Raw genomic sequence first — 72,089 nt, 5'->3', positions numbered from 1 at the left:
TTATTAATATTATTAATAAACATAATTAGCATTACTATAACTATTGTACGTATTGCTATAATTGTTATAACATTATTAGTCATCAGTACTATTTTGTTGACATTTTTCACTGATCACTTTCTATCACGGGTTCATAGAGATCAAAGAATGTCAAAGTAGCGGTCATACAGAGGTGGTGTTCAATTAAAAGGTGGTGTTGTAATTTTCAACCCTTCTCCTATAGTGACGTTCTATTAGCTCAAATAAATGGGGCAGCCAAATAGAGGTTTTACAGTAGTCTTTAAAGTTTTGGATTATTTCTTCTTAAAAGAAAGTTTTAATTAAAAAGTTAAATTTAAAGGAAAGTTCGATTTTGATAATATTACTGCAAGAATAATAATAGACCACTTTTCATTCTCTGCAACATTGAATATGGAATGAAAGTTGATGGCTCATTGACAGTTTTTTAAAAATTTGAATATTTCAAGTTAGCCGCTCACCCTTACTGGTATAGCCTTTACTAGTATTTTCATTTTTCTCTCCACGGAGAAGTGAATACCGAAGTAACATGGCCTGTAGCAATATTTATATTTTAGGGAGTCCAGCTATTGACAGACTTAATTCACAGCAAAGAGGTGGTGCGGTATTCACTCACTGGGGCAAAAGCACTTGTTCCAATTCGTCTTCGCCACTCTATTCAGGTAAGCTGGTTTGTATGCGTTAAAAGATGGCATTTAGTTGCAATATCTGGCAAATTTTATAAAAAAAAACAAGGAAGGTGACATCTACTATACTTTTTTGAATATATAAAATTTTTAAAATATTCTCAATATTTAGGTAAATCAGTTAGTCAAAATGTGTAGTTTTATTAAATGAATATTTAACGATGTATTGATGTTGTTTGCGGGTTACTATAGTTACATAACATTTGTACATCTGCTTCTGCCAAACATGCCTGAGAAGATAACTCACAACGAATGTCTGCTAGAAAAGATATGAAGGGCCTGAGCCCATTTCTCAGAAATTTATGTGATGTGAAAAGTCACCGAGCCAACATTGATGATCCAGTAATAAATATTTTAATATTAAAATCAAATATTAAAATATTTGATACTAAAACTTTTAAAACTAAAAAGAATAAAAAATAATTTGTTATAAATTGAGGTGATTAAAAACGATTTAATTTACAACACCAAAAAGACCAGTTCCATTTGTATACTGCAGGGCTGGTTGCTGGAGCTAAATTTGATACCACGGGAGGTGGTGTTAACTTTCAATGCCTGCCTCCTAATCCTGAACTGAACGACTACAACCCCCGAGCTACAGCTGTCTCTTGGATCAAATCAGTAGAGTATGAATCACAGGCTTATGGATTGTTCGCTGACAACATTGACAACACACACGCCGTCTGCTCACGCTGCTACACAGGGACCCGACCGGCGATCCTCATGATTCCAGGGAAGATTTCCTGCCCAGAGGATTGGGTGAAGGAATATTCTGGATTTATGATGGCAGCCAAGGAAGATGAAGGACATCCAACAACGTATGAATGCTTTGATTCAACGCCGCAATTTCAGGGACTTGTGCAGGCTGATTTAGGAGGAAGACTTTGGTTTGTAAATATTGATTGTGACGCTGGCGGTTCAGTTGGCCAGTGCAACAGCTATCGACATGGCCGGCAGCTAACTTGTGTCGTGTGCACAAAGTAAAAGGCAATACTACGATATCCATTTGGCATGAATCACAATGGATTTTGTGTTTTGCAAAATTGTTGCTATTTTGCCAAAACAGAAGTTTTTTGGCAACTCTAATTTTCCTGCTCAAATTGAATTCCATGTTGTGATGTTCATTCCAGACATGCATTGAATATTCCACTTGAACTTGATTGACTGTTTTACTAAAATGATAAATACATTTGCAACCTTGAAAATATTACTTGTTTACTCTTGCGACAGCACTTGAACAGTTACAACGGACTTATATTACTTTTATTACCGCCATTCTATAGAAAAAGAATAAGACAACTGCTAAAGTTGGGAGGTTAGTTATACATTTGTCACATTTCATCCCAAATAAATCAACCCTGTTGACACAGTCCATGATGCATAACAGGAAGTGGAAACAAGTGATTTTTTTTATTATTTATCCTCAGCTCGAGCCATAATTTATTAACAACAGTTGAGCATACCTAAAGGAAGTTATAATGAACACAGAGCTAGCGATACCACAACGGAAACATAAGAGGTAGACACAGGCAATCGCACTGGATATAAGTTGACCAGCTACCAATATCAACGCTGTAGGATAATATAGGACTCAACCTTTTATCTCCTATCTGTAACGTTCTAAATAAAAGAAGATGCACCCTACCTATACACCGATAGAAATATGGTACTTTACGACTAAGCGTCGCTAGAGAAAATATTTTTTCTGCAGCGTGTGTTTTACAAAAACAAACCGTTTGTTGTAAAATCTTAAGTGAAACCTAAGCTGCCACTGGACAAAAGTGTAGATGTATTGGACAATGTAAAAATCAATGAAGGAAGCACACAACTCCTATAAAATACATGCAATCCTATAAAATTTGAATGCTAAAATGCATCGTTAACATTTGACAAATGAGATCAATGATTGAACAGAAAGAGACTGATTGTAAAGTGAAATAAGTTAAAAAAAAGAACAGCACTAAGTGTAACGATCCAGCTGAACCAAGTCTCACAATTAGCACTTTCTGAACTGCAGCTACTGTTTCATCTCAGTACGGTCCGCAACTGTTCTGAGACTTGTAGATTACTTTTTCAACCTCCTACCTCCAAAGGAAACTGACCTTAATGTCGCACTATTTCCATTGTCAGTCTTAGCTGATAAATCATCTTTCATTTCCTGCAGCCATGACGGTTGCTTGTCCCTTGTCTTAGACGCGAGAGCGGAGGTGTTTTCCTCTGCTTTAGCTGCAAGCAGACTATTTTCTAAGGTTTCATACTTGGCAAGGAATGTAGCAGCAGAAGGGTTTGTTGAAGTCATCGGAATTTGTTTGTTTGATTTTGATTGGCTGATGTCTAATGGTTTTGATTGGCTGATGTCTAATGGTTTCATCTTAACATTTTTCGGATTTTTGGATATTTTAGAAATCATTTTTTTCACCTCGTTTTGTGCCTCCCGCTCAGCCTGGTACAACTCATTCTCAGTATCTTCAAGTTTCATTTTCTCGAATTTTAATTCTTTTAAAATTTTTCGAAGACTTTTTTGATAGGTCGAATGCGAAACTTTAAGACAATCATCAGAGAAATTATGGCCGCCGATTGCATCACAGACATGCTGCAGCTGAGGAGCATTATCCTTCAGCTCCTGCAGCACAAGTTTCAGGTTGTCATCAGTCGGTGTTGTTGACAATAAGTTAAAATTGGCTAAAACTTTTCCTAAAGGTGCGACTAGAGTTTCTTGTATGCTTTCATGATAAGTCTGAAGTTCGGTGATAAGAGATTCTGATGACGACCTCACGTGTGCGCTAGACTTCCGATCCGACTCCTTCAAATGTCTTAGCTCCAGTTCGAAGGCCTGCGACTTATTATCTAAAAGACGATATCGGTGCTCTGACAATTTCAAAACTGCCGAAACCAGATCTTTAACCTCTTGCTGCCGGTTAGCCGTGAGCTTTGGCAATGCTTTCATAAAATCATCAACAGTGACCTCAGGCAAACATTTTCGATTTGCCCAGGGAACACTTGGAACAAGAAAAGACAACTCCTGGAGATCTTCACAAGACTTTTGCAAAGACTCGCATAGTTTAGCGCTACTGCGTGTTTGCTCATGTTTAAGGGCGTAAGCGCAGAGCTCTCCGTAAAGTTTACACAGACGTTGCTCAAGGTTAGTAACATGCACTAAGCTTAGGTGCTTGAGAGGGTTAGTAGAAATGCTAGCAAGCCCTGCGTCAGGTTGAGAATCTTTCTTTAGGAAGGTGGTGTGAGGGGTGTACGCTTGCGCTATCCATGAAGGATCATCCGTGCGAATCGATGACGCGGTGAGACGTTGCAAAGCATCTTCGAGAACTCTTATCTGACTAGATATGTCCGATCGGTTGAGAGTTATGTTTCCTTTTTTAGTGCAGGTCTCTAAGTTAGCCTGAAGGCTATTAAGAATGTGATGAATAGCTCCATCTGCCGCATGTAGCTTCTGCTTGTAACGTGAGAGAGTTTGTGTCATCAGCACGGCCTGGATAAATATTAATAGTCTACTGCTACAATGAATACAACGCAATGTGCTGGGTTGAAAAGGGTACAAAAATGCACAAATCAAAAACAAAAGCAGACCCAATTAATCCTATCATTAAAGATGAACTTTAGTCAATTTTATCAGAAAGTATCGCTACTTTCCTAGCATTTCTGATTGTTTTTGACATTTGAGGTGATTTGAATGCCGAGATGTTTCAAGATTAAAATCGACAAAACTTGAACGTGGTTAAAACTCTCAGATTAAGCCAAAGCGTGATTATGATGTCTATAGTTGCAAAGAGACTGACAGAATAACGATGCATAATGCTGTAACTTGCATGCAATAGCCGATACCAGCTATAGCAGCAATAGCAACTAGTGATGTCATAATTTCACTTTCACTTGATGTGACCAATAAGCATTAAGCATTACACGTCTCCAATCTGTCAGTCTCTTTGCAACTATAGACGTCAAAATCGAACTTTCGCTTAATCGGAGCGTTTTAACCACAATAGAGTTTTACTGATTTTAATCTTGAAACATACTGGCAATCAAATCATCTCAAACATTAACAACTATCACAAATGAAAGAAAAATATTTATACTTTCTGATAAAATCTATGAAAATCTTTTTGTTTAAGTTCATATTTAACATGAAACCAAAAGACTCACACAATATGTATGTAAATTGAGTGAATGGAACAGGTGTGAGGAGAAGACAACACTTCGTATTTGAAAGGTTGCTAAAACGAAACAAAAACTATCAACAACTGTAACAATTATTAACAACTGTAACAATTATTAACAACTGTAACAATTATTAACAACTGTAAAAATTATTAACAACTGTAACAATTATTAACAACTGTAACAATTATTAACAACTGTAACAATTATTAACAACTGTGACAATTATTAACAACTGTAACAATTATTAACAACTGTAACAATTATTAACAACTGTAACAATTATTAACAACTGTAACAATTATTAACAACTGTAACAATTATTAACAACTGTGACAATTATTAACAACTGTAACAATTATTAACAGCTGTAACAATTATTAACAACTGTAACAATTATTAACAACTGTAACAATTATTAACAACTGTAACAATTATTAACAACTGTAACAATTATTCTATGTTCAATTTTATTCAGATTTTTAGCCGAAAACTACGCAAACGGACTAATATTTTAAACTTTAAAGGAAGTTGTTCCTCAAATGTTGCTTATTGAAAAAAATGGTTAAGCTATGGCATGAAATTGACAATATTTAAAGAATTCAACTGCTGCCAGCGACTTCTGGTTTCAATTCAAAACCAATGGTGGCAATCGCTATCAAGGCCATTCACACAAGTTTAGTGTGAAAGAATTATTCAAAAGGTTAAATTTAAAGCTAAAAGAACAAGCATATGATGATATACAGATATGAAAGAGGATCTGTGTGGTTATAAACGCACACAAGACTAATAAGGAAGTGTAACAGATGCACTGTTACTATTCAACAGATGAGGTTAATATCTTGTTAATATCGTTAACATCGATCAACTGATCAGCATTGAAGGACATTAATATTCAGAATCAATGTTAAACCTAATATTAACATTGATTGAACATTGACGTTAATATTTTATTGATAAGCGACTGAGAAAATTTCACAAAATAAAAAAAATGGTTTACATTCGATTTTCAAATATAGAAAATATAAATAAAACATTTAAATAAATAATATCTTTAATAACAAGATATGATATTCATCAACTGTATAGATATCCTGATTGGATAGGATGTATCCGATCGTGATATCCGATGGATATACACATATATGATATATATAAATCTCAAAGTCGGTCGTTCGGTCTTTCCAATTATAGCAATTAGTATCTGGCAATGAAGAACCCGTATCGCAGAAGATTTGATCTCAGAACCTCCCATTCACCAGGTGATAAACTAGCCGATTGAGCTACCAAAAACCACTACACCTTATACTGGATACCAACACCTAGCCAATTCACATTATAGAGCAGCGTTATGTCAATGAGATTTTCTTTCAATACACGTAATTTACTTTACTTCTGCTGTCTTTGATGGCAGAATCTAATTTGTTTTAAATGGCATTGACCGGTGTAAAAAAGTTAATACCTATCTATTTATTTAGCCCTTGTAAGTTTACACGATAGATATCGAAGGCTAATAGACAGTTTAGTATAATGCAAATCATGTTGTGTGAGCCCAAGAACCTAACCAATTCTTAAAATAACTGCACGAATGACCATCTAGAGTACCTGTCACTCAATGCATGAATCAGCATCTAGAGTACCTGTCTCTCAATGCATGAATGACCACCTAGAGTACCTGTCTCTCAATGCATGAATGACCACCTAGAGTACCTGTCTCCCAATGCATGAATGAGCATCTAGAGTACCTGTCTCCCAATGCATGAATGACCATCTAGAGTACCTTTCTCTCAATGCATGAATGAGCATCTAGAGTACCTGTCTCTCAATGCATGAATGACCACCTAGAGTACCTGTCTCTCAATGCATGAATGACCATCTAGAGTACTTGTCTCTCAATGCATGAATGACCATCTAGAGTACCTTTCTCTCAATGCATGAATGACCATCTAGAGCAGTGGTTCCAACTAGTGGTCCATGGACCCCCTAGGGGTCCACAGGAGGTTTTGAGGGGGTCCACAGGCTGGTACCAGTATTGGTTTTTTTAGCTAGATATTTACAGCTATTTCTGTCATAATGGTTGGATCAATGATATAAAATCCTAAAAGGATAGACGACGGCTATCATATGGGCGGGGTTTAATGATCGGTCTGTTGGGATTGTGCTAGCCTGGATTTCCGGGCTAATGCAATTCCCGCGAGGTGGTCGCGTTGTCTCGTTAGGTTTTTGGGTCTAGACTTTTATCACCTATCTGCATCAATCGCTGGATAGTACCTGATTTCTGGTTAGTAGTACAAAACAACAAAACCTGTAACCAGCAAACACAAGTCTCTCTTTCCCTCTTCAATTTGGGCGATATACTAAGATCCATGGAAAATAAAACATTTCAACTTACTTATTTTTACCAATTTTCAGATTGGTAGAGGTCTTAGTATACGCTTAAATTTAAATATAATTTACCCGAAATCACCCAAACAACGGCCTTTTTCCCAAGTTTTTGATTAATATTTTTCCACCTATAATATAAAATGGCAAATTCTTTTGTCATTGTCACATTGTTTGACCAGGCCATTAAGATGGGACAGCAGCAAAGCTGTGCAGTTTGGTTTTCATACTCAAAATCTAGATGTAAAACCAAATTTGGGTCATTTCACAATGGCGACTATTAATATCATGAATGCTTGTTAATGGCAGCTGACTGATCATAATTGTGACAATATTTGGCAACTATATTTATTTGACAACAAAATGAAACCAGCAGATCGGTAAAATAACCAAAGATGTTTATGAAGATAAAACTATTAAAGAATTTTGGCCTTCCATGATTCATCCACAGATGGCCAAACACACCCTTCGAACTCTGCTCCCATTTGTGTCTACATACCTATGCGAGTCTGCTTTCTCCTCCATAGTTGTTCTCAAATCGAAACAACGAAACCGACTAGGACTTGAAGACGACATGCGATGCGCTTTGTCAACCATTTCTCCAAAGATTGAGAATTTGGTGAAAAACAAAAAGTATAATCTATCCCACTAACAAACTGAAAATTAACAGTCAAAGCAATTTAGTATAGCATTGCTTTATGTAAGTAAATAAATAGAAACATGTCAAATCTATTGATTCTTATATTATTCTAATTTATAATGTACGCCAATTTAAAATGCATTGTTATTAACACCATATATTATGATGTTTATAAAGGGGTTCATGACTTTTAGATAAAGAGCTCAGGGGGTCCATGGCTCCAAGGTAGTTGGGAACCACTGATCTAGAGTACCTGTCTCTCAATGCATGAATGACCATCTAGAGTACCTGTCTCTCAATGCTTGAATGACCATCTAGAGTACCTGTCTCTCAATGCATGAATGACCATCTAGAGTACCTGTCTCTCAATGCATGAATGAGCATCTAGAGTACCTGTCTCCCAATGCATGAATGAGCATCTAGAGTACCTGTCTCTCAAGCTGTACTACTTGTGCTTTCAGTTGGTTTACTCTCCGTCCATCAAAGGACTCCAAAGCTGATTCATGGTCAATTTGCACATCAGCCATCCCACAGTTAAGGTTCGTTTACAGTGAGAAAGAATCTGTATATAAAAAATAAAGTAGTAGGATCAAAAGCTAAAATATGATAGGTAGGATCTGATAACTCTCGAATATGACAATTATCTTGTGCTTTGATGCGAGCCACAGGATATCCAGTCGAGTCCAAGAGTGACTACTGAAAATACTGAAATACATCATGTCGTGTAGTCCATGTTGGTTACTATTTAAAACCATTTTAAATGGTTTTCGACTACCGTTCAGGTGAAATGTATAAATGCAAACAGACTGCGCAGTAGAAAATCTACTTCAGAAAGACTCTACATATAAAATTTTCAAGTTACGAAACGTCTTTTTGTAAAAATACTGCCCCGACTTACGATAGATGTTTCTAGATATGAAAGGCATTTTGTATTTAATTTTATCAGTTGGTTTTTTTCCATTTCTTTTCATGCAGGCAGGTACAATACACCCCATTTCTTTCTACGTGGGCAGGTACAATACATCCCATTTCTTTCCATGCGGGCAGGTACAATACATCCCATTTCTTTCCATGTGGGCAGGTACAATACATCCCATTTCTTCCCACGCGGACAGGTACAATACATCACATTTCTTTCCACGCGGGCAGGTACAATACATCCCATTTTTTCCATGCAGGCAGGTACAATACATCCCATTTCTTCCCACGCAGACAGGTACAATACATCCCATTTCTTTCCACGCGGGCAGGTACAATACATCCCATTTTTTTCCATGCGGGCAGGTACAATACATCCCATTTCGTTCCACGCGGGCAGGTATAATACATCCCATTTCTTTCCACGCGGGCAGGTACAATACATCCCATTTCTTTCCATGTGGGCAGGTACAATACATCCCATTTCTTCCCACGCGGACAGGTACAATACATCACATTTCTTTCCACGCGGGCAGGTACAATACATCCCATTTTTTTCCATGCAGGCAGGTACAATACATCCCATTTCTTCCCACGCGGACAGGTACAATACATCCCATTTCTTTCCACGCGGGCAGGTACGATACATCCCATTTAATTTCATTTCCTAGTGAAAGTCCGTAAATTATGAGTTTTTGCTTTCGTTCACTCAGTGTTTACTTCTAACTTTCAATAACTTTTATTCACTGCGATCTGTCTTCCCATTCTCCTCAGTCTTGCTTAGCTTTGTCACGCCGACCAATACCGAAGGTAAGCAAAAGAAACTGTTATTTATTATTTCTCTTTTCTTTTATCATGACATGCATACTTTTTTATTTATTATATTATTCTAGCATGTAGTTGTTACATGTTTTAACCATTATTTATAATTTATACAAATATTATGTTCAAGTTTTGTTAGAGCTTGGAACGGGTTAGGGAATTTATATAGTAAAATGCGCTCTTACTAATAAACTTTTCTACTTACAAAATGATTTCCAGAACGAACTAATTCCACAAGTAAAGGGTCTATTGTATATTGAGATATCTGCAATATATGCTATGACAATAAGCTGTGTATGGCATAATCCCTCCTGCAGACATAAAATAACTGCATGTATTTAGGTAACAGGGGGAGAACTGTCGTCTTTGCTACGAACTGTTGCGTTCAAAACATCTTCTCAATGCATATTAGCACTACTTTTAAACAATTCTGTATTACTTCATCTGATTGGTCAAATCTGTTAGCGATAAATGAGACTACTGTGTTAAAAATTCTAAAGTTGGCATTATTTACTCCAGTGTCAAATATTATAGAACTGAATCATTGTTGTTTTGCTATATCCATGTCTATTTTGATATATCATATAATCTATATCCATGGTTTAGAGTATATTTGAATTATCTTCTTATTTCCACACAACCGATTATTTCAGAGTCATGCTTTGTTCTATTCTCCCAACCCCAAAAAGTTGATAACAGACTCAGTTAAGAACAAGTGTTAGGCATTATAGTACTGGCTAAAGAACTGGAAATTTGAAACTAAAGAAAAAGACTGACACAAAATATTATATTCATAGGCATCACCCTCCCATGCAAATCCTCACACTGGTCTAGGACTTTCTTGCACAGACGTTCTGGCGTCAAACTTTTTAGCAGTGCTTTTTTTAACCCGATGAAGTTATTTATGCTTACATAAATAATATGATGATAATAACAAAATGCAAAAACATTATTTTATTCATACACTTCACACATAAAGTGTATGAATAAAATATGTATTCTTCTATATGCACCATACATAAGAGAAATGAACTGAAATTTTATTTTAGTTCAGAATATTTTACTCATTCAGTCCAGTATTTCACTCGGCAGTATTTCACTAATGCACATTATCAGCTTCAATTGCTGCTACCATCTGTAGCCATGATGGTTTATTTCGTTAATCACTTTTTCCACTATTTTGTTACTTACATGAATGTTTACATTCACAACACCAAATTTTATTGAAGAATCTCGTAAGCTATATCTGTCAACTGCGTAAATGTAGCCATTAGGTACACTTTTTTTTGCTTTGCTTAAAATCTGTCGAACCATAGTAACTCACAATGAAAAATGTATAAATTCTGAGCTTGTAACATGTAACCAAATGTCTGCGACAAAACATCCTGCGCCAGAAATCGTCACGCCAAAGAGTCCTGCACTAGAATTTCTGCGCCAAAAAGTTGCATGCTATTCCTCAGACTGACCAGCCATCCTGAATTACACTGTATTCCCATGAATCCAGAGCACAGGAAATCTACTACAGTGCACCCTCAAGATACGATTTTGATCCGTTCCAGGGTTGGCATCGTATGGTGAAAAAATCGTATGTAGGGGTATGGAAACCATAGTAATTACATGTATATAATGCCAACATCCCCTGGTAAAAATCGTCAAAATTTTATATAAGTGTTGTACATATCAAAAATTAGAAACAAAATAGTATGTTAACCTCAGTAACTATAATTACCTGTACAGTAACTTTATTGTATTTAGTGTTTATGATCTGCAATAAAATGTAACGTTGTAATGTACCGTAGGGAGTTCTTACCTTCAAGACAGACGTACGCACAACATAAACTTTGAAGTCACCTCAAATAGTTTTAACTTACAAAACTCACACATTTAAAGTTAAATTTTAGTATGTATTTTCAACTATTTTACTGAATTTCAACCTTTTTATCACTAAAATTTTATCACTTATCGGTTTCTGTCTTCGCTTTCACTATCCCTTTTAGTAAACCATTCAAAAAATTCTTAACTTGAGTCAACAAGAAAACCCAAACAATGCTGTTTTGGCAATGAAGGGGATTCATGTCTAACCACTACACTTTCGGTATGAAGGAATTATAACTCCAACTTTGCTACTGGTTTTAAAGATGTAGATGCGTCAAAAATGAAATTAGGACCCATAAAAGGCTAAAACATCAGCTACAATTTGATGCCATTTTTGTCTTTGTAGACCAACCCTGTCCAGAGATATATGCGTTTGAATGAGGCCCTCTTTTAAAAAGCTCACGTTCCAGCGGGTGCCTATTTCGTGACGTCACAAGCTTGGTATCTGAAACGAAACCACGAGCAATAAATATGAGGTCGATTCGTTAGCCAATCATGCGTGCGGAATTTTTATATAGGCCGTAATAAATGTTATCACTCGTAAAACGCGTTGTCTGTGATCTCGAAGATTCTCATCGTTAGAGAATTCATTCTCATCGTTACTGATTCAACGCGTTTCAACAATTACTAAGTTATACATAGTTTTAAAATGGCTTCAAGTTCGAGCGACCGCTACTCAGAGTTATCTGAGCAACTTTTAGTAAAAGATTAGAGTAGACAGCCTATGGCCAAAGCTGACAGGCGTCAGCAGCGTTTTGCTGCAGAAGAAGACAGAATGGAGGTAAATTAACTTAGAATCTTCTATACTTTAGTAAATGTAATATTTTTTATAGTCATAAATACATATACTAATTAATAAAATGATAATTCTTTGCTATCTCCAATCATCGTTTCATAGCTTATCTGCCGTTTTACCTAGCTATAATATTTTTTTCGAATTTTCTTTGGTAAATTAGAGTCATGATTACAAATTATTTTCACTCGTAGGAAGTGGGTAAAATCGATTGATCATTGCAAATCTTTAATTTCCAGAACCAAAGCTTCGAATCGTTGGCTTGGCGTACTTGTGCCTTTATTAAATGTTTATTCGTTTTTAAAATTACACTCGCAATCTATTTAACTCCCAATTTGGAAGCTGTCAATAGATACGCTTTAGAATGACATATCTATGAATGACATATTTATTGCATCTACTTTGTTTACATTTACTTGTTTTACTGATTACAGAATGTATATGTCGTCCCACCAGCCGAAGAAGCTTTGTCAGTGTGGAAACTGCCATAAAGGAGAAAGCGAGACTTGAATGCGTGCTGGATGATGTTTTGTTTGAGTTTGTTGCAGTAGATGAATTTGTCTTATTGTATCAGCTAATACTATGTGAGTGGCCACGACTTGATGAATATTTTTAATAAAAGCTTTATGCCGAGATGAAAATATTTTTGCTTGTAAAAATTATATAATAAAATAATATTGTTGAAGATAATGCAAAACATGATTTGCAGAATATTGTAGTGAATCGGATATGGTATATGGGTGTCCGCAAAACTGGAGAATGTGAGTTCAAATCCAGTTTGCAGCAGACTTCTCATCCTTAAAACTCTATCCCTGTCTATACTCTTTTCAAAGAGGTGGCTTGCTTATTTCAATTATTTAGTATTCGGTAAGAATACTAGTAAGAAACTAGTACGTAGGCAATAGGTAATAGGCGACATAATGTGGGCGGGGCTTATGGGAGGCTGTATATCGTTTATATGGGTAGCTGCAGAACTGTGCTGATACAAAGACCGCGTTCTACATAAAGTGACTTGACAGAATTACCGTACACCGGTAGAATTGGTAGTCGGTACCCAAATGTTTACACAACATTTGGAGAAAGTGAGTAGAACAAATTTTCAATTTTCGTTATTTGAGGCCTTTTAAACATTCATAATAATGCATCTGTAGCAGGATTTAAAATTTTATTCTAGCCAACATGAGCAAATACAAAATAAGATATATGCCAATAGAGCCGCGTAAGACTAGACTTTTATCGCAAATACCCGATGTGAATACGAGAGATAGAGACAGGTTGCCAAACACGTGACATCATTTTGGGCAAGTCTGGGCACGTTCTGGTGGCCTGAGCGTTTTTACGGCAATCAGATTTTTTCGGTTTTAATCTTCAAATATCTTGGCAATGCGATCGCGTAACACAACAAACAACATATCAACTGATAGGGAAAAAAAAATGCTTTCTTTTAAGATCAACTTAAATTTGACGCAACTACATCTTTAAAGGGAAAATATTACCATTTTACACACGAGAACTGTTGAAATCAGAAAAATCAGTCATCATGTCTTTTTCTGGCGTTGTGAAAATATTTTCGGTAAACAGCATTTTGACATCTTAGTTTTTTTTTACTTACGTAATAAACACATCAACCGCCAAATTTAAACTCGGGGCGAAAATTTTGTTGAAATTTTATGGTGAAAAACAATTCGTACAGTGAGGTGAAAAATGATTTGTGTGGTGAGGTGAGAAAAGATTTGTATGGTGAGGTGAGAAAAGATTTGTATGGTGAGGTGAGAAAAGATTTGTATGGTGAGGTGAGAAAATATCTGTATGGTGAAGCAAAAAATCATTATGTTCCTCTTCGTAAGTTAAAAGAATCGTATATATATATCAGGGCAATCGTATTCTGATGGTGCACTGTATTCTATAATCTACATCATCTCAGATTACAGAAGGTAATAAACAACATGATACCACAATCTTAGCATAGAACAGAATGGGTGGAACAGAATGATGCTGTATAAAACAATGCAAAGAAAACATTAACAACATTTACTCTTGCATGTATTTAAATAAACTCGAAAGTTTAGTGAGAAAAATTTATGTGAAAAAAAGATTTAGTCTTGGAATTAGCAGATATTTTAATTCATCTTATATTTTTATAACTTATATTTTATTATATGATTGTATTAAATAGAGTTGCATGTTATAAACTTGTATTTTAATTAGTTGTATTTTATAAAACTGTTTTTATAAAATTGTATTTTCTAGTTGTATTTTATTGTATTATAACTAGCTGCATTTTACATAGATGTATTTTATAGTTGTATTTTATATAGATGTATTTTATAGTTGTATTTTATATGAATGTATTTTATAGTTGTATTTTATATGAATGTATTTTATATGAATGTATTTTATAGTTGTATTTTATATGAATGTATTTTATAGTTGTATTTTATATAAATGTATTTTATAGTTGTATTTTATATAGTTTTATTTTATAAAGTTGTATTTTATATAGATGTATATAAATAGCTAATCATTGGGGCAAGTTGGCGTTATCATTTACGTTTGTAACAAAATTTCATGGCTTCGAACCAAGTATTTGTAACCTCAAAGTGAAAAAGAGGGAGGCTATTTATTCTCATTTGGCTCTTTTTTCTTGCAACTATATGTATGCCTGTGCAAAAAAGCCAATTGAGCCAGTCTGTGACCTTTCATGTGACCTTTTGCGCCATGTACATTTTCACAAGTACATGTTGGTTAATAAAATGTACTTGAAGTAATAGTATAATTTTTGGCGATGCGTAATGTAGGTTTTCCAGCTTTGATCACAATTCTTGCGAAGTGGCCTGTGGGAAAAGTTGACCATTGTTGATTTGGGGCAAGTTGAGCATGCTAACTTGCCCCGGTGTGTTTATGTACATATATGGAATGCTTTACCATGTGTTACAATAGATGGATTCTCTACAGTAAATGCATCCTATATGGGCTAAAGTAAGTGGTCAATCTTTTCGATTTTATGAAAACTTGAGTTTGACTGGAAAAATAATGCTGCTCATTGAAGTCCTGTAGTAAACACACCGATGATGTAAAAGTCCATTTGATTGTACAATGAACAAATAAGTGATAGCCATTTACGATTGGCCTGCTCATCCTGACCCAATCTCCCTTACCTCAACATTTCTTAATAAATAAAGGCTCCACTTGTAAAAAAGATAACCGAGATAAACAAAGAAGTGTAGCACAGTCGGTTAAATGAGTTCATGTCGCCAAAACCCAAATTACATACTGTTAGACAAACGAGACACTCCTTCACACTTCAGTGCTCAGTGTTCAAAAACTTTAAAGGTATTCAAAGCCCACCGTCTTCTGTCTAGGGATTTTGATTTTAATCTTGTTGGAATTTCTTAACCAAAAACAAAAAATATTGAATGATACAATAAAATTTACCAAAAAGTTTTTAAGCTAAAGTTTAAAGCGATGCAACTTATAAGAGAATTGGTATTGTGCAAAATCTGATAGCATGAAATATAATAAAATAAAGCCAATATTTCACAAAACATCAAACTTAGTTTCAATCCTTCTTTATTACTAGAAAGTAACGCAAATCACACGGTAACAATAGAAAACATTATGAGTAGATTGCGAACGCAAAAACTGGCACAAATATCTTTACCGCCAAGAGAGATGGATTACGTCGAATGTTTTCTACAAAGTAAATAAAGTTGATATAAAATGAAGCAAACATTTAAAAAATGTACGCTAGAATTGGCCTCGGAGACCAAATATATACCTTATTTTATCATATTGTACAAAAGAGTAATCAATAATGAAGATCACACGCTAGATGTGCCGACACAACGCGCATTCTACCAACTGTCAAACCTCCATTTTTGTATTTGAAGGAGTATTGTGCGCATCATCTAAATATTTTACATATTAATAAAGAGCTCGAACACTTGAAGCTAACCAAAGCTAACTGGTAAAATGCGATTTCCAATTTAACGTAAATGTTTCCAATGCACATTTTAGATATTTGTTTTTTAATACATGAAAACTATGTCACTGTGTTTGTCGTTAGGAACCTGCTATCAGAGGCAGCTGCGCAGCTACAGCCTACATCGACTAAGTCATGTTTTATTTTATGTTATTTGGCATATCTACATACCTTTCATTACTTGTAAGATACTTTGTGTACAACATCACGTTGACTCGTGACACCGTTGAGAGTTCCGGTTCGCGCGTTTGGGAGATAGTCGTGTTTTTCAGAGCTCTTCGAAAATTTCTAGATTTCTTTTTACAATTTCTTTCACATACCTTTTATTACCCCTTTTTATTATCCTTTATTTATATTTTATTAACAGTAACACCAACAGACAAAATACTTTACTGTGGACAGGCAGTTCGGCCGCTTTGGGCACTGCCTTTAAATTTTAAATTTTTTTTGATTTTTGTTTTGACATATGATGATGCCTACGGGCAGGACTAGTAGTAGGGGCTCAGTTTCCCAGAATGGTCGAGATTCTCCATGCAACTCTCCTCGTTCTAGTAATGGCAGTGTTGCTAAATCAGTGTGTTTGGCTGGCTGCAAGACTTCTGTGCTCCCCAGTCAAAAAGCATTGCTGTGTGATTTTTGTGACCTTTGGTGCCACCTTGAATGTGATGATCGAGTGTCAGCTAAGCTGTATGCAGAAATGCATCGCAGCCAATCGGATGCAGTATTGTATGTATGCAAGACATGTAGGAATACTAATTTTAAATCGAGTGCAGCTGCAACAAAGTTAGCTCACAATGAGGACACTTTATTAGAGATTAAGACCATGGTAGCAAACATTGAAAAAAAAGTGAATCATCAGGAACAAACTATTGCTTCCTTTGATGAAAAGATTCTTGGAGTCCAAACAAATAGTTTCGCTGAAGTGGTGAAATCCACTCAGCAAATCAATGAAATAGCGAAGAGGGTAGAAAACACTGTTAACAAACAAGAAGTTCAGAATAGAAAGGTTAATGCGATTGTATTCAATGTAAAGGAAGATCACAGTGATTCGGTGGAAACACTGATGAACGGACTTTTAGATGAACTGTCACTAGACAAAACATTTCAATCGGCCATGAGACTTGGTGGCAAGCCACAAAACAGTAGCAAGTATAATCGACCAATAAAAGTCTCCTTCCCAAGTGAGGAAGACAAATGGACATTTTTAAGGAGGCTAAACTCCATAAAGCCAGGAGGGGTATTTGGGAAACTTGACTTAACTCAGGAAGAACGAAAAACTGAGAGAGCTTTGGTAGATAAGTTGAAGGCAATTAGGCAACAATCACAGGAAAAGACATTCAAAATAAAAAACTGGGAAGTTGTGGAGGTGTTGGACCAGGGGAAACTAAAAACTGTTTTCAAATTTTCTACACCAATATTAGATCAATAAGGGGCAAAGCCGCCGATATATCGGACCTTTCGATGGAGTATGATGTTTTATGTTTTACTGAAACTCATCTGGACAGCGTGGTCTATTCTAGTGAACTTTTTGATAGTCAATATTTTACTGTTCACCGAAGAGATCGAAACCTTCATGGAGGTGGTGTGTTGATTGCTGTCAGAAATGGAATCTCTCATAGAGCAGTTTCTTTAAATTGTGATACAGAAGCAGTAGCGATTGAATTCACAGAGCAAAGGCTTTTAATGTTTTGTATCTACAAGCCTCCAACTTGCATCGATCCCGATTTTTTAAATTTTTTGGAGGATTGTAGCGGTATTGAAAAAAGTTTGCTAGTTGGCGACTTTAACTTTCCTGGAATTTGCTGGCAAACAAACCCTGCTTCAGTGAAGCCAGAGACCGCAAATAAGGTTCTTCACAACAAATTTGTCAGTGACACACTCTCATTAGGATATACTCAACTAGTTACTGATCCAACCCATGTTAAGGGAAACACTCTTGACTTGCTGATGACCACCCACCCAGGCATGGTGGAAAATCTAGAGATATACCCTAATAGCTTAAGTGATCACAACATCATTACTTTCTCAATCAAATGTGCAAGATCAATTAAAAGTGCTGCTAAGACTACCATCCTATTATATGATAAATGTGACTTGGTTCAATTCGAGCAGTCTCTTGGTCATCTTTTGCGTGATTTGAAACATGCAGTTACCACTAGTGTTTCAATTGATGAACTATGGGACATGTTCGAAAAGAGCTTTATCCAAGCTATTAACTTATCGGTTCCAACTAAAGAGATAAGGAATGAAAAACATTTGTGGTTGAATTATAGTATAAGGAGAAAATCTCGTAATCAGAAACGACTTTGGAAGAGGTTTAAACAATCGGGTGATAATTTTTTGTTGCAGAAATACAGAAATGAACAAAGGAAGTATAGAAAGAGTATACAAGTAGCCAAAAATGACTATCTAAAAACTAAAGTTTTTGCACCATTGGAACAGGGTAATTCTAAACCCTTTTTTAGACATATTAAATCTTTGAAAACCAATACATCTAGCATTGAGTCTCTTGCCCAACCAAATGGCGAGTTGACAGAGAACTTGCCACAGATTACAAACCTGCTTAATGATTTTTTTCAGCAACAATTTTGTCAGTCTGAACAACTGTTGCATGTCGAACAGTGTGAAAACTGGGCCGCCGATATTACAGCCTTGGGCGTTTTAAAATTGATTAACGATCTTAAAATCAAAAAAGCCCCCGGTCCAGATGGTATTAATGGTAATATGTTGAAATTACAGCCCGAAAAAACTGCAGACTGCCTAACTATTGTTTTTAACGAGTCATTAAGGCTTGGTAGAGTTCCCACAAGATGGAAAGAGGCTAATGTGGTACCCCTTCATAAAAAGGGTGACAGAACAGTTCCAGGGAATTACAGGCCCATATCACTGACAAGCATTCCATGCAAGATTATGGAACACATCATTTTACATAAACTGAATAGCGAACTAGATCAAATAATTAGCACCTCTCAACATGGTTTCCGCGCTGGGCTCTCCTGTGAGACTCAACTGACATCTACCATTCACTCAATTGCAAAAGCTTTGGATAGAAAAGTACCAACTCATGCTTTAATTTTGGATTTTAAAAAAGCCTTTGACAAGGTCCCTCACATGTTTTTAATTAATAAACTGAAACGCTACAATCTTAGTCCTTTTTTAGTTGACTGGATTAAACATTTTTTAACCGGGCGAACTCAAAGAGTTACGATAAAAGGGGTAAATAGTGAGAGTCGTTGTGTTACAAGTGGGGTACCCCAGGGTTCTGTCTTGGGGCCTAGATTGTTTTTGTTGTATATTAATGATTTGTCTGAATGTGTTGATTGTAATATTAGTTTGTTTGCGGACGACACTATAGTTTATGCCTCAATTGATAATTCCTTTACTGTTGTCGACTTTCAGAATAGCATAAACGCTGTCTTCGATTGGTCTCAGAGGTGGAAGCTAGAATTTAATATTGAAAAGTGTAAGGTGATGTGTTTTTCAGGTTCTGCATGTTCTGACGACCAGTTGCCATATTTTTTAAATGGAAGTTTGTTACAGTTTGAAACCCATTCACTATACTTGGGAGTGTGGCTATCTAGTGACCTTTCGTGGCAGTATCACATCGATTGCAAAGTTAAAAAGGCCAGTCAAATGCTAGGATTTTTAAGGAGATCTATATCTAGTGCACCTAAAGCTCTCAAACTACTTGCATATAAATCCTTTATTAGACCTATTTTGGAGTATGGATGCCAGGTGTGGGACCCGTACAAGAGATACGAGGTTGACCAGGTTGAGGCGGTTCAGAGAAAGGCTGTAAGATTTATTTGCAATGTTAAAGGTCGCGATATTGGTGTAACTGGCTTAATTAAAGACATGAACCTGGAGACGTTAGAGGAACGTAGAACCAACTTGCGTAAATGTTTGTTATATAAAATGATCAGAGACGCCTGTTCCGAGTCTCCAGGAGCAATATCACACAAGTTTCCTGAGCTTTTTAGTAAAAATAAAAATGAAGATCATTGTACCACTAGAAGTCAGCGTGCCTCGCAGCCCATGAATTTAACCGCAAATAACAACAAGTACCATAATAGCTTCCTTCCGAGAACTATACGAGATATGAAACTCGGAGATATATATGTCATACAATAAGCTTTATTATTTTTTGTTTTTGAGGTTGTAATTTTAGTCTATACTTTTGATTGTACAAACTTGAGGCCTGCACAATATATTCATATGAATATCTGCAGGATCTATTTATACCGATACCGATACCGACTCGGTCGTGAATCGCAACATAATTATATATCGCGATATATAATTTGACTGGCCTAACATTTTCTAATGTCTACAAGGATGAAATCCATTTAATTGTAGTTGCTCGTGAGAATAAAAAATGACACATTTTTATGCAAATGATTCTGACATATATTCAAGACAATCAAATAACTAAGTGGTAGAAAGGGAAACAGTCCCAACATCGACAAGTCCGAACCTAGACAAGTCCCAATCTCGACAGAGGTTGGTCCGAATCTCGACAAAGGTTGGTCCGAACATCGACAAAGGCTGATGCAGTTTTACGATAATTTAATCTTCAACAAATAATAAATGTCTTTTTGCAGTTCTATCCTCACTTCAAAAAATCAAAGCTACTCACTGAAGTTTAGATTTTAAATAAAACATTTTGCTAGCACAACAGTCAACCATATTTATGATTGTTACTTGTTTTAGCATTCGTTCTATATTTAGGTTGGGCAAAATATTGTTAGGCCTACATAAGCTGGGAGTGCTGCATTAAATGGATCACAAGATATTTTTTGCGCAAATAAATCTTTTACATATAAATCGCTCATTTACTATGAAAATAGTAGATGGTAAAATAGTAAAACTGCTGTCGAGATTGGGCCAACCGTTGTCGATATACAAACTCGTCGAGTTTCAAACCAGTCGAGGTTCGGACTATAAACCGGTAGAAATGATTAAAATCTGGTGCACTAATACTACCATCGAAAAGTGGCTGTTAGTACGTCATCTCACGCAGTAAATTTCAATTGTTTCACTAATCTCTTTGTTAAGACTGATTTGGTTTTTAATGTAGTTAAATTACCCCTGTTTGAGCAAGACATGTGATGAGACTATTCAGAATATTAACCGAAAATGCACCATTATATCAAAAATTGCAGAAAATAATATCTGTCTAACACTAGTCTAAGTAGATCGCACTTATTATTTTTTATTCTTTTTCACAATCATACACTATTACGTTATTATTTAAGTTCAGCAAATCAATTTTCTCTCCTGTCTTCTGTAATGGCCTCTCAAATAGTAAGATATAGATGGTTAGTATAAAATTTCTAGTCAAGGAGAGGGGCACATAGGTAAAGCAGAGAAGGGCGGAATTGCCAGTTATTAAAATGGATTGAGAAACTTCGCTTACCTCATTTTTCTATTACTGTCAAACTACCTCTAACTAAAGTACATCAAAGGTGAATGCGATCTCATGCAAAAAAATTAAACTACTGTGATTGGCTAGCCAGTAATATTATTGGTGACATGAGTTGCTGCTCGTTTAGCCTCAATTAAAAGTATCCTAAACACCGAGTCCTGTTGAAAAATTGATAATTTGAATGAATGAAAGGCGATCTATTTATTTGATTTTTTTTTAACTTGACTAATTTAGAATGTGTCATATTGAACATTGAATCATAATGCTTTGGCACCAAATTTTGCTAACTGTTTTACAGCGAGTTGTAATTTGTAATCTTTGTCATGATCATTATTTTCAATCTGTTTAACAGACAGTAATTAGATGCTATCTTATTAGCTTGGGAGCAACTACATTTTGTTGTTTTAAATTAGAGCTCGTGTAACTATATTTTTGTTTACAGATTTGATTGATTATGTTTGTGTGAAAGCTCAAGCAAACTTTAACTGTTACAAAATTTTGCAACTATTGATGTGGCACAGTTCAATCTTGAATGACTATAACACGCAACATCAACTATTTGGCCTCCTTTGGTCCAAGATAAGCTCATCTATTGCAGTTTAGTGTTGTAACAAGTAAATCTCTAGAAAAAGTAAGTTTGGAGTCACTTGAAAATAATTTTCTTAAGCCTATTCTTATGCTTGTAAAGCAAACTTTCAAATATAGCTTAGGTGAATAACTAAGAACAAGCAGCTTTTGTATGTGCGTTTTTCCACTTCAATTCAGTATCTTGGCGATCGCTTTTCACATTACACATCTTGTCTTTTTTGAACATTGGCTGTGAGCAATATAAAAAAATTAAAGGTTGCACAACTCTTCATAGTCATGACATCTAGGTTGTGTATCAGAATTTGCTGTCATTTTTCTTCTAGCATTCATACTAACATGGTGACGCTTTTTATTCATTTAGTCAGGTTTTAGTAACAATTATTTATTGACTTTTTTGATACTTTTCACTTACTCGTGAGAAAATGAGTGAATATGGTTTTACTTAGGTAGAGGTCCAGGTAGTGATGTCATGTTCGACATGTTACTATATTTGTTGCGACCTGAAGGTTAACTGACAGCACAAATTTTTATTGCATTAACAGTAGCGGATAACATTATTGATTTGTTTGAACTTCGATTAAGTACCAGGTTTTATCAACATTTTTATGCCGCAAAAGTTAATAGAAAGATTGTTTATCTGCAAAATATCGACAGGAGACAGGTGTGACGCTATATGATTATATCAGTTTTGCTAAGTTTTGAACTAGATCTTAAAAGAATTATCCATCAAAAATTCTAATTTACAGAAGAAGCAAGCATGCGCTCAGAGTTTTTTAAGATGTTTGGTGAGAGTAGGTACTTTTTACAAACAGTTTTTTAAATTTCAAGTTGGTGTAAAGGTGTTTATTGCTAGTACAATCAACGAATGATACACACAAGTCAATTGGTGTAATTTTATAACCGCTGCTAAAAAAACAATACAGACATATAGGTGCTCTAGTGCAGTAATAAAATTTCACTTCAGTTTCTGACTTGGCTGAAACTTTATTCGAAATTTGCTTTGGACGATGAAGCACACTGGAAAAATACCTATCAAATTTGCGGGCATGGAAGCTGTTAGTGATCCAGCAAGGAATGACAATGGAGCAGTTGATATTTATGCCTACTGATGATTTATCTATTTATCTGTGATGATTCGTTCATTGAATTCTTATGAAAATAATACAAAGTTTTATCCAAACAATTTTATCCAAACAAAATTGAGTTGCAGGGAAGTTATATGAAATGGTTCAGAACATGACTGGAAGATAATTCTATACAAAATCAATATATACATATATTACAAGCTTAAATGTAACAGCAAACATCTATGAATATTAAGTACACAAGATTTGAAGGTGTTTCATCATGTTCTTCTGTGTTGTCTACGCAAGGCTCACTCGAGTTCTAGCATTGCTTCCCATTTTGCCACCCTAAAAAATTTTCTAAAATTTTAAATGATTTCGTCAATTTGCTTTTACATCATTGAAAAATGGTAAAATTTTATATGTTCATGGAATTGATCACTACAAATCTTTCATTTCTCGGTGGGCTCTTTGAAATTTGTTGCTATATCAACCATGACTAGCGCTTCTACTTGTAATGGTTGTGATGTTTAAAACGGTTTAGCGCTTGGCTTAGCCATTTTCTGTTTGCTTCAATCACAACCTCGTGCTCTATTGCTATCAATATCCCATCTCATTGTTGTTACATTTCTATAGAATAACCTAACAGGGTTTTTGTTTTATGGACATGCTTTAAAATGGACTTATCAAAAGTTTTTCGGTCACATTTTTCAGAGTTTTAGATCTCTTTATATTGAATTCTTTTGATTGAAGTCTGTCAGTGCTATTGATTATTGATTATTGTTATATTGCGGATGGCAAGGTCTATCGTTGTACCTATTCTTGAGATAAAATGTATGCAGCTAATAAATAACAATATAAAACTTTTATAAGCTTATAAAAATATAAGCTTCCCAACAAATAATACTGCAAGATATTAGAGACTTGATATTAATAACAAATGCTATCCCTTATCTTCACTCATTATTAACTCTTTACTACAGAACTTTTTGCTCGTTCTGGTGGAATTATTTCATGTTGAAATTTTTTACTAACATACACTTGGTATCTTTGCTGTAAATGCTAGATTTTCTGTCATAGAGTTTTAATCTAATTAAAGTTTTTTGGAATCAGCAAAAAATTCTGCACAAGAATGCATTTGACAAACGGAAGCCATGTTTGATATCTTTTTTAGTTTGGTGAATCCAGTTGCCAAAGAAAAATAATTGTTTTTGCAGTTTGACAAAAACGCAGACCCCCATTCCCTAATATAAAAATATAATTGTCCGAAATATCGGAGGCTTAGTGTTGAAGGTTTTTGCCAGCAGATATTCGTTTAGGTCACTATTTACATTTAATTTTCTTTCACTCTACACCAGTAATAAAAAAAGATTACACTGTTAGTTTTGAGTAAAAAATCTAGTTGGTTCATTTTTTCAGGAAATGATGACCCACTATCCTATATTTATTGTGGCAAAATTTTGGGTGGATCTGTTAACCTTGTGATCCGTGGTCAATGTTTTTGTATAGGTTCTAAGGCGAGCCGTTATGAAGGCTTTCTGTGGCAAAAGAGTTAATTACCTACACTCAGTTTTCCTGACAGTAAAATGGTATAAAGTTCGTTGACTGTCATACTAAATTTAAGGCCGAAGCATATTTCTGTTGATCTGTTTACTATTTTTATATTATTATGCTTTTTAGTTTGACTATCAACCTTGACTCTGTGTGGCTACAAGATGAATAGACGAGATGATCGTTTTTCCAATAGAAATTCGTTTGGCCGACCCCAATTTGGTCACCATGGTCACTCAAACCATGCAAATAAGCCTACAGGGCAACAGGCCAGCAAGTCAAATACAGCATCTCCAAAAACAAACTCCAACCAAACTCCTAACAACAAACCCGATGAAAGTAGGAATGCACAGCCCACTAATGTCACAGAAAATAATGTAAAGGCGGAACCAGGGAATTCAGGAGACGCGAGCAAAGAAAAAGCAACATCTCCTGCTGTCAATAAAGGCTCATCTGCTAACAAGGCAACCCATGACCAGGATGGAAAGAAGAGATTCACCGGTAAGTGGTTATTGACTTGAAACTAACTTGAGCTAAACTTAAAAGACTTGAGTAGGAATCATGACAATTTTAACCTGTTCACTGAACATTCCAACTACTTTACTTTTTAAATGTTGGTCAAGACAAACAGTTGGCAAACAATGATAAAAAATGGTTAAGAGTGAAACAGAAGACAATTCCGGATTTTTTGCTTGCTGGATTGTCATGGACAGTTGTTTGTGATATATGAAATCCATATAAAATGAATCAAACCCTATAAATTTGCTATAAATAACATTGAATGAAAGTCTTCCCATTGACTGTTAACTTCACTACTTTACTATATCCGGCGTTCCTTATCTTTGATTGAAGCAAGTTTTATTTCACCTCCGCTAACTCTTGGAATTAGTATTGCTTTGAAATAATCATTGGATTCTTCAGCTCAACTTTCTGCCCCTATTTATTTTCACCTTGCTAAACATTGAGTTACATATGTGTCACTTATGTCGCAAACCAAGGGGTTTCTCTGGCAAAAACTTCAGTTGAATAAACTTATTTGCAATGGATGCAGTTGTAACATAGTTATGACTCATAACATAGAAATGGATATGTATGCTTACAATCCTTTTTACTTCCATCCATAAAACTACATACTTCTAGCTTACACATTTGATTTACAGTTCATCTTTAAACAAAATGATAGCAAGTAGAACCAGTCAAACACTTAAATTTATTGTTTCTTAAAAAGGAGCCATTTGATATAATATATAATACATGAGTTTCATATGTTCCGTAATCTCTTGTATTGTTGTACTAATAATTCTCATAATGGAATATGGAAAGCGTGAGAGATTGCAACATGAATCAAAGCAAGATGAAATGGCACGAGAGGATAACTACTCTATGAACTGTCTTATATTTCAACTCAGCTACTCCGTGTACCTGTACTATTATTATTACTCCCTTTATCGGCACAAGCCAGCAGTTCAGCAACTTTGAAAATGGTAATACTCCAGGTCAGCTAATTAGACCACTAGTCAATGTGTGACTATCTTGTATTTCACAACATTTGAGAGACACGGAGACTGCGCACAAAGGTCCTGTGTCATTGCGGGTTCTGATAAATAATGCGATCTTGAAGCATATCTATATAAACTCTCATGAGAATTGATTTGTGCCACCAACAAAGTGTTCTAGAATTCATTTGAAAAGATTGCCTACCTTTTGGTAACATTTATACATACACACACCACAGAATGAGTTTTTAAATTGTTTTTCTGATCAAGACAAAACAGCTGCAAGGTGTCGTGTACTCTTTCACTAAACTGCCAAGTATGGCTGTACCAGGTTTATATAATTATTAACATGTGTACCAGGCTTTACATGTATAAATATGCGCGACCTTGACATTGACAGCAGTTTGTCAGTCTATTCATTCCATTTTCAACCTTTATAAAAGCTGACAGATCTGATTAAGGATGGCAGCATTTGTCAGATATTTAAAACTGAGTGGTTTTTGTATAGTAACTTTAGCCATCCACTACTTTTGATTATTTGCATTTTACTATTTCTTTAGTCAGTCTATGGTAGAACTGAGGAACAATGTAAAAACATCTCTATGTGTGGTTGTACAGATTCATTAATAAGACAGTGTTAGTATTTTAATTTTGGTATACGAGCATGTGTGTGTGTTATACGTTGTTTGGTGCTAAGAAATCAGTAGGAAATTACTTTGAATCAGATCTTTACACATATATACTAGCTTGTGGTTGCAAGAGGTAGTATAGTGATCCCTCGCTATATCGCGCTTCGCCTATCGCTGCTTCGCGGAGTTTTAATCCTTGCGCAATCTTCAGTGGAAAAAAGACGTTGAAGCGGAGTCAGGACGAAGAGGCGCAGCCAGAGAGACTGTAAAATGCGCGAGTGACAATGTTTCGTACCTTGTATTAATTACTATATAAAAATATTGTTTTACAACACCGTTCTTTAAGCTATTATAGTTATTTGTCATAAAATGTTAATATTTCTATTTCTTTAACACATGTTGGGCCTGAAAAGAAGTTTTATTTTTTGTTTCATTCTGCAGTTCAGTATTGCATCATAAAATCACAGTAAAAAATAAAGCTGACTACTTCGCGGATTTCACCTATTGCGGGTTATTTTTGGAACGTATCCCCCTTCGATAAACGAGGGTTCACTGTAATTAAGTTTTGAATTGTAAAAACTTTTTATCAACTGTTTTAAAAAGAGTGTGTCAAGGGTGTGTCATGTAGCGTTGGCGCTAAAAAAATCAATTCTGATGTGCAATGAAACCCAGACAATTAACAAAAGTGAGCTAAAAACAAATTAATCGAAAAAATCAAAAATAGAAAAAATCAATTAATTTAAATCGAAAAAGTCATGATTTTTTCCAACAGACATGAAACATTTACTGTTACAGTAATCACGTGGTCATATTAATTTTTGTTAAAGCCAACTTCACATTGTTTCCTTCCGTATGCCCTTTATGTGATGGTACAATCAAATGCTGGTGACTAGGTGTTTTTACTGCAGCCGCCTATGCAAACCTTTATACTGCAGCCGCCTATGCAAGCCTTTATACTGCAGCCGCTTATGCAAGCCTTTATACTGCAGCCGCCTATTCAAGCCTTTATATTGTCGTATAAATTAAAAAACTCATTATAATCATGTTTATAAAGTAACTAGAGCAGAATAATTGTTATTTGCGGTTTTTGTAATATTTACAAAGTTTAACGCAACAGAGTTTAGTAACCTAGTAGTAAACTTTGGGGACTTTTTAGCTATTGTGTCATGTGTTGTTACAGCTGTGTGCAAGAAGTATGTTTTTCAGCAATGCTCTTCCTGAAAAATTATTTGTGATAACTATTCCTTTATAATTCATGACTATTTTTGTAGCGAGATTCATTTTTCTGTGACTAAAATATTGTTTTCCAACATCTTTGGACAACAAATATCAATGCTATAGTAATACAGCATCCATAGTATTAAGTTCCTCTGGTTAGTTTAGTAGCTGGTCCTCTTAATACCCACAAGGGCATATTCTGCTTTTCATCAAGCTGCACTACTGTGCATGCACAATCAGGCCTGTTACAGGAGGAAATTACTCCTTGTTAAAATATGCTTGTATGATCCATGAAATATAAACTTACTCCCATTTTATTCCGTTTGCACAAGTAGCTATAACGCTACAGAAGTACAATAGAGGAACTTGTTATTGGCGAGGGTTGATATTACTGACAGTAATATTTATCTGTTTTAAAATTGATAAAATGATACATTACGCACGCGTAATGTATTATTTAGCATTATTACATTGTTCTACACACGTGTAGAACAATGTAATAACGCTTTAAGATTTTTGTTGTTGATGAGGCAGTCATTCATTTGTTCAAGTTGACAACTATACTCAGATATTAACTTCACACATCTTCACTCCTTCAAAGTATTTGTATAATCATTCAAGTAGTTTGTAAAAACCTTATTCATAGGGAACAACATATAAATATTAACAGGGAATAACATCCAGAAAATGCAGCACTCAAAGGCCCTGTCTGGATTACTGGTTTTGTCAGCCATTTTGCGCAGGGTGTCTCTAATGGCTCGGATGTGTCCCCTTCAAAGTTGCTGTGCGGCTCGGATGCAATGATTGCACTCGGATTGCACTCTGATGCACTGATTGAAATGCATTTCTTTTAGTTTGTAATCAACATCTTTATTTTAAGGTCGCTGCCGTCTTTTCATCGGCAACATACCTATCTCGCTGACAGAAGAGGAGTTTGTTGAGCTGATTCGGCCATATGGCGAGTACGACGACCTTTTCCTCAACTCCAAAAAAGGATTCGGATTTGTAAAAATGGTAAGGATTGCTGTGTAGTTCCACAACATTGGCTTTACTATTGGCTTTACTATTGGCTTTACTATTAGCTTTACTATTGGCTTTACTATTGTAAAACTTGTGTGTTAGTATATATATACTCGCGGCAATGTATATATATCTAGTCATCACAAGTTCCACAACATTGGCTTTACTATTGTAAAACTTGTGTGTTAGTATATATATACTCGCGGCAATGTATATATATCTAGTCATCACAAGTTCACAACATTGGCTTTACTATTGTAAAACTTGTGTGTTAGTATATATCTACTCGCGGCAATGTATATATATCTAGTCATCACAAGTTCCACAACATTGGCTTTACTATTGTAAAACTTGTGTGTTAGTATATATATACTCGCGGCAATGTATATATATCTAGTCATCACAAGTTCCACAAAATTGGCTTTACTATTGTAAAACTTGTGTGTTAGTATATATCTACTCGCGGCAATGTATATATATCTAGTCATCACAAGTTCCACAACATTAGCTTTACTATTGTAAAACTTGTGTGTTAGTATATATATACTCGCGGCAATGTATATATATCTAGTCATCACAAGTTCACAACAGTGTATAATATACATGTGTGTATATATATATATATATATATATACATATATATATATATGTACATATATATACATATATATATATATATAGTTATAGTTATAAAGGCATATATATATATATATATATATATATATATATATACAGACCAACATCAAAATGATGAAATGCTCTATATTCCTTTTGTTTAATTCTGCATCTATATGCTAGCTGATCATCTTCTAGTAGTTTTGGCCAATTTTTGTGGTTGCCACTTGCTTAGCAAAAGAGTCCATCAACCGGACTGGGCCGGTTGCTTTTAGACAAGCAAATATGTTGGTCATTTTTATTGTTTATTAAAGCAGGTTTTATTGCTCTGCCTAAAAAAAAAAGAAACTGCACGGCGATTTGCTCTGATCAATTTGCTCTGATCGGTTGTCGCATCTAAGCAATCGTTTGCACATTAAACGACTCCAAACTGCAATTTGTGACTGTGTTACCACCAATTATGTGTAAGCTCCCACCAATATTGCTTGCTACATCTGTTATCTGTTGAACTGACACCTTGACAATGTATGCTAGTGCTCTGTGTAAATGTATCGAGCTAATACATAATGGCTGCAATGCTGAGAGCTTGTTTGACAGGCTTCTCTGATATATATATATATCCGCTCCATTCCCCTCAATACTACTGTCATTCTTGTTTAAATCATTACCCTGTAAACTAGAATCAGTTTTAAAGTTTTATTAGCTACACTGCTGTTGCAGCATTTAACTTCGACATAACAATTTGGGGCAGTATCTATCTCAACATGTGAAGTAATCTCCAAAATATGATGTTCACCATTCTTAAAATAGTAGCAGTTTGTAAATATAAGTAAGAAATATGGTAAACTTTTAAAAATATTTGTAAAGTAAACAAAGTATTTTAACTATGTCTCCTCTAAGCTACAGCAATTTATGCTGCATATTTTTATCACTTCATCACTGAGCACATTGCTGAGCCTACTCTTGCTAAGGTAAAGTAACAATGAAACCTCTCTACCGGTTGTCATGTTATTTATTTATTTTTTACATATAATTCAAGTTTTTACATACAGGTTTTTACGTTGTTATCTATAATGCAATTGTTTTAATATTAATAAGAAATATTTATTGTTGTTGCCTGAGTTTGGGAATAAATTAAGTGAAAACCAATGTATGCTTATAAGAATATGAACGCCGACATTAGTGATTTGGACATACAGTGGAACCGCGGTTCTCGAACATAATTCGTTCCAGAAGGTTCTTTGAAAACCGAGTTCAAGATCCGAAACAAATTTTCTCATTAGAATAAATGAATGTAAATTTTAATCCGCTCCAAGACGAGAAAGAAACTTCGGTAAAGTATTTTTTAACATTTTACACCATAAACTGTACTGTATACTGGATACTATAAATAAAACGGGTAGATATAGATCATGTTTAATTTTAATAAAAGGTTTTCTATTTATGATGTTGGAAAAAGAAAACAAAAGCAAACAACTCCGTATGTTTTGCTCTTAAAACATCAAAAACCTTTAAAGTTAAGATACAATACCAAAAATTGCAGAAATTGATAATGAAACAGCAAAAAAATGCAACAGATCAGATACATTACAAATGTAAAAAAAGAGGAAAATATAAACTGCAATGGCACGTTTACTTCACATCTTTGAAGGAAAATCTTCCTCTAAAACAATTTAGGGTAACTTGACTGGAGGGGTTATCTCCCTAGCAAATCTCCACGGTAGAGGAGACGTTATCCCAGATGGTTCGTTCCTTTTTGTAAAGAATTTATGAAGTGTAAATTGCTTCTCCGTTTGTTAACTAATGCTTCCATGCAGTAACCGGAGCTGTTCCAATTCCAATGCGTTTGCTCTGGTTTGGTCGTAAACCGAATTTAGGTTCGAGATCCGAGACGAACAAATCTCAAAATATTTGGTCGAAAACCGAGTTGGTCAAGAACCGAAGCGTTCCACTGTATAAAGGAAATGTCAAAATGGTCAACTTTGTAAGCTAACATTAGACTGCTGAATCAATGTTTGTTTGAGAGATGTATTATTAATGATTCCGCAATTAGAATAGAGGCAGTGAGAATATATAATTGTCTACCAATGCTGTGTAGCATCACTAGCATTCTGATTGGGGGTTCACAGCTGCCTGGTACTATGACTAACACTTGAAGCGCAAAACCTTTATTCCACGAAAACAAAGTACTCAGGTGTGGGGTTATTAGCAAACTTTGAGTCCCTTTCATTATGTTTTTTTATTCATTACTGGTGCCTTTCGAGGCATTGTTCATAAAGATAAGCAGTTGGGATACGCAAGGGGCTTTCAGATTCTAACTGCACGCTCCTCACAATTGTAAGAAAATTATAGTAATTTGTGTCAAAACTAGTGTACACAAGGGTATGGGACAACTGAGTAAGACAGGGTTTCCCACGATGCATCATTAAAACAACGGTCTGAAATCTTTATAAATAGTTAAATATTGGTAGACTGAAATAGTGGGACTTGCAGCAAATGCATTCAATGGGTGCTAAAGTTGTTTTATTGGGTTTATTCAGCGAGGCATCGAAAGTAATTACCATCATATCTGCCAAATTTTAGTAATAGTAGTGTATAGAGGATAACTCCAAATTTAGGGGTGTGTAAATGACTATTTAAGAGCTTATCATGTACCTCATATCGTGATAGATATTCTAATTATTATTTGACTGTGAATAACTTTTAAGACGTAACCTGAAATCTTTATAAAATATAAATAGTTTGATATTTGTAGGTTATAATAACTGGATGCATTACTTATGACAAACGTGTTTGATGTATGCTGAAATGTTTCATTTGAATTGTTTTTGGGTCATTGAATAGCGTCGGTTGCATATCGTTAAAAGTTGTATGCACATGCAGAAGATTACTCCAAGATTATGAGTGCACGTACTAAACAAATGCTTATTGGCACCTAGCTATTTTGTTTTGTGTATGCTTCTAGGGAATCTAAAAGTGTCTCCGATTTTCAAAAGCATCTGCAGACACCGCTTTGGTATGAGTAGCTAAAACTATTTTCGCTTTGTCCTTTGGTAGGCTTTCCAAGTATTCCATTAACTCTTTTTATTAAATATCTCATTGCACATTAGTCTCTTTTATAACATTTCATTAGTCATTAAAGTTTCTTCACATTCCTTAGTTTTTATTTCATTAAAGGTTCACTTGCAACAAAATTCACAATACAGTTATTTGATATCAAAAGATTCACCATGTTTTACTCTCCTGTGTTGTAGGTGCAAAATATGTGGAAATGTGATTACAAGCTCTTAAAAGCTAAAAAACAAACAGTTAATCGCAGCCACACGAGACCGCCGTAGATTAGAATCTCTTTCCAAAACGGCTCAAACGGGACATAGTTGTACACGATGGTTTCTGTTTACACTTTCACGCAACCTCATTCGTCGAAATATTTTCACAAATATACTTCACGTATTCAATAAAACTATGTCTATTGTTTTTACGCGTCTGTTTTATCGTCATTGTAATGCTGTCACTTTTAGCAGTGATATCTTATAACTTACCATAAAAATTCATTTAATTTTTTAACTTTACCTCGAAGGAGGTAAGGTTAAAAATTTTTATCATTGTCTGATAATCATGACGAGCCTGTTGGTCATCTGTGATAATCGAAAAGTGCTGCAAAAATTATTTTCGAAGTATTAGGTCACATGATCAGATTACGACTTGACGATTAGTTCAAGCCGAAACAAAACTGTAAAGTAGCGAGCATCTATATTTGATACGTGGTCTTTGGTAAAACCTGAAGTGTTTGTCGTAAACTAGTGCTACGAGAAGTTTTATATTGAGCTTTTTATTGGCCTTTCAATTCACGTGAGAACATCACGTGACAAGACAATGACCAAACTGTCATGGCTACGTCAGAGAAATAAACGGATTTCAATCTATGGCGGCTTTTCGTTTTTGAGCTTTTAAGAGCTTGTAATCACATTTCCACATATTTGGGACCTACGACACAACAGAGTAAGACATGGTGAATCTTTTGATACCAAATAACTGTAATGTGAATTTTGTTGCAAGTCAACCTTTAAGTTACTGGCTGTGAGGTCGCATACCATCTCTCAGCCTACCATCTCTTAGCATACCATCTCTCAGCATACCATCTCTCAGCATACCGTCTCTCAGTATACCGTCTCTCAGTATACCGTCTCTCAGCCTACCGTCTCTCAGCCTACCATCTCTCAGCGTACCGTCTCTCAGCGTACCGTCTCTCAGCGTACGGTCTCTCAGCGTACCATCTCTCGGCATACCATCTCTCAGCGCATCGTCTCTCAGCGTTCCGTCTCTCAGCGTACCGTCTCTCGGCGTACCATCTCTCAGTGTACCGTCTCTCAGTGTACCATCTTTCAGCGTACCGTCTCTCAGCGTACCATCTCTCAGCGCACCATCTCTCAGTGTACCGTCTCTCAGTATACCATGTCTCAGCATACCATCTCTCAGCGTACCATCTCGCAGCATACCATCTCTCAGCGTACCGTCTCGCAGCGTACCGTCTCTCAGCGTACCGTCTCAGCGTACCGTCTCAGCGTACCGTCTCTCAGCGTACCGTCTCTCAGTATACCATGTCTCAGCATACCGTCTCTCAGCGTACCAGCTCGCAGCGTACCATCTCTCAGCGTACCGTCTCTCAGCGTACCATCTCTCAGTATACCATCTCTCAGGAACAGCGGTCCGCTATTGGTCAATCATAGTGTCTCAACCTAGCACACATGGATTGCAATCGATTATAGCTGTCACTGTCAGCACGACTAGTGATTTCCCCTTTAAATTTGGTTTGCAATCAGTTTCCTGTAGTTTTGACGACGGAACCCGCTGTATTAAAGGATAGCTAGCATGCAGGCTCTTTTATCATACATGAAAAACTCACTTCGAACTGACTTGGCGTATGCTGAATACATATGGCTGTATTGTTATAGGTAGTCATACCTCTAGTTGGACTTCAATCTATCTCAATATCTGCTTAATATGTTAAAGTAGTCACATGTTAAAGTAGTGACTGCCATATGAAATACATTGTATTTTGTTTCATTCATTTCACAGCCCAAAAACCGAAACAACCTAAACTACATGCATTGTATAAAAAACTGTTAGTACCTAAATGTAAAAAATGAATTTTAGTTGAAAATCTAAATCGTAAAGTACTAATCAACAAAGTGAGGTTTGTAATGGTATCTTATCGATGGGAGGTATGAATGAAAGTATAGGCTTGGCAATGTACAGATTTGGGGTAGAGGTAGAATTTCCTTATAGGCCCAAGTTTAATCACTGTTTGAACCACTATTCAAGTTCACACAAAGTTTTGTTTCTCAAAATTGCTGCTGGTGATCTGTACAGGAAACAAGGGCTGCTGCCGAAGCGTGTAAGAATGGGATAGATGGAACTGAGCTCCAGAATCGCTGCCTCCGAGTGCGCTATGCCACACACTCGGCAGCTCTGAAGGTCAAGCAGCTTTCACCTCATTGTACGAATGAGGCCCTTGAGCAAGCCTTCTCTATCTTTGGAGAGGTAATAATGTTGCATTTCGCCTCTATTATTATTATTATCATTCTATTATAATCAGTGAGCTTCTGTGGAGCTCTTCCGATATTAGGAAACTTTGAAAACAAAAAATCTTCTATGTTCTCCACGGTTTGAATACCATAGAAAAATGGATGATCTACCTGACCATCTGTTACATTCCTACTTCTTTAAAAATCCACGACACCTCATACCAAACACCAACACCTTGCAAATTTACATTATGTAAATTGTGAATAGCTTTTTCTTTCAATACACATAATTTACTTTACTGTATTTTGTTTTTTTTTTCTCGTAATCCAATTAGTTCTAAACATTGGCTGGAGTAAATTAAGTTTATATCAGTCTTTCCATCAGATAGAGCCAATAGGCTCTAAGTTGTTCAACTCAATGCTGCACATTATAGTGTGGATTCAGCGAATTTAGGTACTCCGATTAACAGCCAGTCCCAAAGAACTAAGGCTATGTATTTATAGATTTCAGGCTTTACTGGAGATTGAATGTGTTATTATGTGGAATCAAGGACAAAGTTTTGTCTGTCATTTGCTAGACTGGTTGATCCTTTCTTTTATAGTTTGGAATGTTATGTAATAGTTAGTGTTGCTCAAAAAAATAGGCATTCAATATCTTAGAAGTAGATAGTGGTTTTTTGTGTTATCATAGAACATCTTTGTGTCACGATGCCTTACGATAGCCTACTAAAGGTATTAATGTATGTGTCTTATGTGGAATTTCATGACCTAATGTGTTAAGTAGTGCAGATAACTCCATCTGAAATTTCTTAATTTTAAAGCCTGGTTTCCATATGATAGCGCAATGATCATGCGCGGCCAGTGATCGTGCGCAATGCATTTCTTGGGCTGCCATGCAGTGTTTCCATAGCACGCGTAGGCGCCATGCATGCATTGGACATGGTGGGTAATTTCCTTACTTTTTCGTACGGGAGACTAATTTTCTCCGAAAATCAGCCTTCCATTGCGACCTTGCGCTGTCATATGAAAACCAGGCTTACTCTTTCGTACGGGTAACCGATTTCTTCGGAAAACAGCTCTCCGTTTGAATTGTGGGATAGGTTGAAAGTTGAAAAGTTCGAGCGGTGTATTGTGGGATACATCATCGCGCGCACCCGACGCAAGGATCCATTCTTTTGGATCCTTGCGATCAGCGTACGTACGTCTTGTGTTGACGTTTCCACATCACAGCTGGCCTACACACGACGTCGTGCGCCTTGTTGCGCGCCTCGCGCTGTGATATGGAAACCAGGCTTTAGACACCTATGCTAGTGTAAGATGACATTGAATGTTAAAATTCTGAGTTGCAATGCTTAAAGAATGCTGGTCCACGAAACTTAGTCAATTAGTACTTAATTCTGCTACATGACATATTCAATGACATGGATTTTATGAAATGATTATTTTATTCGATATCAACTTAAGCCCGAAATCTGTAAAAAGATATTTCTCTAGCTTTTGACAATTGTTTGTTTATTGTGAGTGTTGGCATCTGAATGATTCAACCATAAGCCCATAAAGAATTCTACTCATTAAGAATTCCCCTTTTTTAATTGGTATTTGCAGTTTATAATATTTGTTGATGTTAGACAGTTTTTCATTGAAAAGCCCGAGTACTACTAGTGTGTAGGTGAGGGAATTACAAAGTACTCCATAAGTAGCTTACTTCGGATCAACCATAGATATATAAACCTATGGGTTTATATATCTATGGGATCAACACTGTTGTGTATCAAGTGTTGGTTCATACAAGTGTATAGATTTTGTCACATTGAAGCTTTTTAAGGGTATTCATATGGCTGTATCTTCCATGCAGTTCTGGTAATGCTGATTGATCAACTGTAGTTTCGATCTTCCTTAATTTGTCAAAGGTTGGCTGATATAGCGTTACCAAGGTGATGGTTGGTGTTATCAGGTTGAGAGGGCAGTCATTGTGGTTGATGACAGGGGTAAATCTCAAGGAACAGGAATCGTTGAGTTTGCTCGTAGGTCAGCGTTCTCCAAGGCGCTGGACATGATCACCCATGGAGTCTTTCTCGTCTCAAAGTAAGTTACGTTACTCGGCTTGTTTGTTCAATTCACACTACAGCTGTAGTGGGTCATAGCATCCACAGCTATAGGAGTTGTGGGCACCTTGATGTAATACATGCTTGCACCTGTATTGCTGTCGATGTAATTGCTGCTCCACTAAGCAGTCACAGAGCGAGACTCATGGTACTTGTGTGTTTTATTTATATAGTGTTATTGCCATGCTGCTCTGAAGACTTGACCATGCTGTAGAATAAATATACAATTATTTTAAGTTATTGAATTTGCTGGTGCTACAAGTATCATTATACACTTCGGTCTCTAAAGCTGATTTTAGTTCGTACTATTGTTGAATATCAGGCATAAAGAGGTTGAACCTCGGTTCCATGAAATTGCTAAATTAAGCAATTCATCAAATACATCGGAGCCTCTACCAACAAAAATATGAAACAAACAAACTAAAAAAAAGGTTTTTCATAAGTCGGAGCATTAGATGTTTCATAACTCTGAACTTTCCTATGTAGTCTTTCGTGAGTAGAGGTTCTACTGTATTTGTATAATATGAATAAGTCAATACAGGGTTATTCCATGTTTTATTTTTACTATTTTGGATAGCCTGGCTTGACAAACTTATTTTTGCGGAGTTGTTCCCCCGTTGAGCGGGGCGAGCAATACAACAACTTGTTACAAGACGCACTGCACTTGATGCATCAACTGTCAACTGCACTGAAAGGGAGTTGTTCTCTTCCGTCTATGCGGCTTGGCTGCGATGTTATGTCGATCGCTCCATTGGTAATCATAACGGATTTCGCGCAGAAATTTATGTAAGAAAAAAATAAGATACAAACGTTTAACCAGAGACCAGTCTCTGCAGTAAACTTTAGTAGAACTAAGCCAGACGGGACTAACAGTGTGAAGTTGTAGTTAGTCTGTTAGGCACGGCACAGTATTTCAACTGTAACTTATTTTTTGGCCCGATAATCGATGGATAAGTAATTTTTATCATTGGCAGCCATGTTGTAGGCCATGAGAATGATAATGCATAATTTGTTTATTTGATTACTTCAGGTCGATGCGACCAGTTTGTGTGGAACCTCTCGACCAGAAGGACGAGGAAGATGGACTCCCTGAGAAATATGTGCTGAAGACAGGTGACTGGCAAGAGTAAGTACTCTAGTGTTCACCATCTGTAAGATGGATTTACGTGCGGCGAGTTGGATACACAGCTTTTATAGTCTACTAGTATTCTGGTAGTCTGGTGTGCTGTGAGAGACCGTCAGGTGTGCCATGAGAGATGGTCAGGTGTGCCATGAGATATGGTCAGGTGTGCTGTGAGAGATGGTCAGGTGTGCCGTGAGAGATGGTCAGGTGTGCCATGAGAGATGGTCAGGTGTGTCGTGAGAGATGGTCAGGTGTGCCGTGAGAGATGGTCAGGTGTGTCGTGAGAGTTGGTCAGGTGCGCCGTGAGAGATGGTCAGGTGTGCCATGAGATATGGTCAGGTGTGCCGTGAGAGATGGTCAGGTGTGTCGTGAGAGATGGTCAGGTGCACCATGAGAGATTGTCAGGTGTGCCATGAGATATGGTCAGGTGTGCCATGAGAGATGGTCAGGTGTGCCATGAGAGATGGTCAGGTGTGCCATGAGAGATGGTCAGGTGTGCCATGAGAGATCGTCAGGTGTGCCATGAGAGATCGTCAGGTGTGCCATGAGAGATGGTCAGGTGTGTCGTGAGAGATGGTCAGGTGTGTCGTGAGAAATGGTCAGGTGTGCCATGAGAGATGGTCAGGTGTGTCGTGAGAGATGATCAGGTGTGTCGTGAGAGATGGTCAGGTGCGCCATGAGAGATGGTCAGGTGTGTCGTGAGAGATGATCAGGTGTGTCGCGAGAGATCGTCAGGTGTGCCCTGAGAGATCGTCAGGTGTGCCGTGAGAGATGGTCAGGTGGGCCGTGATAGATGGTCAGGTGTGCCATGAGAGATGGTCAGGCGTAATAAATAACGACTAATATTATTCCAAGTAGTGTCAAGGCAGTTAGTTGGTGCAAGTGGTAGAGTGTTGCAAGTGGTATGAATGGTCTACCAAACTGAAAGTTGTGAGTTTGAATCCTGTTGGAAGCAATCATTTTCCTAACTTTTTAAGCATGACTTCGGACAGACGAACAGAATCCGCTCTTAATATATTGAAAACTACTGAATGCCCGGGTAATAAAAGCAGTTTTTGCACAGAAAACTTATTTTTGTTAAACATATACAGCATTTACCGTTCTAACTTTCAAATGAAGGTGCTTGTTTATTTCTGTATAATCATATTTTATATATTCTCTTATTATACTGAAGATTAAAATTAATATATCTATCATATAGTTTTTTTATAGACTAATGTCTTTAATTTTTATGAAGACATAACCATCAAGATCATCTCTTTTCAAAGATACCTTTATGTTGTCTCCAGTCATTCAAATTGCGATTCGCATTAAATTTTATTCTGATAAGATTCCGCAATTAGCTATTAGGTTGTAGGTTTATTCATTAGTTTTGTTTCCAGTTCATTTGCTATTCTGTATTTTATCAAACAAACCATAGGCTGCGCTTATTTTTATATCGTTCCTTTCTCCGATCTCCCTTCTCCTTTGTCAATTCAGTTTGCTTATGTAAATCCAGAAATATTTACACTCTTTTCGTCAGTGTCTGTCAGAAAACAAAGTGAATAGGCCAACGTGGCATCTATGAATGGTCCAACAAGTAGTGTTCACATATTTGTTGATTATTAACTGTTGACAGGGAGATGTCAGTAGGACCACGTGTGGCAGAGGTGGGTAGTTATGAATACAAGGTGGGCATGAAATGGAAGGAGCTTGACAACATTGAAGCTGAGAAAAAACAAGCTCTCCAGGTTGGAATTTTTTTGGATGTCTTTCTTTGTATAAGACCACCTTTTTAGTATGTCCTTCTTTGTATGAGACCACATTTTAATATGTCCCTGGTATATGACCACCTTTTTTTATTATCATGTTGATCTTCTTGATAAAACATGTCCTGTTGTGGTATAACATTGCCTTTTCAATGTTTTACCATCCTTCTTGGTATATTACCCATCTTTCTAGTAGAATAGTGACATTTTCAGTCTAACTCTTTCCTTGTCAGTATAATAGCGCTTTAGTGCCGGCCTTTTTTCTGCAATGCTATCCTATATGGTCGGTATAGTGTCATCTTTCCTCATGCAACACTCTACAGAGAAACTTCTACTTACTATTGCGTTGACATGTAAATTTATTTGTCCAACATATGATGCAAAACTCAAACAAATATTTAACTCCACATTTGAGATGATGTTTGAAATATGACAGCCAAGGATTTTGAAATGAGATAGTTTTGTAATAGTAAGTTCAGATAAAGATTAGAAAGTAAAAGTAAAAATTAAAATGAAGTCACGTTAAAATATGAAAATAAACCAAAGTGGTTTATTGCTGATTAAGTCTAAGTGAGAATAAGTAAGCCCACAGATCTTTATTACCACCTTTACCTACGCATTGTCTACTTTACCTACGCATTGTCTGTGCCTCGCTTCAACTTGCCTACATTTCTGTTCACTTGTCTCTGTGGTAAAGTAACAGTGAAGACTTTTATGGACTTATTTTTATATCTCTTATTCGATGCAATTTATTAAGTATTTACTAAAGATTGACAAACCTTTGGACTGGGAAATGAATCAAATGACTTGAGTATATCCTGTATTTGTCTTTGTATTTTTTTACGGTTGTAACTTATGGATCAAGTTTGAAAATGAAAATACCCATTTGGAGATTCCACGAATGTAACAATAGTTCTTCTTAATTGCAGCAGAATTTGTGGCTGACCACCTTTTGATACTGAATGTTTTTATTAGCTCTTATATGACTATGTGACTAGCTCTGTAGGCCCAGTGTAGATAGAAATAGTCCATGAGCAGCAGTTCATAATGACCTCTGAACTCTCCGTTGACAAAATGCAATTAACAATCTGATACTGGATACATGATGTATGATACAATATAGACTGGATATATAATGTATGATACAATATAGACTGGATACATGATGTATGATACAATATAGACTATGTATAATTATTAGAAGAAATATAGATGGTGAAAATGGCACACTTTAAAAAGTAATACAGGAATTCTAATCCCACGACTAAACGAGTGGGAGCGAAGTTTGAGAGTTTTTATGATAAATGCATGTGCACACAACTTACGAAAATTATTCATCAACATTGAGACGAACCCTTGTTGTGAAATCTCATCAACAAATTTAACCATCGTTTTGTAGAGTCGTTAAGGTATAATAACGATACAAAACACATATAAACCTATTTAAATATGTTACCAAGTCTCTGTAAACTGTTGGCATTATCTTAAAACTTACCCATCTGATCGGATTATACACAAATAGACAGATCAATTTGGACGAAAATCGCCACGAAATGCTTGAAAAGCTTGGTTTAATAAAAGTTAAGACCGGCCTACGATACGCCAATAAAGCCGTGCGACAGATAGTAGAACTATTTAGCAGTGCGCATTTCACGAGAAAACCGTGCTCATTTCACCAGTCTATGGCATTGTTTACTTGTAATCGAATTTATTCAAAGGTTTCTGTAATAAATGTAGACCGTTTGAGGTGTAGGCCGATTTACAGGTACAAAATTGTGGTACACAGTTTATCAGCCTATGTTTTTTGTCCAATCACCGAAGGTTTCATTATTTAAAACGTTAACCGAAATTCTTTACAACTTATGTACAAGCTAGGGCCGAACTACTACGCCCCTCTATGAAGAGAACATTTTTTATTTTGCTGCAGTTTGCAGAAAACTTTCAGACGCGTGATTGCTCATACTTGCTTTCTGTTAAAGATCGCTATCAAAACCATTCTACATTCAACGCAACCAACTTTCAAACTGTGTATAGTACACAGTAGCTTGCCATTTTACTTCTAATTTTGCATTTCAGAGTTATAATAAACATATTTCCTTATCGTTGTTAAAATACATACAATACAGTAGGTTAGGCCTACAGCTTAAATTAATTTTTTTTTTATCGTTGTCAAACAGGTTTGAGATAGTAGTAGATTAGGTGTGATTATTTGTGTGATTAGGTGTGATTTATTATTGTATTAAACCAAGCTTTTCAAGCTATTTCTAGAACATTTCTATTTCAAACAAGTCTCATTTACACTATACTTTGTCAATTCCTGCTAAGAACTACTTTTTCAACAACCAACAATACCCTTTTTTTTCCATTATTACTTTGGTCGTGGGCTGTATGACAGTGGAATTTCTAGTATTATATATAGCTGTATTATAATACAGTGCACCCTCGAGATACGATTACCCTGATATACGATTTTTTCACCTTACGAAGTCAAACATTGTGATATCTTCACCTCGCTATACGAATTTTATTTCACCATACGAATTTGAGAAAAGTTTCGCCCGAGTTAAAATTTGGCCGACGGTGTGCTCATAACACACGTCGAAATAAAAAAGACGCCGAAATATGGTTTGCCGAAAACATTCTTAGAACGTTTAGAAGAGACACGATGATCGACTTCTCTCATATCCGCGTGGAAAATTTCGTGTAAAATGCGCAAGCGAGAGCAAATATTCATTTGTAGCGTTATTATACCTTTTACTATAAACTTTTAAGTCAGCATACGTATATAACTACAAGTATCTACATTTAATTCGTTATCAATGGAATCTGAGACCGATACAAACTTTACAAAACGAAGGAAAATTGATTTCTATGTCAACAAAGTTTGATGTCGTAAATAAGAAGAAGGGACCCGTATTATCAACATTGCCAAGGAATATGATCGCAACCAATCAACATTTGCAATTATTATTAAAACAAGAACTCCATTAAAGCAAGCACAAGAAAGAGCTTCCGACTGAAGATTTGAATGAGCTAGGTCATGCACGCGATCAGCATACAAAAAGAGCAACCATTTAGTAAAGGCGAGGATGTAGAAGATACAGGACACCCCGCATTCGCAGAAATATTTTATGTGTTTAATTTACTGATGTGGACTGGTACATTAAAACAATGCATGTATAATATATATTATTTATCTCTTGCGTGGCATGTTTTTCATATTTTATTTGTTTCCTTTTGATTTTATGTTTATTCTCTTGTTTAACCATTCTTTGCATATGGGCTTGTTATCTTCTACGTGAATACAATTCATCGTATGTATGTATGTATGTATGTAACGCATATAACTAGCTGCTCGGGATAGTTGACGCATCCACATTACTTTCTGAAACTTGCTAAAGCCCTGTCCCCCCATAGGGTATAAATACGTACAAACTTTGTATGTATGGTTACATTGATTCTTGTGCACATTTCATACAAGACAAACTACTGTACCACATTTTCTGGATCCTTTTACAAGCGCTAGCTAGCAATTTTCTCGTAGAAAAGGTAGAAGAATTGGACAGGAATGGACAACTTCTTTTAGCCTGCTAAAAAATTCCAATTCATTACGTTTTAAATTTATTTTCAAGTGTACAGCACCATAATTAGCATTGATACGCTTTTGCCTCATCTCTGCTTTACTCGCTACATGTACCAGCTAAAGCCACGTTACTCCAAAGGTATGTACGTCCTGTGTAGAAAATAAAATTTTATTTTTCTTTTCGGTAGCCATTAAATGGTCAAGTGTGCGAGGTGCCGCTTTCTATAACTGCATCGCTCGGCCTTATTGATTTAGGTTGAAAAGGGTTCCAAACAGATAGGCTAAAGTTTATAGTGAAAGTGAAGATAAGAACTGCTGAAGGATAAAATTTCGTGATAAAAAGTTGATACATACTGAAACTTAGTTTTAAGTGTAGGTTTAGCAAGCTAAACTTACTTGAAGTGAATTCAAAGTTTATGTTATGCGTACCTTATGAAGGTGAGAACTCCTTACCGTACGTACTGCATTTGGTACACACATTATAATTTTGCGTTTTATTGCAGATCATAACCATTAAAATACACTAAATACAATACAGTTACTGTAGGTAACCATAATTACTAAAGTTAACATACTATTTTGTTGCTAATTGTCAATATGTACACATCTTTGGAAAAAAAATTGACGATTTTTACCAGGAGGTGTTTGCATTGTTTAATTACAATGGTCTCTATACCCCGATATACGAATTTTTCACCATACGATGCCAACCCTGGAACGAATTAACATCGTATCTCGAGGGTGCACTGTAGTTGTAAGTGTGCATAAGTATAAGTTGTACAGGAAACGCTCCTATAACGTAAACCTTCCACGTAAATTCCATATAACGTAAAGGGTCAAGTCGGTAAAGGTTATTAAATTCGATCTGAATGATGAGAGCTCCATTTTTATTCTTACAAATTGTTTTCTCTCTTGTCACACTTGCGAGAGAAAACGACATATGGGGATATTTATTATATATATTTTTTACTTTATTTCAGACATAAAAAATTTCGGTTCATTTTTTGCAGCATAGACCTTGCTGTAGGGAAAACAGTGAAAAAAATGTTAAGTTGACATTGAAACTGTGTGTTCCCCTTAACTTAATATAAAGTTACCGTAATCATGAACCTTAAACCAAGTGAAAATGATAAGAAAAAAGTTGAAAAGTTGTCGGTACAAACCAGTAATACCATATTTGCTGTACAGCCATTAAATTGAAAAGTTAAAGTTCGGTTTTTATAATTGGAGGGGCCAAAGGGGAGAGTTTGAGAAGATCCTGGAATGGATTAGGCTATTTACATCCAATTTTGTATGTTTAACATAAAATCCCTCCAACGTAAACGTTCACAGAGCATTATTTACATGAAAAGGTTGTCTACTGTATACCTCTTTCAACAAAGAGTATCTCCACAATTAAACTGTTGCTAGACTGATGCTAATAAAGTGTTTTGGTTGCCGTAGGATGAGATGGCTCAGAAGAGACTCGAGATGGAGTTTGAAGTAGAAGCATTAATACATGAGCACAAAGCGAACCTTCTCAGACAGGATATGATGCGACGACAAGCTGAGTTGAATGCACTCGAAGCTCAAAGGCGCCAGAGAGAAGAGCAGAAACTCCAAGAGTTGGAGGTGGGTCTGACGGTGTTACCATCGTTTTGATTAGAAGTTGTAACATGATCTCTATTATGAGGTAAGCTCATGTGCAGCATGTTTCCATCTTCTCTGCATGTTGCCTCTACACAAGAGATCTAGTAGTTTCAGGTTCTTCTCTCATTCAGGCCACAAGCACCCGAGCCATATGACAATGCAAGCTTCAGAAATTTTAGGTGTTTTAGGGCGGTTTTAGCATTAAAATACATATGCTTTAACCTACATATGTTTTAACATACCTATGCTACAGCAACACTCGTAATCGTCTGCATTCTGTTTGAGCGCATGATGTAATTGTGAGAATGGGGATGAGTTGATGAGGATGAGTTAAAGTCAGATTAATGTTGTCACTACCAGAGTTGTTGTTGTTCTGCTACATAGTGTTACTAGGACTACGCTCAGACTTGTGTATAAAATGCACTTTAACTTTTGGTGTCGACTCATGTTGCTATATTCCATTTCAACCTTCCTTTAGATGCGACGAATGCAACTAAACCAACAGGGCAGGGAGATCGGAGGTCCTAGAGAGATCGGTGGACCAAGAGAACTGGGTGGACCAAGAGAACTGGGTGGTCCGAGAGAACTGGGTGGCCCAAGAGAACTAGGTGGCCCAAGAGATTTGGCTCAAGCAAGAGATGTTGGGAGTCGTATGCCCCCACCAAATCCACCTTCTCTAATGGCAGTCCGTGGATTCCCGCCGAGTCAGGCAGAACAGGAGCAAATTCTTCATGTATGTTGACATGGTGTGCTGTTCACCTTCTTGGCAATAATGACTTGGGCAGGTTATATATACAAGTTAGTTAGTTGTCGTGAATCATAAATGGAAGTATGGGTAAGCTACTAATCGATGATTCTTTACTGCAGCCATCACTATTTGTAGGTAGCCTTTGTTGACCTTCAAAACGTCAACAATATCCAGTCTGCAAATACTCAAGTATTGTAGATTTGCTTTATTAATATTGTCACATATGGCTTACTGACATGAAATTCTTTTTCCTGTCAGCTAGTGCGTTCATAGTAAAGCTATAACCTTTTGAAGTCGTCGCTCTCTCCCTTATTTGCAGCAGCAGCAGCTGAGAGAGAGGCAGCAACAGCAGCAAATGAGGGAGCATCAGCAGCTGAGAGAAAGGCAGCAACAGCAGGTGTTTAGAGATATGCAACAAGGCGCTGTCGGAGCACAGCCTGGTCGGCCTCTTGCTGCCCCACCTCGACCACCAAATCAGCTGGGTAAGTCTGAGAACTACTCATAAAGTTAGTGTTAGTCTTGGATGAACTTACACAACATTTTTGTTGATTTTATCTGAAAGTATTGGCATTTTTCTATCATTCGCGATCGTTTTTGATGTTGGAAGTGATCTGACCGGTAAGAAGTTTCAAGATTAAAATTAACAAAACTTAATTGCGGTTAAAACTCTCAGAAGAAAAATATCTGCGAGATGACATCACTAGTCACTGACGTTGCTATAGTTAATATCAGTCATACGCGTCACTGTTCTATCAGTCTCTATGCAATTATAGACATCATAATTGCACTTTTGTTTGATCTGAGCATTTTAACCCCATCAAGTTTTGTCGATTGTAATCTTAAAACATCCTGGCAATCACATCACTTCAAACATCAAAAGCAATCACAAATGATAGAAAAATACCCATACTTTCTGATAAAATTTACTGAAACTTTTATGCAAGTTTATCTTGAACACAACTGCATTTGTACCTGGCATGCACCAGTGTAGCTTTACCATAGTCTGAGCATTATAACAGTGTACAGTATATCATACTCGAACAGTATATCTTATTCTTTGTACAGTATATCTTACTTGTTGTACAGTATATCATACTCGAACAGTATATCTTACTCTTTGTACAGTATATCTTACTCGTTGTACAGTATATCTTACTTTTTGTACAGTATATCTTATTCTTTGTACAGTATATCTCACTCTTTGTACAGTATATCTTACTCTTTGTACAGTATATCCTACTCATTGTACAATATATCTTACTCGTTGTACAGTATATCTTATTCTTTGTACAGTATATCCTACTCATTGTAAAGTATATCTTACTTGTACAGTATATCTTACTCTTTGTACAGTATATCTTACTCTTTGTACAGTATATCTTACTCTTTGTACAGTATATCCTACTCGTTGTACAATATATCCTACTCATTGTACAATATATCTTACTTGTTGTACAGTATATCCTACTCTTTGTACAGTATATCCTACTCATTGTACAGTATATCTTACTCGTTGTACAGTGTATCTTATTCTTTGTACAGTATATCTTACTCGTTGTACAGTATATCTTACTTGTTGTACAGTATATCTTACTCGTTGTACAGTATATCTTACTCTTTGTACAGTATATCTTACTAAGCTAACTGAGAATGTGTAGCAAGTGTATAATCTGAGCTTCCCAATGAGTCCCCTTTTTGTTATCGTTTAGGATCATCTCGTATGGGTAACAGCGGTTTGCTTTCCAAACCTGAAAGACGGGAGTCCTCAAGAGGAAGTGAAGCTGTACCTCAGGTATTATATATCTTACTGAGATTTGATAGGCCGGCCTAAAGGGAAACCAATTTGTTTTCATTATATTAGTTATGCTATACGCACTAGGCGTTGGTAATGTAGATCTGGTTGACAGATTCTTTTTAAAAAGTTAGGTAAAGATATTTCAGTGTCACTCTGGAATGTGTTGAAGACAACTTTGAGATTCATCACTCTACCGTTGATGGAATGATAGCATTGTCATACAACTGAGAGATGAGATTGACCGTATTGCAAGGAGAGAGAATGTTAACCTTGTGGAAAATGTTTGAGTGGATCTTACAACTGAGCTTGGTTGATTTTTAAAATTCAAGTTCTTTAGATGAATGATTAAAATACTTATTCGCCGCTTGTCATAATTCAGATGTTTTGAATGATGGAGCATGTGGCCCTCGGTGGATTTGACACTCGGTTACTATGAAGATATAAACTATATTTACAATAGGTTAAGAGAAGGGAGCAGGCATGAATTAAGTTGTCAGATGAATACCCTTACCACATAACTAAATCAACCGGAGGCTTCCAATAGCGACGAACCGTTTTTGTGATATGACCTTATTTTTTATATGTCCATAGGTTCATGAGTCAGCTGTTGGCTGCCGAGGGGCAACCACCACCTAAATTGACCTTAGTAATGTAAAAAGTCTGTATTAAAACTATTTAGTTCACATATAGCTGAGTGAAGAGGATATAAAATGAATATTAGTATATCATTAAACTAGTATATAGCCTCTTAAACTAGTGTATGTTTGTTAGTCAAGTGAATCGTGAAGTTATATAAACACCGAAGGTTTTTTAGTAAATTGCAGTAACTATGGGATAAAATGTTGATATCACCTGAAATGTAACCGCCGTAGCCTCAAAACGAACCGTGTTCCGAGATATTCACCATCAGTAAGGATGTATATCACTTAGCAGCGGAAGGCTAAGTGATATGCCTCATCGTGTGTGTTTGCTATCAATTCATCGAACATTTACATGCGTTTTCTTGGATCTCGACTGATAATCAAGTCATCTACACAAACAATCATAATTTCATTTGCTTTTTGCATTCTGCATGATTGGCTCATACATATCCTTGTAGTTGAGGAGCATTTGTCTTTTTTACGCCGCTGCGCACAGAGTATTCTCCTATATTAGAGTTACACTAAAGTGTTGGAATAATCAGATGTCTATGTTGGGAAATACTGTTGTTTGTTAGTATGGTGTCGTTATCCTATTTATACAGTGCAAGAATAAGTCCTAAATTCGTTAATTTATTGTCTGCTAAGCTATCATGAACTTATGTTAACATATCCGCGTGCAAAGTTGTTCTTAGAGCAGCATAATTTTAGCACTAATTTTGGCTCCTTTTGGTTTAAAACACCAGGCCCAAAGCGAAATTCGCATCGGTGAAAGTCATCACAATGATACACTTTTTATTGTTAACTTTTGTCCACAACCAGGACATACAGCTATGGGGGTTGGTGCTCTCGGGACAAAGTAGATATCCACATGAACTGTATTATTTTATTTGTTCGTCTGTGAGATTTACAGAGAGCGAGAAACATTTTTGGTATATTTCTGATATCTGCATAAGATTTGTCTCATACGTGCTCCGCTACTGGTAGTATTCTACATTTAATTTTGTTGTGCAATCATGTAAGTGTTAGTAGATAGTAAAATCTAGCGGATATTAATTACTTGCTAAAATATCAGGAACTGCTTTAAAAATATTTTATAATAGTTAATAGATTAAATATTCAGTTTATTTTAGCAAATAAAATGTAACTCCGTCCACAGATATGTCATCAAGGTTGACTTTGATTTAGCGGGGCTGAAAAGTTTGACCAAGCCAAACATCCCTGGCTACATTTTTAAGCTAACATTCATATGAAACCCATCAGTTTCCTGTTGATACCTTCGAACTACTGTTGCATGTAGTCAGTATGAGTTAGGATGAAGTGTTAGCTTTGGACAGTCATCAGTCTTTTCAGCCGCCGCGTGTTCCTTTCAGAGTCGAATTTGTATTATACTAGAACTTGCATTCATCTACAATATCTATTAGCCAGCAATGAATGAAATATTATTGTTGTTAACTTATCCACGGGAGTCTAAAACTTCTGGATGAATTATATTATGCTGACCTTTTGCGCGTATCAGTATTTTGGTGACAAGTTATGGCTTTATTCATCTCATCCGATCTGGGAATTTTAGCCGAAGAGAACTTCCTCTTGGACTTTTCCGATTGCATTCATGATTTTTTATTAAAATAAACCTTCTGTTTTGCAATACTTTAAAATGCATTAAAGCCAAAGAGTTACATGTATTTATTTTACTGTCTTAAACATGCTTGATCAGTATATGCTGAGAAAGTCGTACATACAGCCTTTTACCTCCACAACTTTCCATAATATCGACACAGTCAAAGATTTAAAGTGATACGATTCATTTTACAATTTTTGACAATTTAACTTGACTTGTATATATATATTATTGTGAAGTTAATATTTTAACATGCACTAGGAAGGAGCGGGTAAAAACAGATATAAGTAGATGCACTTCAAGGAATTGTTCCACACTGATGTAATTGTTCTGGAAAGGCTAGACAACTCTTAAGTGTTGTGTTTAATGCAAGTAACTAGTCATGGGTTGATGCAGTATTATTTTGATCAAAATTGGGAGTTTTACAACCCCTACTTATAAGAAGTGGGTTTCCAACATGTTATAGCCTCAGGTCCACAGTCCACTCTTTTATTCTGAGGTTGCTCAGCTATGCATTGTGTATTTTCCTATATCCGTCATGGCAGCTAATTGTGCCTAGGTCAGCATGTGATAGTGTTTATTTTAAACATTGTTCGACAAATGGATAGGAAGCGTTACGCATCTGGTTTTAAAAATAATCAATATTTGAAAGTTTCTTTTTGGATGATGCTATATGATTGTGGGGAGAGATCCCTATTGACCTCTTGACCCTATTGACCTCTGTTCACTTCCCCTGAACTAGCCATAGATTTCGAATTAAGCCGTGCTAATATATTGTTTCATGCTAATTCTACACAGATAGTTGAAATTTATTTTGTTTGCTGTTAAATACTTAGAGTGCATAGTTAAATATTATGACACTGTCGCTGTGATAGTACCACACTGTATGCCACCTGTATTGTTTGGTTAACTTTCAGTGAATGTTTCCTTGAATCAAAAGTGTCAATTATTTTTTCTACAGGATACTGTTCTGTGATGCCTATCTGCTGAAGCAATCAATATTCGAAGCAGTGCGCATCGTATTTGTTTGTTTGGTCATTCAAATTTTCTGAGTAGTTTATAGTAGGTTAGGGGATGCCTGATCAACTCACTGAATTGATAATTGATTGATTTATCTGCGATCATATGAGAATAGTCTGTTAATACTTATACATATAAGATCAATTGTCTGTGATATTGATCCAACTTACAAATTGACTTACTATGTTGCAGCTATCAAAATGAATGTAAAAGCGTTTTTGTTAATGATAGTTGGTATTGTCCATACGAATTTACATCGTTTATAGTCATCTTGGTCAGCATGGTAATAATGAGTGTTGTCGTCTCTTAGCCTGTGGATAGGATCACTCCACATCTTTTTAAAAAGTTATAAACTGAGCATTGCACCTATTTTTTATTCATTTTCTGCACAAATTTTTTACAGTATTTTGCCATTCTATTTACTACACTAGATTTGGATGTAGACCATTACAGGCAGCCATTTTGAAGTTTAAACAGCGAGCAGCTGCCGTCAATAATCCTGCTGAGATCTGGGTTACACAGACACAGCAGAGCACTAAACCTGTATCACCATGTTTATGATAATCTTCTTTATAGCGAGCTAGCCGCTTTGACCAGCCTGCAGCTCCGATGCAGGGCGGGGGTTCGCAAGGGCCCCAAGGAATGCAGCAGAGATCCGGAGCTATACAGCAACAGCCGAGTAGAATGTTTGTTCAGGGGGGTGCAGGCCCGAGCGAGCCTAAACGCTCCAGAAGATTCTAGTTGCATAACATTTTGGGTCATAACAAACCCAGGGTAACATTTCTAGCCAATGAGAATCGAAGTAAGCCATGTGACTGACAAGAAAGTACTAAGTATAAAGAACTGTCATGCTACAACTTATCTGAGATATCAGTTGAGGTGGTCTCAAAATCACCTCCTGGTATCTGTAGACTTGAAGTAGAAGGTTGAGAAAGCACTCTATTTAGCTATTCAATTTACATGTTTTTTTCTGTTGTAAATAATTAACACAAGGATAGTGTATTTGGGTTTTTGAAGCTCCACGGTGCATGAGATTGCACTGAGGGACGACATTTGCTGCACCTCGTCAGCCAGGTCATTTGTATGCATGAACCCTTTAACTGTACATAGTATACGACTCTGTCCTAGCTAGCCTTGTAACACAGTGTTTATATATATATGTATATGGTATACATCACATTTGCCTATGAGCTTAATAGATCTCTGTTAAAATATAGTTATCTTTACTTCGAAGCTTTTCTAAAATAGATTTTTCCGCGGCAGATGTGTACTGAATTGAAGTAGATTATTATATGAGATACTTACTCACTCCACCTTTAAACAATGCCCATTGGCAAGTGTTTTTGTGTCAAGTTGTCTAGCTGATGATTGGCCTCTCTTCATTTAGTATTGGTTTTTAATATTCTTCAATATAGTAGCACTGATGTACAAATACCTTGTTTTAGATTGTCAACTCATTGATTCATTCAGCAGATTTGGTTGCTGGTTTTATTTAGCTTTGTTTTTCTTTGTCAACCTTTTGAGTCAAACTCAATAGTTTTTCTTCAATTCTTAAGATCACATTCAATTCAACTTGGATTCATAATTTCAGCACAAGCTTTTCGGCAAAGTCTGACAGCTATACTACCGTTTGTCGTAGTCAGCTGTTACCAAATCTGGTTGAGCAATTCTTACGAATGATAAAATGGTCACTCAAAGTAGCCAAACCTCGACTTACGAATGGCCGAGCACATTAATTTTATAACATAACTACATAAAATTCTAGCAAATGCTTCACTTAAAACATCAGTTTTCAAAGTCATGAGGAAGAAGCAGGTGATGATTGATAAAGGTTAAAGAGGATTAAAATAAATTACTTTACCTTGCATGAGTTTGTTATAATTTCGCCTGTTCTATTTTCAACCGAGTTATGCCACACATCTTTATCACTACTTTTACCTACGATTCACTGAGCCTAAACTTGCATGTTCGTCTCTCAAGGGTTGAGTAACAAAGCCAAACTTCACTTTATTATTATGGTTCATGCTAATTATTTGATGTGCGATATAGAATTTGAGTGAATACTTGTTTCTACGTGTGAAGTAATTTCCAACACGTAACATCCGAAATATCTCAAAGTTTTAGTTTTGTAAGTAACAGCAAAAAATCTAGTAGAAATTAAACAATAAACTGGAAAATAGTAGAAAATGCATCAATTCCATTGAGTTGAACTATTTCTAGTGTGAGTTACACAGCATATTTCTATCACTTCACTGCCGAGTCTGCAGTTCCTTCCTTATGCTTTAAAAGTAAAACCTTAGTTTAGGTTAACTTGACCTTGTTTAAGTTTTTACTCGTAACTATGGCTTTTAAATTTATCTTTTGACATATTTTTAGGTAATCTATTTGCTTTAATGCTATATTCAATTACTTGAAGTATTCATATGATGTCATTGGAAATTCCGCAAGTTTGAAGAGGCGATTTTTTTGTCAAGCTAGGCTTGAATTTGGAAGCTTTTCTTGCCCAACAATTAGTATGAAAATGCCTACTGTGTTTCAATTGCTGTCTGTAAATTGACTATATCTAGCATAAGATGGAAAATTTTCTGTTTTATATAATTTCTAGAAAAGTTAGAAGTAGAAGGATAGTGGTAGAGTGGCTAGAAGTTCTGCATGTTCTTTTAGATATATTTTATACATATGTGTATACATGCCTCATTAGGAGAACGAAAACCAAATTTGTTAGTTTCCAGCTTTGTTGGCTGTTGCAATATTATAATTAGTACTGACACAGAATGTGTTGTAGTGAACATAGGCTAGTAGAGCTATTGATGTGAAAAAACCGTGTTTTGATCAATATTAAAGGTTTTTTAATTGTCTAGTATTTGGTTGTCATAGCTAAAATTTTATGAAAACTTTGGGTTTCCCTTCTGCCAACCATTAAAAGATCTGGCCTATTATATACATGTAAATGCTCCTTAGCCGATTTGCATATTCGCCTGAAAATAAAATAGTTTAATTTTATTGCATACAAATTTAAAACCATATACTTGGGTTAAATAAACTAAAACTACCTGTCTCCCAGCCAATAATGAGGCAGACTTTGTCCAAATCTATGTAATGTTGAAAAGCTTATTTTCTGCCAACGCAAATGTTTTGCAAAAATTGCTAGTTTGAACTTTTTCAATGTTTAAAGGAATGTCTGGATCAGATTAGGTGCAGCTCCATTTTCTCATGCAGAACAATATCTACACTAATAACCAATAAGAATAATGAATATACATGTATTTCCGTGCGCAATTGGTCGATGTGCTCATATCTAAAACAACATGGTAATTACAAAAGGTATCCAAAAGCTAATAAGAGTTTATAAGCTAGCAGACATGAGGCTTTAAAGGGGCAGAACTGATGAGGCCTTATATTGTTCGACTATGGCTGAATGAAAAGATTTACTGTCCAGCTAGCACATCGCATCCACTAATCCTTCTTTTTTTCATGACGTCATTTTATCGTTGTCGGCCATCTTTATAGACAATTTTATCGTTAAAAACACGAAGCTTTTGCAATGAGAATTTGAAAACGATGTTTTTGTTTGCAATTTTTTTATTACAGTATCAAAACAACATCTAAAAGTATTAGTAAATAAAAGAAAAACGATCGTTTTCTACAAAAATGGCGGCTTTTTCGTGAACGAGCGTATATGCAAACGACTTGATGGCGTCAAAAAAAATGATGGATTAGGAAAGTTTTGAGTAGCTCAAGACACTCTTAAATTTTATGCGACCTGGATGAATCACAGACCTGTTCCTACTGTAAATACCTGATATTGCGGATCCTTAGGACTCATTTGAAGTCGGTTTACTGTAGTTCCTTCCTAACTCCAGTTCTTAAAACTTATTGTTAGCATCTGGATTCTCTTTTAAAATTTGAGTCGAATTGGAATCGATTTGCAAACCTGAGTAGACATGCACTTCACATAGTAGTATGTGTTCTTAGATGACATTCTGTACTTTTTAGAGTATTTCAGCCTGTCCCTTCATTTTATAAAGTCAACAAATACTAAAGGGCACAAATACACCAGCTGTACCTTGAATTGCTAAATGTGTCCTTTTTATTTGACCAACATTTAAACCATACTTGCATACCAACTCCATATCGGCCAATCTATTAGTATTTCATATTCAGCTAGATATCATATATCGAACACGCATCTGTTGTTGTAATTGTCTTTTAGATATCATTCAACACTTTTTTAATCTTCCTTACCACTGTCAATCTAGTTGGGGAATGGCCGCTGAATGTTCGTTCATCAAACTTCTATCCCAAAAGGAGCGCACTTTGCCAGTTTTAACTTCAAGGCTCTGATGGTTCACTATGTTTCACGATCTCATAAATTGCCTAAATAGATTAATGCACTCCCATGCTGATTTTATGGGATAATCTTAGTGCCATAGGCTATTGGCTTTTTTGGTTGACTTGATTGCATGTTTGTTCATCGTCAAAGAGTTTCAGCAAATGAGAGTTGAGAGAAAACAAGACTATTTAAAGGTGAATGCAATTCACCCCAATCTCTATCATTGAGTAAATCCGGTAGCAACTAATTGAAATAATCAAAGGTGAAACTAGAGAAGTCAGCTTATGCGAGTATGAAATGGTTAGTAATATTGGATTGGATGACCATAAGTCATGGTGACTAGACCCAGTTATATGGTTTGAGTCAAGTCAGCATAACTATAAGGCTGTTAAGTACTAATAACATGTTGCTACACTTTATATGCATTATCAAAACCATGAATAAATTCTAACATTGGACCTCATTGTTATTTAGGTCCATGATCAGCTCCGGTAGATAGTTGATCAGATAACTGTTTGACTAGCCGGAAATGAGTTTAGCTGCTGATTCAGCTCTTCATCGCGCCTCCAATGGGGGCGCTTGGGTTTGCATTCGAAGCGCGATCGTCCTGTGTACATCTACGGGTAGAATTTGCCAGACATGAGACAGTCTGATGTCGTCTTACAGACCTTGTTCCGAGTTATCAACAACTAAAGAAAGATTTTGCTGATCTTCTCTGCTACTGCTATGGTTAAATATTGTTGAGAACTATTAAAACATGTTAAATGTTTGAATCTAAACAGTTATGGTTAGCATGCAGAGCTGCTGCATATCACATGAAAGCTTCTTGCTCATGTACATGACCGGAGAAGATAATATGCATATTTGATAATTATGATAATATTTGACCATATTTGTTGTCACTGCTCGATAGCCACAACAACCCTGTTCTTAACACTGAAACTGTTCCTGTTGGACAAATCTCCAGTACAGCCAATATTAATAGGATTGAGTCGGTATGAAGTCAGTCGATCTAGTTAAACGACTGAATGAACAGTTGAACAGGACAGTCATCAACTCAAATCAAACCTCTTTAGTCAGCAGGTTCTGTCAGTAGTAAAACTCAACACTGATTACCGGCTGAGAATGATCACACATTCGTCACAACCTCAACTGATGGATTCCTTTCCGTTATACCAAAACCAGTTATGTTGGCACAAATACTGCAATCACATGGTTTTTTTTAGATCTCAAACTTATATAAAAACCATGATCTTACCATTATTTTAACACAAAAAATTCACAAACACTGATGTCCCATAATTTACGCATGTTGCACTTCATAGCTCCGAAACTACTATTTTGAAAGCAGTAAATTTTATATTATCTGAAAGTCAAGAAAATACTGCATCAATTAATTCAAGGAATTTTACAGTGGAAGTAAATGTGCATGTGTAGTTGGCATCAAATAACTCTAAATGTCAAATTATTACTTATGGGCATGCCCATATATCATATACAATCCTTCGTTTTTTCGTGACGTCATTTTATCGTTGTCGGCCATCTTTATAGACAATTTTTTCATTAGAAACGCGAAGCTTTTGCAATGATAATTTGAAAACGACGTTTTTGTTTGCAATTTTTTATCTTAGTAGCAAAACAACACTTACAAGTACTAATAAATCCAAGAAAACGATCGTTTTCTACCAAAATGGCGGCTTTTTCGTGAACGAGCGCATGTGCAAACGACTTGATGACATAAAAAAAAACGATGGATTACAGGTTTTATTTAGATTCTGTAAAGTACAATGGCAAAATTCGGTTACATATTCCTCATTTGCCAAATGTTGCTCCTTACCAACAGTTACTCCGAACAACATTTCATAACCTTCTACATAGATGGAATCACCAACTAGTGATTGATTCAAAAGCATTGTTAGCAGATAATAACACCTATTGGGTGTAATGAACTGCATCCCCTTCATCATGCTCAAAACTGAACTATCTTCTATGACAACACATAATTATTTCTTTGTTTTAATTGTAAACACGGCTGAACAAAGGTTTGTTAGATACCTTGTTATCTGTGTGTGCTGTTTCAACCAATTCTACCATAACGAGTAAAACTACAGATAATTATGCGTAGTAGATGCCAAAACTACTGATGTCAATAGTATTTTCATTTTATAAACTGCTTTTGCAGAAATCAAAACAACACTGGCACATTATAACAGCTCACGACTGCATTTACATACCAGTTTTAATGATTGCTTGATTTTTTAACCTTTTCAAGCCCTTAGTAACCGACTAACAGCTACCTCAAAAGGTCTCATTCGGTTAACATCTGACTGATATAACCCCTTCCTGACTCCAATGGTCCCTTTATTTAAATTTTTGCATTGAAGCTCGGATAGTAATAGCAGTTTGATAGTTGAATCAACTACACAGCCTGATTTGCTTTTGTCGGCGTTGGCTGGTGAAATAAAGATAATGATCAAATCAAACTAGGTGTTAGTTAATAGTTGTATATCACCATTACATCAACATAGTCATATCAAATCAACTCATGGGTAATATAAATCATTGTAATAGCGGTTTAGTAATAAGTAACTAATACAAGCAACTATGTAATCTACTGGCTGATGAGTTCCTCGAAAATCAGCTTACTGAAGTTATAGAAAAAATATATAAAATATTATAGCCGTGTATTAATATGAAATGGCGGCTTTTTAATTAATTGTTTGTTGAATCAAGGTAAAAGTTATCATATATCTAGGTGAAGAAATACTTAAATAGACTGATATTTTTACAGTCTTTTTATTCATGGTGATGTCTGGTTGTCTAAACTCTAAAGTGGTAATGCTAGTTTCACTATCTATAATATGAAGTAGGGGAATATTGATAAGACTCAAATGTGGTTTTTCTGTGCAAAATAGACCATTTGTTGGATTTCTGTGTAAATCGATTAAACTATTTATCAAATAAAGCTAGCTTGTTTCATTTTAATGCTGGCTAAAGGAAAATTATTTTGCAAATGTTTACATTAGACTAGTTTGTAACTTATTGAGTGACTGAATCTTAGGTAGAATAAGGTTTTCTTGAATCAGTCCACAAGTGGTGGTCAGAATTTCAAAAATGGTTTTAACTACATAACACAGAATTTGGAGAAACTGAAAATTTAGCTATTCATTAGCGTTTTTTGTTGGAATAAAAAAGAAACAACATTCAATGCGATGCGCCAGTCATTTAGAAAATAAATAAGTTTGTATTTATTAAATGAACATATTTGTTTTAAAAATAAATCCATATTATAAGTGCTGTTTTGAAAAGTTATTATATTTCCAGCTTCTATGCCTTGGCAAAGTTATGACCAATTTCCAGGCGTTCATTTATTGGCTCATAATCTCAGCTAAGCTGGTAGCATGATCCAGGGAGTCACATGTTAATTACTTATCAAGTGTTTTGATGATTTGATTACTTATCCTGATGTTCTTCAGTAGTTTGGGAAACACTTTGCTTACAACTTGTGGTAAAACAGCTTTTTCTCATTCCCTGACATACAAGATACCGTAAAACACTTATTTGGATGCCATGGCGCTTTATTTCTCAACCCTTCTCTTACAGTGGCGCTTTAATAGAGATGATGTTTAAATAAAGGGTGGCGTTGTATTTTTCAAACATCTCGTCAGAATGTTGAGAAAATAATTTTCATCCTTTCACGGGCGAATCAAATGGCGCCCATAATTTGCACTCTCTTTCATTCGATGCGACATTAACCCTTTTGGGTGCAAGAAATTTGCTAACTTACCTCCAAATTGTTATACTCCAACTCTTTAAATAAATATGCATGAGGAAGCTGTTACATGTACATGTCTCCACCAGTTGATATCTATTGCTTGCAATTAACCTACCATGATTTTACAGCTTGCGTTGCAATTCGTAGGAGTTTTAAAGTTTTTTTATTGCATTTTAAATTTGAAGGCATATTTTCATTTTATAACTATATTTAACAAATGTGCGTAAAAGCCCATTGCAGTCATCGATATGTTTGCTACAGTTTGCAGTCAAAAGTGGCTTTCTATGTGCAATAGATCAGGAACTATGAGTGAGCGGTGATCAATTGTATGATCATTGAATTATATGTATCAAGACCGTATTAAAAGCAAGGTACTACTATAATTAGCCTGATGCAGTTACTAATTATTATTAAAGCGTTGCTATCAAAGTTTTCAACAGAAAAACCTAAGGACTTGGAGTTGGAAACCGGACCTCGATACCTACAGGAACATCAAACGAATCGATTGTTATTGATATATTCGAGTCACTATTAGCATATTTTTGTGGACAATTTTCTACTGATCACTTGCTATCAAATAATTAGAGGTGACATTCAAATAGAAGTGGCGTTAAATTAAAGTCTAGCGCTCTGTTTTTCAGCCCTTATCCTATAGCGACGCTCAAATAGAGGTGGCATTCAAATACAGGTTTTAGGGTCTGTGTGTAGTTATTCCTCTCCAACTTGCACCTCCTTTCGTGGCTATACTGCATTGCAGAGTTTCCGGTAGCCTCAGTTCTATCATGTGTGACACATATGGATGAGGGTAGTCAACATAAATTCAACTGTAGTTTGAGCAAATAGAAGATTTGTTGTTATTCAATAGAATTCTCGAACATTTTCAAACTATTCTACTTCAATAAATGTTACTTTATTATGGAATGATTTTGGGTGCAGGTTTTTATCGTCTGAAAGATGAACAGCAAGACAGTCTCTACTGTCGCTTTCAGGTAAAGCAAAGCAGTGACCTTAATATTATCGGCTTCATTTGTTGCTGCACAAACTGTAGTAAAACATACATGTACAGTAGGCGCTTCTGCAACGTAAATAATCCGTTTCAGGAACGTTTACATATATAGGGATTTTATGTTATAAGAACATTAAAATACATGTAAATTACCTAATCTGTTCCATGATCTTTACAAACCAAAAGGAAATACCTGACTTAACTGTTTTAATTTGTTGGCTGTAATGTAACCGCAGTATTATTAACTTGCATTGATAACTTCTTTTCTTCTTCTGCTCAATCTTACTGGATATTTATTGACCATGATTGCGATACTTTTACATTAATTTGATGGGGCAGGCACATCTTCGACGTTCATTTACAACGATTTGCTTATATTTTATAGACAGCAAAGTTTATTCTGCAAAGTAAATTTAATAGCAAATATTTTGGCATCCACAATAAAGCAAAACAACAAAATATTTTTACTATAAAAAAGCGGTACTACCAGTTCGACGTCTTTCTGTATTTAGGAAGTAAAGGTTAGAATAAAAGATAGCTTTCGACGATACTTCAGCTCGTGTCATTCAGATTGATGGATCGACGCCATAACATTTGCACCAATCAATTGTCTTTTCCCCTTTAAGTATTCATGAACAATTGTGTGGCTACCTATTCTCTGTTTTGTCGGCGCATCTGACCAACTATCACGACGAACTAGAATGTCTTGGAAGTTGTATAATAAATATACCAAGGCTATACGCACGTAGCTTTTTCTCTCGCAAGTGCGGTGAGATAGATTCACATTCAAATCGAATTTGAGAGCACGCCTGACTTTACGCTATATACTTTACTTGTTACATTTAACTTTAACATTAAATCAACTGGAGTGTATACATGTACAGTAAACGCTCCTATAACGTAAATTCCAGATAATGTAAAGAATTTGTGAAGTTTTCGCTTCGTACTATGTAAGAAAATAGTAGAGGATTGACACAACTTCATTTCACGGTTTCAGCTTTTTGTTATCTGTGTCAGTCCAATGATATACAGCCCCCCCCCCCCCCCAAGGATAGCCGACGGCTCTCATATGGAAGGGGTTTAATGATCGAGCTCTGTTGAGATTGTGCTGGCCTGGGTTTTGGAGCTAACACAATTCTTGCGGGGCGGTCGCGTTGCCTTGTTAGGTTTTGGAAAACACGACTCGCTGTTATCGTTTCATTAGCTCATTCAGTCAGTAGACCCCACGGTTCACAATAGCAAACCTTGAATTTCTACAATGTAGTGGTAATACCTAACCAAAATAATGGATCCATGCAAAATAAAACACTTCAAACTACCTACTTTTACTAATTTTGAAATTGGTAAAGGTCGTAGTATATGCTTAAAGTTAAATATAATTTACCCAAAATCACTCGAACAAAGGCCTTTTTCCTTAGTTTTTGATTAATATTTTGCCACCCCTAATATAAAATGACAAAGTCTTCCATCGTTGTCACATTGTTTTACCCGGCCAATAAGATGGGACAGCAGCAAAGCTGTGCAATTTAGTTTTCATACTCAAAATCTAAATATAAAACCGAATTTGGGCTATTTTACGATTGCGACTATTAATATCACGAATGCTTGGGAATGGCAACCGACTGATCATAATGCTGACAATATTGGGATACTATATTTATTTGACAACAAAATGAATTCAACAGATAAGTAAAATAACCACGATAGTTCATAATATCTGTAAATTTACAAGGGGCTTTATTCAGCATATTTGTTTGTTTGGGTGCCATGTTCGGGTTCATCCCAACAGAGCTCGATCATTAAACCCCGCCCATATGAGAGCCGTTGGCTATCCTTGGGGGGCTGTATATCATTGGTTAGTCCACATTAACCGCAATAAATGACGCATCACTGTATTTCAAAATTTCATGGTTTATCCAAATACTATTACACAAATTTTTGCATCTAAAGGCAGGATGTTAATTTTTAGCATTATTTCCACAGGCACCACTGGAGTACACTTAGTTTACTAGATTTTTTTTATGTGAAACTTTTTTCGTTTTTTATGTTCAGTTTCAAGTATTATATAGTATAATCTGTGTTATGCGCGTACATGAGCATTTCATTACTACTAGTGCTTGTAATACATTGACCTTGACCTTTTTTGCTGTGAATGCTGATAAGATGTACTCAACATATGCCTTCTTGTGGCTTTTTTTGCTGTCTACCCAATTCAGAAGCTGACCAACATTTGCTCGACTGCTGACGTGTCGACGTGTTGACAAGTGATTCTGGCCTCTCTCATCAGTCGGAGATACGCTGAAGCCTATTACGATCCATGCATTTTTTTTCTTCCCTTTTTTTATCAAATGCTTGTGCAGGTTTATGATACCTAGGACTTCTTAAATGAATACGGGTACTGCGCAGGTTGGTGCATTGTGTCAAAGTATTTTACCGTGGCTACGAAGTAGAAACTTCTTAGATAGGCGCGGCAACTTCAGGTTTTCAAAATGAGAATTCATTTACTCATAAAGCTTTTCCATCTCACCATAGATTTAAGGAATACTACTAGTAGTGGTGTTAGTTTTGGCTAACTTTATCATACTTTATCCTGACTTGTCAGTTTTAGGACACGCTTGTGAGTGAAAGACTGCAGACAATTTTCGACAATTTCAATAAAAACACGCATTATTTCACATCAGTTATGACTGGCTGGTCAAAGATGGACCCTGCTTATAGAATGCTTGTTAGCCTTTACAGAAATGATACGCTGACAGACAGAAATAGCCACAAAATTATACAACCGGATACTCACATGCTTCCATTGTGTGGATTTGGAGTGCGCGTGCTATAAGTGTTTCATTGGGCGTTCACATGTTGCGGATTAACTTGGGAACTTTGTTAAAAAAAATAAGGAATTCTACGCCAGAGATGAATATTGGCGCACGCCTGTCTGGTCGAAATCGGAATGACTGAAGCTTTGAAAATGTTTAAAATGGAATAGCTTGCGCGGAATCCTTTTGTTAATCATTTGCAAGAGCCGTTTCCATCTTTCGCAAACATGAAACATTCGATAAAAATTTGCGAGTAATAAAACTCGCTCAACTTGTGGATTTTTGCCATTTTCATGTCGTGGACGATGCAAACCTGCGGATTAACCGCGTCGTGGAAACATAATGGCTGCTGGAAGTTTTAAACAAACCCTTTGGTCACTAACTGTGCAAGTTGCTGTAGTTTTCATGAGCATGTCTGTTGCTACAGGTAAATACAAGTTTCCCTTTACTCCTAAAGGTATGTGTTTTTCCCTGACTAGCCATATGCATAAAGATAGGTTGTCACACTCACAAGGCGGGCAATGGCAGCGCTGCTGGAACAGACAAGGGAGAAATTGGGATGACATAGAGTTTGTCATCTCATTATGGAGCCGATGTTGTGCAGTGCTCACAAATAAAATAGTTGTAGAATTATAGATGTAAAGGCTTTAGGGAGGTTATTTTTGTGGGTGCCAGTAGGTGATGCCACCTCTCCATACCATGTCCCTACTCCAAGGTACGTATAATCACCAGATTGGCTGCCTTGAGTTTTTGTTTCTCATGCTGCTTGGGATTGTGGTGTTGATATTACCCCTGTGTTTGAACAGCACAATTCAAATTTGTTTTGTCATTTTTCTCCACTGATGACAAAAGTTTTTAAATTTACTTGTTATCTTATGAGCTTTCTTAACCCTTTACTGGGCAAGTTTTTTTCACTTGGGCAACCCGTGGGCAAATTAATTTTGAAAATATTGTCAATTTTCAACATTCACTATTTAGATCATCACTCAAAAACGATTTGTTTAATATTTATGAACCCACTACCCGAATGACAGGTGTTGCACGGATATTAAAAAGTAGCTTATAAACAGTGGCAGGTAATGTGGTTTTTTGTGGTAATTTGTGTAAACTAGGATCGTTATTGCTAAACTTACTATCCAGAGCCGTGAGAGCAAGCTTTGGTGACGTTGCGTGTAACACAGAGTTTTTATCGTGTTTTAACTCAAATAATGACTCTTATTGCCCAATGGATCCATTGCATCCGGTGTACCTTAATAGATTAGCTTGTCGCCATCACTAGTGTTACACGCTATGATATTTTGTCGTATTTTTCATCTTTGTAGCATGTAAATTGTTTAAAACGTATCTTTAATTCTTCGAAAGGATTCAAATCTCCGTTTCAAGGGGGTATTTTTGAAAACATCGTATCAACAACGAAGTAGGCCTACCGCGTATGATGTAAACATCGGTATTCGTATTATTGCACAAATCTTTGTGATCGGAAGTTGGATTTTCATCATCTTCATTAGCGATGTCCTTACAGCATCATTATGCAGGTCTGCTGTTAACACACGTTTGTAAAAATATTATTTCCGCAATAAAAAAAGTATTAACTCCGAATTTGAAAATCAATTTGCCTACAATTTGCTTTGACATCTGATCTTAGACGTATTTTAGAAGTGTCGACCGCGATATAAAATATGTGCTCCGTTGTAACTAAAAACGCAACAGCCTAATATAGAAAACGCGGAGTTGTGCAATTGGGAGTTGTGCGACCACTCCTGCATATCATGTAAATACATACTCCTCATTCCTACGATCAAAACCACAACTTCGAAGCTCAAAAATTTGTAGCGTGTAACCCTAGTGCTTGTGAATGACAGGTTTCGAGATCAAATCTTCTGTGGTATGGACTTTTCATGGTTAGATTTTGATCGCTAAACAGACACCGAAGGACAAACTTTGAGATTTAGATTATAATAACAATCAGTAAAAAATTCTCAATAAAAAGGTATTAATCATAGCTAGATTATATCAATATCTATGAATTTCTTTGGTTGTTGCCGCGGTTGTTGTGGTTTTAGTAACAAGCTTGCTTGAGAAAGTTTATTGTCCAAATCATCAGAACTACACTCTGATTCGAAGTCATTAAGGTCTAAATCTGACCCACTGTCTTCAGACTCGTCCATAAGGTGGTTTACAACTTGATCTGAAAATTTTACAATGTTTAGATAGATGATTAGAATCCTCTTCAGGAGCAGCATACGATGTATTGGCATCTGGAAACGCCATTTTTCAACTCCAAAGTATTTCAATTTTCTCAAAACTTTCAAAGTAGCATGAGTGAGATAAGTAACAATTTTATCAGTCTAATATCTCTTACTCGAGTCCGTTGTTTAACTCGGTGTAATAGTTTGACATGTATAAAAAACTTGCAAAAAAAATGCTAACTCAGGCGACGGTAATGTCGCTCTGCCTATGGGGATAGGGCAAAATATAGGCGCCATAAATGTCACTTTGTCTGTGAAAGAGTTAAGGCTATTTTCACAAGGAACTAGTGTCATCATTTTCATACAGATAACATGCAATAGTTAATTTACAATGGTGATATTTTTCATTGATTATTGGTTTGTATGTGCCTCTCCTTAGAATTCCTATTTACAAAAAATTCTATATAGATAACTTGTTACACTGTACCATCCCTCCCCATTGAGGCAAGCTGTACCATCCCTCCCCATTGAGGCAAGCATAATAACATATTTCATCTGAACAATTGGTTCTGTGGCTATTAGTAATTAGATTCACAGAGAAGAAAAAAATTGCAACTAGAATTGTGCGCATTTGATACCCTGCTAGATTGAAGGGTTGAGTAATTACTACTACTTGGGGGTGTGGCATTTCCTTCCCTATCCCGTAATTATGGGATAATTCTAAACGTGTTCTTGCGCCTACGTTATTTTTGAGTCATTCTGTAAATTATATTGTCAAAGTTAGTGTTTTCATGTGAATTTAACCTAGACTAGGTTATATTTCATAAGTAAAATGAATTAAATTTATTTATGATTAATGCTAGTTAAGGTATGTTGGTTTCGTTCATTTATGCAGTGTCAAGTCAACAAATGCCAACTCGTTTCGTATAGACACATTGATACATTTATGATGGTGCAAAAATGACTTGACTTCTAAAATACGTATGTATTTTTTTCTGTATATACCGTTTAATGAGTGGTTCATTTAACTAACTGTTAGGTAGTAATTTTCATCCCAGCAATTAAAGATGTACTAACAGTGTTGGGGCAATGACTAATGCTATTTGTTTGTGCTTCAAAATACCGTAAAAGTGTCCAGATAATTTGGACCTCATCATTTGAGTTTTAAGTATGTTACACCTGTTTGTTATATTTTGTGACAGTAGCTCGCAATCTTTATCGCATACATAGTCTAAAGTCTAAACTAAATAATGTCAACCACTTGCGCATCAACTATTTGTGGTTCACACTATCAAGAATTCAAGCAAGTTTAATGTTTCAGTGGGAGTTAGCCTCTCATGATAAAGCGAATCTTTGCACTAGGTAAGACGAACATGGTTGGAGTCTTATTATGGCTACTGTAAAAGGTTCCAAGTACATGCATCTGAATTAAATTAATATTTGCAAATGTGCTCCATTATTTTATCAGTGATAACAGTACTTTAAGATGGATTAGCACCAAATAAAACATCATTGCTCCTGTGTGAGCATTGAACTGGTAATTCATATTTTATACCAATAATACATAGGGCTTTAATCTTCTAATATCCAAACATGGCAGACCGACGTAAGCATAAGCCTTTAGTTACTCTCGGGTTTGAATAAGATTTATATGCAGCGAGTTTGTAATCAAATTTATGGTTTTGTAAGAAGGGTTACTCAATTCTAGAGGAGTTCTCCGAAACATGATAGGACAACTCTAAAAAAATGACTAAGGATAGCTTTATACGTAGTTTTAGAAGTTTATCATAAACTTGTGTGCTCTCTAAGTGTGCTTAAAATTTTAAATACATAAATACTACCTTAGGTTAATGTTATTCCATTTTCTACAGGGTCACGCAATTACTGGCTGACAATCTGTAACATTTTTTACTTATTTAATCAGTGATATTTAATAGTCAAATTTAGCTCACCAGATCAAGTGTTTTGTTGATGCTTTAAGCCGTTCTATGAAGGAAATGCCATTCTAGGTGAGTATGAGTGAATCAACACAACATTTTACCATTCTAGTGGCATTCGGAGCAATTGTCAGGCTTCACTTTTTTAATAAATTATTTTAGATACTTTATATATTACGGAATTGACCACTTACAATTTGTTTTTATGTATTGACTGAATAAAAAATAACTCGTAGAGATGCAATCCGTAGTTGAGTTGACGGAGTGCACGATACAAGGTCAGGCACTCCTTACATGACAGATATAGTCACTTCAACTGTACACTGAATGACGACTCGTCAAGTACTGTTGGAGATCTTCGCTGTTATCATGGACCACTAGTATTCACGCAAGAATATAGAATTAAAGTTTAGCAAACATAAAAGCTTAAACGCAAAAAGATTTTACTCAAATAAATTTTGCTCAAATTGGATTTAAACCATTATTATACTTGTTTGATGCAGCTATTGCTGTCAAAGGAAATGATGATCTGCAGTCTCTGTCAGAATAGATCAATCAAAGCTGACCAATTTCCATAGTCATTTCTAAATACCGCACGTCTTAAATATTTGTGATGTTTTGTCAATCAAGAATCCCTTATAACAAAGCACCGAGATCTTCATCGAAACACGAAATTAGATAAACTACATGCAAAAGTGCAACGTTGGCCTGTATCCTGTTTGATAGTTGTGTAACGATTACACTAGTAATGTGCAATAGCTATTACAAGACTTTTACTTCCTGATGGAAAATGATGCAGAGAAAAACTTATATCGTAAAACTTAAGTACAGTCAAACCGTCAAAACATAAGATGTTAAAGTTGAGTTTATACTGTAAGTAATTTCCAACATATGTTGCTTTAATTTCTGCAAAACAGAGTTTTATGAGTAAAAATTTTATGGGTTTTATGGTTTTTATGAGTTTTTTGGTGTTAAAGTTGTTAAAAGACTTACAATAAAATAATTAAGTATGAAGAAAGTACAATAATATGATCCCTGTGCCCACCTTCTAGTATTTACAGATCTGCGCATTGTAGCCTATAGCCTACATTTCCCATTGCACGTCTCTAAGACAAATTAACACTGAAAGTCTCTTTTTCTTGATTATTAGTTTATTTATTTAACTTTTACATGTATATTCGGTTTTTTAATTGTCAATTATTCATGATTAATAACTTTATGTAAGCCATAATTGTTGAGATCAGTTTCTCTGAATTTTGGAGTGCCTCTATTTTTAGCAACATGTCATGCAAATGAGCTGCCAAGGAAAGTAGAATAATTTTTTTTATTCTTTCATGATTATGTCGGTAAGAAAGGAATGTAATTTTGTATAATTATAACACTTTTGTCTACATATAATAAAGGCACATGAAGTGCCTTTTTCTCACCAGAAATTATCAAGTGTTCTAGTTTTCCTTTAAATCACACCTGAGAAGAGTCTGGTCCGGTGCATCAGTTTTGGTTTTTAAAGAACCAAGTGCCAGTGTTTTGTAAGTGTATCATCAATTGTACATGCCAGACACCTGCCTCTATTATATGCATTTTTTTTAAAATGTGCATTTTCTATCAAAAAGATTTTGGCTGGGTATTCTCCCATGCCCATGAAACTAGACAATATGTAAATTTAAGTGTTGAAACAATTTATTTTAAAATTCTGGTCATCGAAAAAAATAACATGTTATTTTCACATATCTTGTATTTTGTTTTCTCACTTCAATGCTAGCGAAGGCAATCAACGAGTTAGTCCTGGATCGACCATAGAGCTGCTAGTCATGTCCCGTCTCTTCTATGAGTCAATGCTGAACAGCAAACAAATTCGTGTTGTAATCTCATTGGCTGACAACAGACTTGGTATAACCTGATACTGAAACTCTTCTTACAATTATAGTCTAGTCCACTGCAATCCTCACCCTTTGCCGACTCTCTTGTTTGCAATCTGACTGCTGATTTGAAGGCTATTATCGACAATCACTTCAGGAGCTTGCTTGTGATACGTTTTTATTTAGCCTATGTACCCCGATTTGAGCAGTATTGAGTTGATATTTGTAGCCTAGTTTTTTTATTATATTACTACAACTCTGTTTGACTTTTATCTGTGCAAATCTTACATTCTTTCAAAATAATTCACATAAGTAATTTTACTAGCTTCCTTGATGCCTCGTGATATAAACATCTTAGCAATGCTCCCACTCACTTCATCGCCAACTGGAGCATCGTCAACGGCTACAAACCTATGCGACGCACAGTTATAAAAATGAACATCTCCCAGTCTACAAACCTCAGGTGAACTTTTTTAGCACCCCTTCACTAATTGTATATACCCTACAGGATAAAATTATTCGATTATTCGATGGATTTAATAATTCGCGAATTTGCGTACTGTCAATTTCGCGAATTATTAAAATCTGCAAATAATTGGTTTTATTTTTAACCCAAGGGAGAATAACTACTACCTCAAATTAAAAACTAGTCGCTAGGCAGAATTAGTAAACGTAGCTGAGTTCCAAACTCGTTTAAAATTATCGCCAGGGCTTTGAGTTAAGCCCATTGCCAATGCATCACACTTTACAAAATTATTCAAGGTTGTCACAAGTTATTCGGAATTTGGCAAGTTGTTTACATTGAAAAACTCTTTACTTACTACAAGTTGGTTCACCAAAGGCTTCCTAATCGATAAATATTCATGAAAACATCTGGAATCAGTCAAAAATGATAGCTTAGCATGATCGACATAAATTTCATAGCTAAATAGAAACCTAAACACATGGTATACGCACATGAAGGTTTTACTCTATTGCTAGTTGCTTTCACGGATTAATTTATTCACGAATGTGTTCATCCGCAAATAATTTAGTCCGCGAACATGCATAAAAAGACAATTCTTGCGAAATTTGGATCCACGAATAATTTCATCCTGTAGGGTAAGTAATGCCTGAAGTTTCCTTGATTAGGTTCTATTTCTATTAGGCATGAAATGTAACATCACGATGCCAAGCTTATCAACCCTCATTACTGTCCAACATGAAAAAACCGTATGCTTCACTCACAGAAATATCCAATGAAACACCAGCATAAAACTTATGCGGAGACACCATTCTGGACTGAATGTATATGCCATCGTCATGAAAGTTTATATGTCATCGTCATGAAAGTGTATATGCCATCGTCATGAAAGTGTATATTGTCATCGTCATGAAAGTGTATATGCAATCGTCGCGAAACATCAGCCTGTAAAGTCACCCTCTAGGACCGCACAATGGGACGTCACAGCTTTGTTTGAACCATTGTATCACTCCAGGATTTGTAGGTGCAGGTAAATCTATCAACCTACCTGAAAAATTCACCTGCTATATCGGGTGCTGTAGTTAGAAAGCTACAATATTTGCTTTTATCTGAAGTAGTTATGTGCGGGCAGTGCATTAGTTAGAAATGCTAAAACGGATTTTAAAGTGATTCACGAAAGTGTCAGTCGTTGAAAATCACTCAAGGTGGTATAATAGTTGGATATTACATAGACTGTCTTGTTCTGTCGATGCACTAGGATGAAAAGTGCCGAGCTCATTTCCGTTTTGTAGTGTTAACATAATATTTTATATGAAGTCACCGTATGCATAATGCTATATATCTATAAATCTCTATGTTTGCCCGTCTGTCATTTATCTATCGTCCAGTTATAACGATAAAGTTTTAACAATGAAAAGTTACCCGCGTATTGGATTTGAACTCACAACATTTGAACAAGCGCGCGTAACCACAAAGTGAAGCCGTTCTCATCATTCCCATTGTTCTTACCTTTTTGCAATTGCTCACACCAAATGTGCACAATTTATTACACGGTACGCCCTTGGGTTACGATGACCCTGTTATACGAGTTCCTCGCCTTGCGATTTGGCACGCCATGTTTTCTGCTCTCGTCATACGGAGTTTTCGACTACAAGATATCAACAAAAATTTCTCTCGAAATTCAAAATTGGCAGTCGGTGTGTTGTGTATGTCGGAATAACGAAGATGCCAATATCCTATTCGCCAAAATCCATCCCACAATATTAAAGACGGCTCCCATGTAGTGAAAACGGAAACGAAACCGAAACAATAGGGGATAAAAGTTTAGCTGATGACAAAGTTGAAGTTCAGTAAAATACATACTAAAACTTAGCATTAAGTATGTGTTTAGTTAGCTAAATTGTTTCAGTTAAATTCAACCTTTATATATGTTGTATGTCTATCTCGAAGGGCAAAACTCGCTATGGTATGTACCACACATAGTACAGGGGTGATCGTAATTATGAGACCACTTGGAATAAACACATTTTTTGTTGTTAATTCATATATTGTTCCATCGGTATTATGTGAATTATGACAATATGCACATCAGTGGAAAGCTCAGAGTGTACTGGATAAGAATATTATGTAAAACTAACTAATATTTGCTTTATTAGTTTGATTTGGGTACATTATGGTATTTTTGGCATAATGCAGTTCAAAAATGCAAAATAAATAATGTTTAAATTTGTGGAAAACACAACTTAATTTGACATAATTTTAGAACATAGCTTTATAAAAG

The 72,089-nt window shown here is 35.8% G+C and overlaps 3 protein-coding genes across 3 annotated transcripts in view; 2 read left to right on the top strand and 1 right to left on the bottom strand.

Annotated features, from left to right (window-relative positions):
• Positions 1–1,909, top strand: part of LOC137408239 (uncharacterized) — a 16,221-nt gene extending 14,312 nt beyond the window's left edge. Inside the window, exons 8-9 of the mRNA XM_068094665.1 lie at positions 576–680; positions 1,204–1,909. Coding sequence (XP_067950766.1) covers positions 576–680; positions 1,204–1,688 — 590 coding nt within the window. The 3' untranslated portion in view covers positions 1,689–1,909. The remainder of the gene's footprint in view (positions 1–575; positions 681–1,203) is intronic.
• Positions 1,910–2,032: 123 nt separating this feature from the next.
• LOC137408241 (uncharacterized) lies at positions 2,033–8,462 on the bottom strand. Its single transcript, XM_068094666.1, has 2 exons — positions 8,328–8,462; positions 2,033–4,191 (listed from the first exon to the last, which is right to left on the bottom strand). The coding sequence occupies exons 1-2, from the start codon at positions 8,424–8,426 to the stop codon at positions 2,770–2,772; spliced, it is 1,521 nt and encodes a 506-aa protein (XP_067950767.1). The 5' UTR covers positions 8,427–8,462; the 3' UTR covers positions 2,033–2,769.
• Positions 8,463–16,167: 7,705 nt separating this feature from the next.
• LOC137408280 (non-POU domain-containing octamer-binding protein-like) lies at positions 16,168–52,865 on the top strand. Its single transcript, XM_068094737.1, has 12 exons — positions 16,168–16,274; positions 25,047–25,418; positions 29,141–29,274; positions 35,269–35,439; positions 37,378–37,508; positions 38,559–38,654; positions 40,270–40,381; positions 45,426–45,593; positions 46,090–46,344; positions 46,679–46,841; positions 48,069–48,151; positions 52,010–52,865. The coding sequence occupies exons 2-12, from the start codon at positions 25,082–25,084 to the stop codon at positions 52,172–52,174; spliced, it is 1,815 nt and encodes a 604-aa protein (XP_067950838.1). The 5' UTR covers positions 16,168–16,274; positions 25,047–25,081; the 3' UTR covers positions 52,175–52,865.
• The last annotated feature ends 19,224 nt before the right edge of the window (positions 52,866–72,089 follow it).

Source organism: Watersipora subatra, chromosome 11 (genome assembly GCF_963576615.1).
Source record: "Watersipora subatra chromosome 11, tzWatSuba1.1, whole genome shotgun sequence".
Classification (NCBI taxonomy): domain Eukaryota; kingdom Metazoa; phylum Bryozoa; class Gymnolaemata; order Cheilostomatida; family Watersiporidae; genus Watersipora; species Watersipora subatra.
This window is presented reverse-complemented; position numbering and strand designations above follow the sequence as displayed.

Excerpts from the sequence above, each read along its gene's own strand:
- LOC137408241 (XM_068094666.1), bottom strand. The coding sequence starts at position 8,426 with ATGGCTGATGTGCAAATTGACCATGAATCAGCTTTGGAGTCCTTTGAT. Across the intron at positions 4,192-8,327 it reads TAGTACAGCTTGAGAGACAG|GCCGTGCTGATGACACAAAC; the intron begins GTACTCTAGATG and ends ATATTTATCCAG.
- LOC137408280 (XM_068094737.1), top strand. The coding sequence starts at position 25,082 with ATGAATAGACGAGATGATCGTTTTTCCAATAGAAATTCGTTTGGCCGA. Across the intron at positions 25,419-29,140 it reads TGGAAAGAAGAGATTCACCG|GTCGCTGCCGTCTTTTCATC; the intron begins GTAAGTGGTTAT and ends CTTTATTTTAAG. Across the intron at positions 46,345-46,678 it reads AACAGGAGCAAATTCTTCAT|CAGCAGCAGCTGAGAGAGAG; the intron begins GTATGTTGACAT and ends CCTTATTTGCAG.